The sequence below is a fragment of the Canis aureus genome, chromosome X, assembly GCF_053574225.1.
Source record: "Canis aureus isolate CA01 chromosome X, VMU_Caureus_v.1.0, whole genome shotgun sequence".
NCBI classification, from domain to species: Eukaryota; Metazoa; Chordata; class Mammalia; order Carnivora; family Canidae; genus Canis; species Canis aureus.
Genome location: NC_135649.1, coordinates 34,999,487 through 35,071,575, shown reverse-complemented (window position 1 = coordinate 35,071,575; position 72,089 = coordinate 34,999,487). Strand labels below are relative to the sequence as shown.

The 72,089-nt window shown below is 38.1% G+C and overlaps 2 protein-coding genes across 2 annotated transcripts; one reads left to right on the top strand and one right to left on the bottom strand.

The window, feature by feature from the left end:
- The first annotated feature begins 34,561 nt into the window (after positions 1-34,561).
- Positions 34,562-59,533, top strand: SLC6A14 (solute carrier family 6 member 14). Its single transcript, XM_077890199.1, has 14 exons — positions 34,562-34,984; positions 36,010-36,175; positions 39,399-39,530; positions 40,848-41,009; positions 42,119-42,257; positions 43,389-43,521; positions 45,428-45,568; positions 50,682-50,910; positions 52,541-52,666; positions 53,818-53,936; positions 54,646-54,745; positions 54,994-55,103; positions 57,272-57,439; positions 58,838-59,533. Exons 1-14 carry the CDS (start codon positions 34,937-34,939, stop codon positions 58,982-58,984), a joined length of 1,920 nt encoding a protein of 639 aa, XP_077746325.1. The 5' UTR covers positions 34,562-34,936; the 3' UTR covers positions 58,985-59,533.
- A 2,298-nt stretch (positions 59,534-61,831) lies between these two features.
- Positions 61,832-63,464, bottom strand: CT83 (cancer/testis antigen 83). Its single transcript, XM_077890200.1, has 2 exons — positions 63,242-63,464; positions 61,832-62,157 (listed from the first exon to the last, which is right to left on the bottom strand). Exons 1-2 carry the CDS (start codon positions 63,308-63,310, stop codon positions 61,879-61,881), a joined length of 348 nt encoding a protein of 115 aa, XP_077746326.1. The 5' UTR covers positions 63,311-63,464; the 3' UTR covers positions 61,832-61,878.
- Positions 63,465-72,089: the final 8,625 nt, after the last annotated feature.

Sequence of the window (72,089 nt, the reverse complement as noted above, 5' to 3'; positions counted from 1 at the left end):
GTCTGTGAATTGGAGGATGTAAGCACCTCTTCCCATCTTTACAGACTGGCTTTGGCAAGCAAAGGTTTTTACCATTTAGCCAGTCCAATGATTCTGGGTGGGTAGTCTGGTGGTGTCCATAAGTAGGCTTATTCTTGAAGTCCTTGGGCAGCCTGGTGCTGGGCCAGGTTTCTGAGACACCCCCCCGCCCCGCCATCCCTGGAGCCTGGGTTCATGGGTATTGAGAGGATGAGACCATTAAGATTCACCTAGGGCTGCAGGGTCTGACCAGTGCTGGGATGTACTGGGAGCCAGGGTTTACTGGAGCCTGCCAGGAGTTGCTGGAGGTGATGAGAGTTGGCTGATGTTGGTGTAGGCCAAAAGTATTTGCTCACAGGAGCCCACTGAGAGCATGGTGCCACACATGTCAGCCTGCACGGGGTGGGTTAGAACCCTGAGGCCACCAGAGGTGCCTGGGGCTGTGGGAGCCAGCAGGTGCTGGAGTGGATTAAAGGCCTGGGCACATGGGAGCTTTCTAGGAGCCTGGAGCTGAGGAAGCTGCTTGGAGCTGCAGAGGCCAACTGGGTCCCCTGAGTTGCTTGGGACTGTTGGTGCTGGCTGACAGCCAGGTGTGCTGGAGCCTGAGTACAGGGGACCTCTGAGAGCCTGGAGCTGTTGAAACCACCTTGAGCCATGGGAGTTGCCTGGGGCCCCTGGAGCTGGAGGCACCCAGGGATCTGGAATTGTGGGAGCCTGCCAAGAATCTGGGACCACAGGAACTGCCTAGGGCCATGGGAACCAACTGGAGCCTTTGGAGCTAAAAGACACTGGGTTGAGACAGGGGCTTGTGTTCCCAGGAGGAGCCATCCTAGAGCTCTGACATACAAAGTGCCTGGAGGAGCCAACCAGCCATGAGAGGTGCCTGGAAACTGGAAGGGTGGAGATAGGAGCCTGGGTTCCCAGGAATCTCTCGGGAGCTTTCTGTAGAAGCTGCCTGAGGCCATGGTAGGTTCCTGGGGCCACTGGAGTAGGCAGGCACCAGGGTGAGCTTGCTGGGGTCCTGGTATCAAATGAGCTGCCCACAGCCTCTAGAGTCCACAAGCACCAGAGTAAGATGGGGACCTGAATTCCTGGGATCCTGCAGGGATCCATGCTGTGTAAGTCTCCTGGGGCCATGGGAAGTACCTGGGGCCACCAGAGCAGGTAGGCACAGAGTGAACCAGGGTCTGGGTTCACAGGAACCCACAAGAAACTTGGTTCCAAGGACATCATTTGGGGTTGCAGGAGCCACCTGGGGGTGTTGGACCCTGCAGGTGACAGTGTGAGGAGGGCCCTTAGTAGGATCCTGCAAGGAGTCATCTAGAGCTTTGGGAGTCAGTATGGTGCTGGGTAAGTTGACTCTAGGGTCTACAGTGACATCAGGCACTTGCTTTATTCCCCTCCAATGGAGAAGGTAGCTCCCATGCTGGGCTGCCCAGATGTGAGGGAGGGGTACTGGTGCCATGGGTTCCTGGGAGCCTTCTGGGAGTTTGTTGTCACAGGAGCCACCCAGGGCTGCTGGAGTCATCAGATGCCAGGATAAGACAGAGGCCTATGTTCCTGGGAGCCTGCAGGGAGCTCTACTGTGGCAGCTGCTTGGAGCCATGGGAGGTGCTTGGGGCTGCTGGAGCCGGCAGGTATCAGGGTGAGCGGGTTTTTTCATTCGTGTGAACCTGCTGTGAACCTGGTGTCATGGGAGCTGCCTGGGGCAGCTGGAGCTGGCAGGCGCCTGAGTAAAACTTCCTATGCTGACATTTTGCTGATGTCACTCCACCACAGCATCGTTTCTAATGGTGCAGCATCTAAGATCGTGCAGCTAATAAGGGGCAGAGTCAGGATTGGAACCCAGACATTTTGCCACTGATGGAATGTGCTCTTTTCATTAAACGTTCACTTCTCTGTTCTGCAGATTCAAAGACATGCCTTGGAAACTTCCATGACCAGATGAAAGAAAAGATTCAGGGCATTCCAGTAACAGAGGGGAAGGCTAGGGTGTCTATGAAGGCTGATTTTGAATGTTGCATACCCCTCAACTACTTCTAATCTTAATTCTATTCCCACCCATTCTAATGAAGCAACTTTGTCAGTGACTTCCTAATTTCAAATTCAACAGGCTAATCTAGTTATCAGTGTCTTTGCAGCATTTTAGATCATGAACCCTCTCCCGTGGCTTTCATATCATCACACTCTTCCAGTTATAGCTCTTTATTTGATGGTATCTATTGTGAGCCCTGAAGAGGGCATTCCTGAGGACTTCGTCTCTGTTCCTTTCCTCTTCTTTCCATACACTTTCACAATCAACCAACATCACTACTTGAGTGATTCTGGCATCCAGGTCTCTATGCTGGATCTCTCTTAAACCCTAGCTCCAAGTCTTTCATTATCTAGTAGACGTTCCTACCTAGATATACCACAGACAGCACAAACACAAACAAGTAAAAACAAGGCAAAACAAACTTGTTTTTCTTTCCTTCTTTTATCTGAAAGGAACCTTTCCTTCTATGGGCTTCCATCTTTTGATCCATAATCATCCTTAAATTTTCTTTCCCTCTTTTGTTGCCTGTCCTGTATGGCTAAAATAATTCTGGCATTTAAAATATTACTGCCTTCTATTAGAACACAAGTCTGAGCAGGGCAGGGCATATCTGTCTTTTTCTCTAATCTATTCCTAGAGATTAACAGATTAAGGTTTGATAAATACATGTTGATTCCCTGGATAAATGGATGTATTCATCCATCTAAACTATTCATCCATTTCTCTTTATTAATTTGTTTTTAAAGATTTATTTATTTATTTTAGAGAGAGAGCATACGTGAGCAGGGGGAGAGTCAGAGGGAGAGAGAGAATTTCAAGAGGACTTCCCACAGAGCATAGAGCCCAAGGTGAATCCTGATCCCATGATCCTGAGACCATGACCTGAGCTGAAATCAAGACCCAGCTGCTTAGCGGACTGTGCCACTCAGGTGTGCTCATCCATCTCTCTTTAAACAGATGAATAACTGTGGGACCCAGGAAATCTAACAAAAATCCCCTACCCCTGGACAAGCAGAGCAGGACTAACTCCATTTTGTGCTACACCCGCCATCTCATGTAAAACCCCCCACATGACCTGCCTTTTGTTTAAGGCACTCTCTCACTCTAGTTTAGCTATTAAGCACACCCTCATCAGAAACTAGCACACATAGGAATGCGGGACCTCTGACCTTTAACCACCAAGGAATGAAAACCCCTCTTTTGCCCACCAAACCTGCGTGCCAATTCTAACCAGAATAATAGGCTAGTTCAAATGGTCACTATAGGGTTAATCGTAATTCAATTGGCCACCTGCCAGTGGACTGACATGACTGTGCAACTTTCTACATATGTTACAATCTCATTGGCCACAGACCCCTATAACACTACTATGCTTCTTAGTCTCGGGGTCCAAGTCCCTGTTCCTCTGCGTCGGGTATACTTGGAGCCAAGCTCGAGCTTGTGATTAAACCCTCATGTGATTACATCGGTGTCGGCTCCTTGGTGGTTTCTCGGATTTGCAATCTTGGGCACAACATAACCACTGACCAAATGGCTGAAGAAATGTATCTGCCCCCTCTTCCTTTCTCAAAGCCACCACATCAGCTCCTCCTCACATTGCTTGTTGCCTGGATCTTTGGGCCTACCTTCTATGTCATCTCCCCACCTCTAGGCTTCCTCTCCAGAGGACACAGATGTGAGATGAATGTTCTTAATGCACAGCTCTGATTTTTTCCCCTCTTGTTCAAAACCTTTCTTGTATCTGTATCCTCACATAAGTAAACAAAAACTCCTTAGTATGTGTTCCAATACATTCACAGTTTGTCTATTTTTACATCATCTAGGATCTCAGCTCCTGGTTCTCACATTCGACTTCATATAAGAACTGTCTGGGGGAGCTGATAATAATACTGATGCTTGGGGGCACATTGCAAACCAATTAAATCAGGATCTCGGGGTTGGCACTGGCATACGTATGTGTAAAAGTTCCCCCAGGTGATTCTAATGTGCAACTGGGATTGAAAGCCTCGCTAAGCTAATTGCACTTTTTTGTTTTGTTTTGTTTTCTAAATTTGAGTCACATATCTTGTTTCTCATACTAACCTTTTCCTAAAAGGTATATTTAACATATGCTTAATGAAATTTTAAGTATCAGTTTTATGCATTTTGAAAATTCTAGACATCCCAATAGCTACTACCCAAAATAAAAACGCTTTTATCATCCTACAAAGTTCTTTTGTGCCCTTTTCTAATTAATTTTTCTCCCTCCAGAAACCACATTTTGATTTCTAACTACAGTTTTGCTTGTTCTTGGATTTAATATAATTACAACCATACGGTGTGTACTACGATTTATCTGGTTTCTTTCTTTTCAAAATTGTCTGTTAGATTTATGTATGTTATTTTATATGTAGTGATTGGTTCTTTTATTGCTGAGTAGTATTCCATTGTATACCACAGTTTATTCATTCCTTGATTAATGGACATTGGATTGCTTTGATATATTTACCATTTGAATCCCTTCCAGTCATTCAAGGCCCAGTTCAGATTCTAACTTTGTCATGAAAAATTCCCTCATTCTTTCATTACAAGTGATCTCTATTTTCACTGCACTGCCATAGCATTTTGTGCTGCCTTAAACAGTGCAGAATACATGAGTCAGAGCTGGGGTTAAAACATGTCTGTATCACAAACTAGTTGATCTTGGGTAACTCAGCATATTTGTTTTCTATTGCTGTAGTAACGAATTGCCACTGCTTTTTTAGAAAATGATTTTGTTTATTTATTCATGAGAGACAGAGAGAGAAGCTGAGACGAAGGCAGAGGGAGAAGCAGGCTCCCTGTGGGGAGCCTGATGCGGGACTTGATCCCAGGACCCTGGGATCATGACCTGAGCCAAAGGCAGATGCTCAACCACTGAGCCACCCAGGTGCCCCTGCCACTAATTTGATGGCTCAACATAAATTTATTCTTTTATAGTTCTGGAAGGCAGAAGTCTGTGGCATGAGGGTCACTGGGCTAAGATCAAGGTGCTGGTGGTGCTTTGTTCCTTTCTATAGATGCTGGGGAAGAATCTGTTCCCTTGCCTTTCCAGTTTCTAGAGGATGCCCATAGTCCTTGGCTTGGGCCCCCCTTCCTCTATCTCCAAAACCAGCAATGGCAAGTTGAGTCCTTTTCCTGTTATACTGCTTTGACCTTTTTATTCTACCTCTCTCTTCTACTTTCAAGGACCCTCTTAATTACACAGAGATAGTCCAGGATAATATATATAATCCAGTTAGCACCCACAATTCCTTCTGTCCTCCTTAAGACTTCTTTGCCATGTAACATAACATATTCACAGGAACCAGGGATTAGGTTGTGGACATCTTTGGGAGGGAGGCATTATTTTGCCCACCACACTTCATTAACTCCTGTGTTTCAGTTTCTTCACATATAAAATGAGAAGTGATGTACCTCGGTGGTTCAGTCAGTTAAGCGTCCAGCTCTTGATTTTGGCTCAGGTCATGACCTCAGGGTCTGGGGATTGAATCCTGCCTGTGGCTCTGTGCAGAGCTCGGAGAATGCTTGTCCCTCTCCCTCTGCTCCTCCCTGCACTCTCTCTCTCTCTCTCTCTCTCTCTCTCAAATAAATAAAATCTTAAGAAAAAAAGAAAATGAGAATAATTCTACCTATTTCATAGGATTGGATTAAGGATTAAGCTAAATGAGCTCATATATCTAAATTACCTAGCATAGTTTCTAGAAAAACTAGACAGTATCATTCATTCAACAAATACCGATCTTCTACTTGGTGCTAGGCACCATTGTTGGTGCTGGCCATATAGTGAAAAATTGAAACAGACCAAGTATCTACTTGATGTTGTTAGCATTCTAATTGGAGGGTACAAGGAAGAAACAATTAAACAAGCAAATGGATAGAATTTCATAAGATCATAAGTATTGTGGATCATAAGTACTCTGTGAAGCAGAGTACAGAGACAATGAGTGAAGGATATTATTTTCTATCATGTGGTTATAGATAGCCTTTCTGGAGGGTGCTAGTTGAGCGAAGTCCTGAAGGAGGTAAGGGAGTGAGCCACAGAAATATCCAAGGATGAATATGACAGGCAGAAGAAACAGCAAGTACAAAGACCCAGAAATGGAGTGGACCATCCCAGTGGGCTGGACTGTGGTGAGTAAGGTAGGAAAGGAGATCAAAATGATAATATAAACTTTGATGATTTTTAAATTTTCTGCTCCTTTTCAGCTCTTTGTAGGAGGCATGAGTCTTGCACCGTCCTACATGCCTCTCAACTTTGCGTGATGGCCAACACATGGTAGCTGCTCAAGGCAACTTTGTTATGTTAACTGATCTTTGTAATACTTACGATCTATGTGATATTTAAATAAATCACTTGATGCCCATATCCCTTTATTAACCTAAATCATCTTTAGTCATCCATTATAAAATGAAAACGTTCTTCCACCCTACTCTATCATCCCTGTTTTCCATTTTGGTGAAAGGTTTTGCATAGGAAAAACTAACTCGTCCATCCTTTTCTAAATGGCTAGAGATCATCTCAGGATGATTGAGTACATTTAAATTTCTTGCCAAAGAGCAGCTTTGGGCAATGTTATTTGCTTAACCTTTCTACAGGGGCTCTGGTGAGAAGAGAATATCAATCAGGTTTTTTTCTATCCTCAGAGTTACATGTGTCAGACCTTTACATTATCTCACTAGTTATCTTGTTCTCTGAGGTGGCCCAGTAAGCCAGGAGGATTTCAGAAATCCAGACAGGTTTGGAAGTGCAAGAAATTTTAAATTCACACCAACCTTGTCAGAGTTTTGCTGTAGCTAGAGTTGCTAGGTGAAATACAAGATACCCAGTTAAACTTGAATTTTATATAAACAAAGAATAATTTTTAGTATTAGTAGTATATACCAAACTTGAACATATTTATTTTAGTTTATTTTTTAAAAGATTTTATTTATTTATTCATGAGAGACACACAGAGAGAGGCAGAGACATAGGCAGAGGGAGAGGCAGGCTCCCCGCAGGGATCCTGATGCAGCACTCAATCCCAGGACTCCAGGATCATGACCTGAGCCAAAGGCAGGCACTCAACCACTTCACCCATATTGAACATATTTATACAAAGAAAAATCTATCTAGGGATCCCTGGGTGGCGCAGCGGTTTGGTGCCTGCCTTTGGCCCAGGGCGCGATCCTGGAGACCCAGGATCGAATCCCACGTCGGGCTCCCGGTGCATGGAGCCTGTTTCTCCCTCTGCCTCTCTCTCTCTCTCTCTGTGTGACTATCATAAATAAAAAAAAATTTAGAAAAATCTATCTAGAATTTTATCTGAATGTATCTGAAATGATCTATTTAGCAGAAATTCTAACTTAACTGGGCGTTCTGCATTTTTATGTGCTGAAACTGGCAACCCTATCTGTAACCTGAAGTCCTAAGAAGCCTCCTTAATTTATCTGTTACTACTTCAGTTCCCATCTTGAAAGAGTTGCCAACTTTCGCTGTTTCCATTCCTTCTAGTCCCATCCTCTTTGAAACCAATTCTCACCAGGCTTTTGTTGTCACCATGAACTGAAATTATTCTTGTCAATATTCCCAGTAACCTGCACAGTCTAAATCCAATTATCATTTCTCAGCCTTCATCTCACTTGATCATCAGCAGCATTTGCTCAGTTGATTACTCCCTCCTCTTTGGAACACTACATTACCTTGGCTTCTAGGATGCCACTCTTTTCTCCTATTTCATTTTCTTTATTGGTGTTTCCCCATCTACCTTACCTCTCAGCACTGAAGGGACATGATACCTCTCAATGGCTTGGTCCTCCTCTTCTGCCTCCTCTGTTCTCCCTTTCCTGAGGATCTCATCACATGTTTTTTTTTTTTTTTTCATCACATGTTATAGCTTGGAATCTCATTCATCTGTTGACAGCTCCTGGATTCATCACTATGCCAGACTTTTCCACATAACTCCAACCTCAACTATCCAGTGGCCAACTCAAGGAGTCCAACTTACATGTACAACAGACATCGCAAAAGTCAATGCATCAAAGACTCCCCTGGCTCAGCTCCTCCTACAGTTTCTCAATGAATAGCAGCTTTATCTTTCTAGTTATTGAGCTCTGACCCATTCCTTTCACTCACATTTCATATCTAATCTATTGGAAATCATATAGACTCTTTTCTTTAAAATATATCCAGAATCTGACCACCTCTCATTGCCTTCACTGCCACCTCCTCCCTCTTCCCTGCTCTACCATCCCTGGCTGAATTATTATAATAAGACTATTCTTACATATTTTTTTAATTGGAGTTCAGTTTGCCAACATATAGCATAACACCCAGTGCTCATCCCATCAAGTGCCCCCCTCAGTGCCTGTCACCCAGTCACCCCCACCCCCCCACCTCCCTTTCCACCACCCCTAGTTCGTTTCCCAGAGTTAGGAGTCTCTCATGTTCTGTATCCCTTTCTGATATTTCCCACTCATTTTTATAGGACTATTCTTAACTGATCTCTTCCACTATAGTCTGTTATGCATACAGCTTCCGGAGTGATCTTTTTAAAACATTACTTCAGGCCACACCACTTCTCGTAACCCTCTAGTAGCTTCCCATCTCACTTGAGGTAAAAGACAAAACCTTTACAGTGTTTTACAGTGCCTTACAAGCTTTGCCCCACTTCTGACTTCATTCCTTTTTTTATTGCATCTCGTCTATCCCTTCCTTGCACACTTTGCCTGGCCATGCTGGTCTCTATGCTGCTCTCTGAAGGCTGCTGGAACTGTTCTGTTTTGGGACTATGAGTTAGGTGCCTGTTACAATGGTTTAGAGAAAAGTTCCATGAGGACAATCTGGAACAATTCCAAGGTACTGAGGGTGTCAGGAGTAAGTGTAGGGGGCTATGTATGCATTGACTCAGTGGTAGACCCCATGGTACCTAATACTCAAATCAAACATTCTATACTTGTGTGACAAGAGCTCTTTTTCCCCCCAGGAACATATTGCTAACAAAAAAGAGACAACTTGCTTCAAAGTAGAGCAGGAAAGCATAGAGGATCCCTAACGGAACTCTGGATGTGCGTTTGTGTGCGTAGATGTTGCCTTAGTTCTCCTGTCAAAATAGCTACTTTAAGTCCCTACTGCCCAGAAAGGAGTGAATCAGCCTCTCTTTGGCCTTGATTAACTTTGGATTCATACTCAGGCCTCTCCTTATCTCTCCATGATACTAAAGCACCACAGAGACACTCCAAAGTTCCTAGGGAAGCAGGACCACCTTCAGAGAATACTAAGGACATTTTCCATAAAAACGGTTTTGCCAGCCCCTTGTCTAAAAATGGCTCTTCAAGAAAGTGGCTGCACAGATGCGTTCTATTTTGAGTTTTGACAAGGCCTTGACACTGTTTTGTTGCATTCAAGCCATATTAAGATGGAAGCCAGTTGTTACAATGCATAGAACTGGTGCTCTCAGTTATTTACAAATTTCCCTGCCTATTTCTATAAAGCAAATATTGGGGGTTTATTCTCTGCCAACAGCAATATACTAAAGGTAGAAATATATAAATTGGGATTCCTACTGACTGCCAAAGAAGGGGCCTTGAGAAGCCGATGCTTTGTTTGGAGCTATAGTGTGCCTGTTTCTTCCTTCCTGCGGGATGCAGCATAAAATCCTCAATGCATTTGAGGTATTACAGAAGGAAGACATAGAGATGCTTGTGCATTGGCCAGGATTTCAGCAGGAAATGGGACATACACTCAACTTGGATTTGTAATAAAATTTATTTTTAAAAAATATTTTATTTATGTATTCATAAGAGAGAGAGAGAGAGAATGGCAGAGGGAGAAGCAGGCTCCATGCAGGGAGCCCAACATGGGACTCGATCCTGGGTCTCCAGGATCAGGCCCTGGGCTAAAGGTGGCACTAAACCCCTGAGCCACCTGGGTTACCCTGGAATGAAGAGACTATTCAGAGAGGTGTGAGCAAGTTTAAGGGAAACCAAGGAGAAATGATGAGATACTTAGAGACTAGCAGCAGGGGGAAGCTCTCATCCTTAGGCCAAGGAGAGCTGGATCTGTGGATGGGGATGGGGAGTGATACATAACAGCTAGGGCTACAAATATGAACGTGGCCACCGCTGGTGCGACCCCAAGAGGCAGAGAAGGGATTTTAATGGGTTTGGGAAGGTGGAGCTGAAGGAGCATAATCAACACATTTGTAAATTGCTTCTTTGGTTTTTCCTACCCCAGGCAGCCTTGCAATGAGAAGTATGTATGAGTTAACATTGTAGCCAGGCTTAATTGGTGATGTGAAAGTTCACCAAATGTCTTTCTTACAGTTCTGAACGCAGGAGTCTTTAAGTCCAAGCTACTTTGCTGCTGAGTATGAGTAAATTTTGTCTCTTTGGTTAGGTTTCCCAGAAAGCACGTCCACTGTGTGCTTGTACCCCAAAGCCGGACTATCCAAGTCAAGTCAGGCGTGTGTGTGTGTGTTTATTGAGATATAAAACCCTCGGATTTTTATGGATCTCACAACAGCTCTTCTTTTCCCTTCAACAGAAAGTAGTTAAGCCTTACACCTGTCAGAATGGCTAAAATTAACCTCTCAGAGTGCAGGGTGTGGGGCAAGGATATGGAGGAGGGGGAGTCCTTGTGCACTGTTGATGGGAGTGCAGACTGGTGCAACCACTCTGGAGCTCCCGCAGAAAGTTAAAAAGGGAAATGCTGTATGGTCCAGAAGTTGCACTGCTGGGTACTTACCCAAAGAGTGCAAAAATACGAATTCAGGGGGATACATGCACCCCAATGTTTATGACAGCATTGTCTACAGTGGCCAGATTGAAGAGGCAGCCCAGGTGTCCACAGAATGATGAAGGGATGGAGAAGACATGGTGTATATATTCAGTGAAATATCGCTTGGCCATGGAAAGGAATGAGATCTTGCCATTTGCTGAGACTTGTATGGAGCTGGGGAGTTTTTTGCTGGGTGAAGTGGGTCAGTCAGAGGGAGACAGGGGCCATGTGATTTCATTCATGTGTGGAACTTAGAACAGGAGAGCAGGGGAAAGAAAAGAGACAGGGAGGCAGGCCAATAAATAGACTCTTGACTGTAGACAGCAGACTCACCATTGCAGGAGGAAGGGTGGGTGAGGGGATGGGTGGGATAGGTGGTGGGGATTAGGGAGGGCACCTGCTCTGATGAACACCGGGTGTTGTATGGATGTATTGAATCACTATATTGTATGCCTGAAACTCGTATTACACTATATGCTAACTGACCGGAATTTAAATAAAAACTAAAAAAAAAAAAAAAAAAAAGAACTGTGCAAACAGCAGTAAATTGGTTGGATGACCTTGAAACAAATCATCTTCCCTCTCTGTAACTAGATTTCGTCCACTGGTCTTCAAGTTCTCTTAGAACTTAGTTCTAAGAATGTTTTCTAACCTTTTTGACTTTGAGAAGAGTAATTTCCAGCATCAATGGTACTTCTGCAGTTTTCCTATATCCTGGACTGCTCTTTTCTCTGTAGCAAAAATAAGTAAAAAGGATGGGGGAAGATGTTTATAACATCTTTTTCCTTTCCTTCAATCATCAATCTAACATTTTGATAAGTCAGCATTTATTAAGAAATTTAAAAATTATAAATATACAAATGTTGGTGCTATACAAGATTAGTGAATTAGCAGAAGGCCAACTTTATTGTGCGTTTTTTTTTTTTTTTCCTTAAACTGGCTGCCTATTTTACAGGAGTATTGATTTGGATTTTTTGATAGAGGTGGGAATGGTTTCATCCTATAGGACTGGATGTCATGAATATTACTTGAAAATAGGTTTTACTTGTGCTTTTATAAGATTACTGTTCTTCTGTAAATTGGATTTACATAATGATCTTTATTGAAAGGTACACTGAAACATGAGCACTGAGTTTAAATAGTTGAAAAAGACTGCCACATAAATAAGATTTACACTAACTCTTATAGCACCAAAGGACAAAACCAGGACCAGGAATGGAAGCACAAACAGCTGAGTACACTGGACATTGTCCTATAGACTTACGGTTGCTATTAAGGGTAAAGTATCTCTGGCATAAGCGCCAGTACGTTTAAATAACCAACAAATGCATTATACCCCAAGCACTTTCTGCTCATTTTATGCTACCACCCTCAGATCAAAAGGTGTAGACTGAGAGTGTGACTCAATTGTTTCATAACTAAGAAATATCTACTCTGATCCTAATTAGTCATCTCTAAAGTAGGACTTTAGCTTGGCTTTTTAACCTTGCATGACAAGATACGAAGTCATATGGAGAAGATATTTACAGGGACATATTGGTGACCATGCAAATAAATGATGTCATTAATAATATAGATCCTTTTTACTCTGGCAGTTTTCAAGGATGAGAAGTTCTATTTGTTTATGTGTATTAAAGTTAAATAGAAGATCTTGATGTAGGAAAAGCCTTTTTTTTTTTGAGCCTCCTCAAAAAACAGACAAACAAAAAAACAAAAACAAAAACTAGAAAATCCAGTCTCTATTCTTTCTTTTTCTTTTTTTCTTTCTTCTTTTTTTAACAGCCTCTTAACTACAGAGAAACTAAAGGAACTGTCATTCACTGAATGTCAGCTCTATAAAAATGCAGTAGTATGAGCTGCTCATTTTATCCTCTTAACAAGCCTCTAATGTTAATATATTCTTATTTTATTGGTGAAGAAAATCAGGGTTACAGTAAGGACTAGTTTGCCTGATTACATAGCTGTTAATTGGAATATGAATCCAGTGTTTCTAACTTCATTTGCCTTGCTCTTGTGATGATCAATTTCGGTTTTCCTGAAACTACATTTGATTGTTTCATAAAGTATTTTCCCAGGTTATTTTTAATTGTAGCACTGCAGAATTTAGATTTTTCACTTCTGAAATCCTATGTCCGTTGAGTAGATATCAATCTTCAGCCAGAGCCAGTAGGAGCAAACTCAAGATAATATTGGGGAGCTTCTGCTACCCAGGAAACCTTTGGAAAGCAACCAGGAAATCTGAATTCTGATTCTCGGCAGTTGATACTGCTGAGCTCAAGTGAACTCAACTACTGCTGAGTTCAAGTGAAACCAAAAAGACAATGTTACTTAGTACGTTGGGAAACAGATACAAATTAAATATGTATGCACAAGGTTGTTCAGTGCAAGGCTGTTTATGATGGCAAAATTTTGAAAACAACTCACATGACAGTGCGTCAATATGGAAATGAATTCACTCATTAAAATTGATAAAATTGACCCATATTTATTGACGTGGTTAGATATTCACAACATGTTACATTTCATATAATGGAAAATCCTACCATACTATCAAATAAAATGCAGTGCTATATTAAAAAAGATAATATATCACAAATAGGTTAGGTTTTGTCTCAGAAATGTGAGTGTAATTCACATTAATAGACTCAAGGAGAAATTCATATTTTATTTCACTAGATGCAGGAAAATACATTTGATAGAATCCATTCAAAATAAAAAAAAAAATAAAACTTGGGGCACCTGGGTGGCTTAGTGAGTGAAACAGTTGCCTTCAGCTCAGGTCATGATCCTGGGGTTCAGCCCCTATGTGAGGCTCCCTCCTCAGCAGGGAGTCTGCTTCTCTCTTTCTCTCCCTCTGCCCCTCCCCCTGCTTGTGCTCTCTCTCTTTCAAATAAATAAATAAATAAATAATCCTTTAAAAAACACTTGTAGCAAACTAGGAAGAGAGGAGAACTTGTTTACTCTGATAAGAAGTATATATCAAAAGCTTACAGGAAACATGTCTAAGGATAAAATGTGAAACACTCGCCCCCTCAATACACACCAAGATTGGGGATGAGACAAAAATACCCATTTATTATTGCACCAGAGACCTTAGCCAGTGCAAGAGGACAAGGAAAAAACTGTGAGGATTAGAAAGGACAAAACTGACAACAAAACAATAGTAGAGGCTTTATTTTTTATAAAGATTTTATTTATTTATTCACGACAGACACAGAGAGAGAGGCAGAGACATAGGCAGAGGGAGAAGCAGGTCCCCTGCGGGAACCTGATGTGGGACTTGATCCCAGGACCCCGGCATCACTACCTGAGCCAAAGGCAGAGACCCTCTACCACTGAGCCACTCAGGTGCCCCCAAAATATCAGTTTTTATAATTGATCTCTGTAAGTTCCACAGTAGTCTCAAGTATAACTGCAGCAGGCATTTTTGTGGAAATTGATATGCTTATTTAATTTATTTATTTTTAAATATTTTATTTGTTTATTTATTTGAGAAAGAGGGAGAGAGAATAAGCAGGGGGAAGGACAGAGGGAGAAGCAGACTTCTTGCTGAGCTGGGAACCTGACACAGAGCACTCAAACTCAGGACCCTGAGATCATAACCTGAGTCAAAGGCAGTTTCTTAACCCACTGAGGCCCCTAGGCATCCTGACATGCTTATTTTAAAGTTATTATGGAAATGGCAAGGGTCAAGAAAAATCAAGAGAATAAGAGTAAAGATAGGACATCCATGCCTGGTAATAAGACTTACAATAAAGTTACAATGATAAATATAGCATGATATTGGCACAAAATGAGAGAAAGAGAACAATGCGGCAGAACAGAGAGTTCAGAAATCAACCTACACATATGTGATTATTTGGTTTCCCTGTAGTGAGCCATGGAAAGATTACTTTTTCAATAAATTGTCCTGGATTCATGGTCTATTGGGTAGCAAGTAGAAAAAAAGGAAATTTCCCCTCCATATTACACCACACACCCATCAATTACAGATGGACTACAGATCTAAATGTGACTGTAGATCTAAATGTGAAAGCATTATCATTATGAAGCTTCCAGAAAAACATGCAGGAGGATATCTTACTGACTTTGGGAAGGATTTTGTAAATAGAACACAAAAACACGATTATTACAAGACAATGTTGTAAAATTGGATATTAAGGTAAGAACTCATATTATTCAAAGCATCATTAAGAGAGTGGAAAAAACAAGCTACAGATCAGGAGAAGATGTTTACAATACACATAATTAACCAAGTCGGTGTAACCAGAATGTCTAAAGAATTCCCACTCATCAATAAAGATAGGTAACCCAATAGGCCAAAAGGGTTAAACAGATTGAGATATAAAGGCATATCCACTTGAGTGGCTGAGATGAAAAAGGTAGATAATAACAAGTTTTGGCAAGGATGTCAAGCAACCGTGGTGCCTATGAGCTGCTGGTGGGATTGCAAACTTACACAAGCACTTTTTGGAAAATGATATGACATGCTGTACTAAAGCTATCATAGCCTATAATTCAGCAATTCTGCTTTTAATTAGGTACAAGAAAAACGTGAACCTAAATATACCAACGACATGTACAAGAATATTCTTAGCAGTGGTCCTCATTATCGCCAAGAATTGGAAACATCCCAATGTTCATCAAGTATAGAATGAATAAATACCTTGTTGTACGTTCACACAATGGACTTCTGTACACTAATAAGGGGGAGTGATTACTGCCATATGCAACCACTTGTATGAATCCTATAAATATAATGAGACACAAAGGAAGCTAGATACACAAACAAATGCATAGCTACAATTCCATTTATACAAAGTTCAGAAACATACAAGTGGTCGGACGGTGGAAAGAAGTCAGGACAGTGTTTTCCTTTTGGCTTGGACAGTGTGGCTGGAAGGAAGCACAAAGCAAAGGGAAGCCAGTAATATCTTATTTCTTGACCCAAGGGATGATTACATGGGGCATGTTCACTTTGTGAAAAATTGTCCAACTATATACTTAGAATTTGCTCATTTCTTCATAAATATGTTGTGCATATATACAGTACTTCTTTTATAGGGACATAGATATGTATATACCTCTTCACATGTAAGATATTAGGTAAGGAAAAACATTTGTTAATATATCGAGTGATCCTTTGTTTAAAATACACATCTCCATAGGAAAATGTTTGAAATTATTTATGTGCCAAGACACTACATTTTTGGTGGGTGGGATCATGGATAATTTGGATTTTATGCTTTGGACTTGTATTTCTTGGATGTGGGAGTAATGTGGAAAGAAACATATGGGCATTGTGAAGGCTTAGTCCAAATCTGGAGTAAACCAAAGAGATCTATACTATGCCTTGAAGTTGAACAGATTTAAGTCAGGCTGACAGGAGAGGCAAATGCTGGAGAACTATCTCAGATTCTCCTTAATTGTATCATTACATCAGTCAGCAAGAGCTGCTGGATTTCAAGGTGTGCACAGGAGCCCACGGTCGATGGCTCAGTGTAGATATACTCTGCCAGTACAGCACTTTCTTGAAGCACTCATGTACTTGGCTGAGTTAATATTGATGCTGAAACATAAGGATGATGTAGGGAGGCTAGGACAGAACTGGAATATTTTTCCCATTTTTCTCATGCCCCTCAAGGGATCTTACTTAGACTTGGTGCCATGAAGAAAGAGAACTTTTGACTACTCAATCTCTATGCATATGGGACTCAATGTCCTTCTTTATTTACCTTTTGGCTGCATAACTGCCCACTCTGTAGTTGAACTTTCAATATTAAATTCGTTGGGATTTAGGGGGGAGGTACACGAACTTGGACTTCCAGGTTTTCAGTTCAGTTGGTGGGTTTTTCTTAGTGATACAGAAAAGGTCAAAGTTTGAGCCTCATCATTGTATGTTTTGTCACAAGCCAATTCAATCACACATGAACCAAACAGGTCTAACATGACTTTATTGGCCAAAATCCAGCCAGCCTCTGCTTCCCTGTCTCTTACTTTATAAGTTTTGAATAATCCTTGTAGTGGTTCCAGAGTGGCTGGAACTTTCTCGTTCCGGGTGCATGGGTGCATATGAATTTCAGGTCCTGTGGGCAGCTACAGTGGTTCCTAGCCTAGTTTTTTATAACCATGCATGGATTTAAAATTCAGGAACTCGCTTTCCTGTTCCAAGTAAGAAAGCTAAATTCCATTTAGATGGGAAGATTATTATTAGAAAGATTGTTCAGGTGAGTTTTTATGGATTAGCTCGTAAAATAGATATAGTACCACTTTTTTTTTGATGTTTCCCAAATCAAAACATCAAGGTGGAAAAAAACTAGCCAGACAACTTTCCAAGAGGTTTTCTTTGTTGTTTTCATAAAGGGAGTTACCTTTTTGAGGTGCTTTTCTTTTTTTGCCCTGATGAGCACTTTATTTACATTCTATGTTTGAATCATCACAACAACCCAGCAAAACAAGTACTATGGTATTGTCCCCATTTCACAAATGAGGAAACAGAGATAGAATGTTTAAGAAACGTGTCCAAAGTCACTCAGCCAGTAAGTGGCAGGACTGGAATTCACATAAAAATCCGTTTTATTACACACACTAAAATTTTAACCGTGACAATGTATTTCCCATAAATATATGCTATCGCATTGTGCAAATAATACCTTACTTGATTCTTCTTTAGAACGATCCGGTAGAGGAGAGGCTAATATTGCATATATACTGCTTCTGCCCAACTCAAAGATTTTCCTCCCAAAAGCCATTTCTCTCTTCTTTACCCCAGCCTCAAGCTTCAAGTGGAAACTAGAATGGCAACCTCACTACAAAGAAGTTATGAACCCTTTGCTGAGAGCAGTAGTTCTCAACTGTGGGACATTTTGCCCATGACTGTCCACCCCCGGGCACATTTGCCAGTGCCTAAAGACATTTTGGATGGTCACGAGGTGGGTGGGGGCTTGCTTCTGGCATCTGCTAAGTAGAGGCGAGGGATGCTGCTGAACATCCTATGATGAACAGGAATCCCTCCCAGCAAAAGAGAATCATGTGGCCCCAAATGTCAACAGTGTTACTGTTGAGAAACTGGCTTGGAGAGATAATCACAAATCGCCTTACAAGGGCTTGTTGCATGAGCTTATCTGGGACGATACCGGTTCTGTGACTCGGCTGCTATCTTGTAAATTCCAAGAGCTTGAATGTACTTGAAGATGGCTCCTGTGGACAAAAAGAATGGTCTCAAAAGACTGTTTCCCAAACGATTTATAGGACTCTCATGCAAGTGGTTAATAATTTATTCAAATAAACAAGAAGCAAACCCTTGAAAAGCAAGCCACTCCTAATTTTAAGGGAAGAGGAGGGAGGGAGATGCTCTGAGAGCAGTTGATTCATACATTAGATTAGTGGTGACCTCATTTTTAGTAACTTAATCCTTGACATACAGAGAGTCAAATTCTATCTGCAGATATTTATGTGGAACTCTTAGACGTCAGCAAGGGTTACTTTAAGGGTGTCTGAGGATAAAGATCCTCTCCTAGTAGTGTAAAATAAGGAAGTGAACATTTACATACAGATAGATTAATAGATAACATTAAAATTGGAGCCACTGGCTTTAAGTCATTTCATCTTACAGTGACTTTAATGTCATGTCCCTGACCTGGTTGTGCTGTGCTGTGAGGTGGCTGTATTTAGAATGCTAGCATGCTCTGCCATCGCTTATCGATTCATCCTCAGAATATTCCTATGGTAGTAATGGTTCATGGTAGAAGGTTTTTGCTACCAAATGCAGAAGGTTTTGTTACCAAATGCAGTATCGATATTCGGGGGAGGAGGAAGGTTATTGAGCGTTTCAACGGACCCTCTCAGAATTTCGCGTGGTGAAGTGGAGAGAGCTCCAGCCATGGTGTCAGACAGACCTGGGTCTCATCTGTGACTCTGCCATTTCCTAGTGGTCGGAGGAGAGTTAGCTTCTCTAAGCCTCAGTTTTCTTATCAGCAAAACTGAGTGTCACTTAAGAGCCTCGTGACGATTAAACGAGATTATGCATGGGTGATGAGAAGCACACACTCCCTGGCACATGTTACTACTCAAAAAAATGTTAGTCTTCTCCCATATAACTTTTACAGTAACTGACTAAAGTGAATAGAACTTAACACACAAAATATTAGGTAAAATTGTAAAATGTAAATTTTACATTTATTTGGTGGACTTCTTGGCCATCTGAAATCACAGTGGCAGCTGGTAAAGATTTTCACGTGGACATTGCTCGTTCCTGCAATTTTTACTACATTCTGGTGAGAGTTCAGAGATACGTGGAGTTTACAGACAAATGTCATTAAGGAATATAAGATACCGAAACCACTAATTGGACTTCATGGCCATATCAAAAAGTCCTAAAGATCCATGGAGATCGACAGAGACTTTTTCTGTTTCTGGGTAGTAAATTGCAGTAAACGTGGGATGCAAATAAATAAGTAAAATCCTTGCATATCTGGGCCTGGCTATACTACATAAACTATAAACTATATAAAGTATAAACTATACTGAAAATACTGGCCCAAAGTTTTCGAGTACCAAGAATTATCAAGGTTCTCTGATATACTTTCTGGGAGTAACGTGAATTGGCACAATTTTAGATGATAATTTGGAAATATGTCTTAAAGCTTAAAACAATCATTCCTTCTGATTTCTATTCACACTTCTAGGAATCTATCCTGAGGAAATAATCATTAACAATTTATAGACACAGGTGCTTATCTAAATATCATTTATAGCAGTGAAAACTTGAAAAATTATAAGTCACCAAGAATAGGTCAAATAAATTGCCATACCCAGGTGACAGGATGCCATGGAGCAATTTTAAGAGATGTTAACATAAAAAATTCTCAAAATATATTACGTGCAAAAAATGGGATTAAAACCTTTTTTATAACATCAAAATGATTTTATTTTGTTTATACATAAATATATACATTCACCTATATATATATAAAGCAAATGAGAGAGCAATAGTGGTTGTAACTGGATGGAGGTATTATGGATAATTTTTGCTTTACTTTATACTTCTGTCGTGATTTTTTAAACAAAAAATATTACTTTTATAATCAATAGGTAAAATAAATACTATATTCTATACAACTTTGGAGTACTTAAAGAAGGTATAGTTTTACCTCAGCCCTGAGGGGTTGGCCTATTGGTCTGTCAGGGAAGAAGAGGGCCAAATGTGTGAGCTGTCCAGCCTTGGAGAAAAATCTAGAGCAACAGCCTCTTTAAGGGCCTAATTAACAAGTAAGCTGTGTCTCGCTAATTTAAATAATAAGCCTGTGTACATACGATTTACCTAATCTATGTATAGTTTATACTCTGAAATTGACATGCTCTGTAAGTAGTTTTGCGCTTCAACTGGCTGACTGAGCATGTGTGAGCAGTAGACATGGTGCAGAGGATGAAGCCAAAGGAGAAGGAAAGAGAAAAGACTGTGGGCCATAGGGCATGGAGTTCAGAAGAGAACCACCCTCCCTGCTGCTACCCAGGCATTACCTTTGATGATGTCAGCAGAAAGTTAGCCAGCAGGGAACTGCCTATTTGAGGTTAGTAGCCTTATTTCCTAATACTCATAATTACTACGAAGTTGACAGGAAGTATAGTAAACATTGTCAAAACCTCTATTTCCTTTGTTTTTAAAAACTCTTAGGCCAACTTTAAGAAAAAGAAGCTGAAGTATGGAGGTTCAGACTAGAATTCAAAGAGACTCCCAGGCTTAGAGCTACATATACCACTCTCTCTCCTCCCTGTTACATCAGAAAGCAGAGAACCATCTGAATTGAATTGTGGTTTTTGTTTTAACAAAATTTCTGGTGTTATTTGCATGGATGGTTACACTGGGGCAAGAAGATGAGGGGAAGGGAGGAATTTGCAGGATTGCTCTGGGAATGGATTTAGGGTACCCATGCATAGTCCCTAAATACCTACTGGTATGTTCCTAAGTTGCATTGAATTTATTGTTACTTCTGTTTCTCTGTCCCTTTTCATCTTTTGGCCTCTGCATTAGGTACGAGAAGATAAAATCAAAGATAGAGTATGAAATAAACTCAGAGTGTAGTTTTTCTTTGATTATAAAAAATACACATGATAATTTGGAATATAAATTATTAATAATCTCACTGCCTAGAGAAATCTCCCTCTAATATTTTAGTATAATTTTTTCCAGACTTTTCCCAATCTATTTGTGTATATGTTTACATTTTATATGTCATTATTTTATAACAGAAATTTTCTTGGTTGAATAATATACAACTTACTTTAACATTCACAAATGTTGAGTTATTCAGAGTGTTATTAGTTTTTCTCAATTATGCTAAATTTTTTATTTACATCTTCGTTTCCTTAGGCTCCACTGCTAGAATTAAGAAATACCAGGTCAGAGGATATGAACATTCTTCAAATTCTTGATATATGCTGCCACATTGCTTTTCAGAAGTTTACACAAGTGTACAGTCCTATCAATTATGCAAGTGAATGTGAATCTGGATTTGCAAACCACAAGCAATAGCACAAGTGTTATCATAAACTCTACTCTGATGGCAGCCAAAGAGAGAAAAATGAACACTACTTCGGTCATCCTTCAGCCTTTTTTCCTGGGCTGGGACTGCTGGTGTGCTCTTACTTGCTTTGAAGTAGCCTTGGTTAGAATAAGAAGAGAGCGGGATGATGAAGCCTAGATACAAGATTAGTCTTGAAGTAATTCTAAAGGCACTTGGGAAAATGCTCAAGTGGTTCTGTTCTTGATGATAACTCTGAAGGCTCTCTCTTACCTACCAGATAGAATCCAGATTCAAGGACCTCTATGCTCAGGTTCAGCAAGCAATAAATACTTATTGGGTCCGTTGTGCTCCAGGCCTCCTTCAGAGCACTGGGGATGCACCGCAAAATAAAGACAAGGTCCCTCCATGAATTTCACAGTCTGAATTGAGCCAACTATTTCTTCTACTCTCCCTCCCCAACACAAAATCTGTTTTTTTCCCAACACAAAATCTATTGCTCTAGTCATACTTGTATCTGAGCTGCTGTATACTCATCCTTGCCTGATTATAGTTATCTTGCCCCATAAGCACTAGTCCTTACAATCAAGGCTTATCCTAAGTCCCCTGTGAAACTCTCCCCAGCTATTCCTCTCATTCGAGCACTTGAATCTGTATTCACAATTGATTCTTCATTGTCTTCCTTGACTCCTTAATTCCCTCCCTGAGAAGGACTGCACTGCCAGCTCAGCGTAGCTTCCCCATCGCACCTAGTGTGGTGTATGCACCAAATAACCCCTTCTTTACCAGAACTTTGGGTTCTCGTCAAGGGGATGCAATTCGGAATAAGGCTGCTCTGCCTTGGATCCACCCTGCCCCAGGAGATTTCATTACAGAGGTCCTAAGGATCTCCATGTCAGTCTAGCTGCAAATATAAAGCAGAGTCCCTGAGGACAGTGTTAGTGTGGGGCTCCAGCACGTGGCATGGGCCTGCGAATTGGGGAACCAGAGTTTGTTCCTTTGAAAACACATCTTGAGGGAGTCATATACTTCTTGTGTTTTAGATTCTTTTGTAAAATGGAGACAGTGATATATCTGTTACCCATTTTATCGTCTTGTTAGAAGAATCATACAAGAAGTTGGATGTAAAAAGTTGTATGTGTGAAGTGTTAATGGTTCTCTTTTTCCTTAGATTTTTTTAATTGAGATGTAATTGACATATAACGTTATATTTGTTTCACGTGTGCAACATACTGATTTAATATTTGTAGATATTGTGACATGCTTACCACAATAGGTCCTCTTTCTTCTTAAAGAGGAAGAGGAGGCATGGTCCAATGACAAGTTAGGGTGGAGAGGACTCCAAGGTAACTGATGGCCAGAAAGTGCAGGTTTGGCCAAAAGAGACACTGGCCTGTCGTTTTTCCCTTTTAACTTCTGCTTATCTAGTGAACCACCTGATCTGTCCCTTCTGATGCTTGGAGCAGCAGGAGAAAATAATAGAAGAGAGAAGGCAGGGCAAAGAGAGGAGATGTCAGTGGAACAGCCTGAACTCCCAGTTTGGCATAGAAAGTGGGTATGTTTTTCCCTTTGGTCAAGTGGATGCCACCAGAAACAGCCAGGCTTGAGTCATCTCACCAGGATACTACCCAGGAGGGCTGCCAGTTGGTGAGGGTTTTCCCAGTAGTCAGAGGCTCCGAAGTGAACTACAGATGTTGGTTTGGGAGAGGTGGCAACTGGATGTCAAAGTATAGTGGGAGGGAGGAGCCACACATCCATACATTTCCAGAAGACCTCAGAGGCACCTGTGATTTGGTTCCCTGTCTTGCAGAGGGCATTGATGGCCAGGCATTCATAGTCAAGGAAGCAGTGACAGTGACAGCTGAATGCAGGTTATACCAGGAGCTCTTCCTATCTCCAATGCTGCAGAGGAGAAAGGGACTCTGGAAAGAGAGGGGAGGAATAAGAGCCAGTTGTATTTCTTTACTATTCCAAGTCCCTTCAGCTGAAGTCTGTCTGTTACTGAGAGGAGAAAGAAGGTGAAGAGGAAATTGGCAGTGAACTGGAGTTTTTAGATGGATTGGACTAGGTTGGATTTTTTAATACCTTAAAGTGACCAGAAAGCAATGTTAAATGCCTTAGGTAGGGGATCTTTTCCTCGTGTGTCCTTCACTTTTTTTTTTTAGGTATAATTAGCATATACCATATTAGTTTCAGACATAGAGTATGATTTGATATTTGTATATATTCCCAAATGATGAGTCTGGTTAATATCTGTCAACTTACATAGTTTAAAAAGTTTTTTTCTTATGTCAAGAACTTTTAAGCTTGATTCCCTTAGCAACTTTTGAATATGCAATACGGTATTTTTAAAAAAGATTTTATTTATTTATTCATGAGAGACACAGAGAGGCAGAGACATAGGCAGAGGGAGAAGCAGGCGGGGAGCCTGATGTGGGACTCGATCCCAAGACTCCTGGATCATGACCTGAGTCAAAGGCAGATGCTTAAACAACTGAGCCACCCAGGTGCCCCGCAATACGGTATTATTAACTATAGTCACCATGCTATAGATTACATCCCCATGAATTATTAATTGTATAACTGGACATTTGTATCTTTTGATCCCCTTCACCCTTTTTGCCTGTCCTCTTCATGCCCCACTTCTAGTAGCCATCAATCCGTTCTCTGCATCTATGAGCTTTTCAGATTCCACATATAAGTGAGTTCATGATGTCATACAGTATTTGTTTTTCTCTGATTTATTTCACTTAGCAGAATGTCTTCAAAACCCACCCTTTGTAGCAAATGCATGATTTTATTCTTTTCATGGCTGAATATCCCATTGCATATATACACACCACATTTCCTTTTTTAAAAAAAGATTTATTTATTTTAGAGAGAGAGAGTGTGTGTGCATGCAGGGGAAGAGGTAGAGGGAGAGGGAAAGAGAATCTCAAGCAGACTCCATGCTGAGTATGAAGCCCAACTCAGGGCTCCATCTCATAACCCTGAGATCATGACCTGAGCCGAAACAAAGAGTCAGAAGCTTAACTGACTGGGTCACCCAGGTGCTCCAATACTACATTTTCCTTTATCCATTTATCCATCAATAGACAGTAACGTGGTTTCCAAATCTTGGCTATTGTAAATAATGCCACAATGAACATAGGGGTACAGATACCTTTTTTGAGCTAGTGTTCTCCATCTCTTTGGATAAATACCCAGGAGTGGAATTGCTCAATCATGTGGTAGTTCTGTTTTTATTTTTATTTTTTAGTGAACTCCATACTGTTTTCCAAAGTGGCATCAGTTTACTTTTCCACCAATAGCACACAGAGTTCCCTTTGCTCCACATCCTCACCAACACTTACTGCTTGTCTTTTTGTCATTCTAACAGGTGTGAGGTGATATCTCGTTGTGGTTTTGATTTGCATTTCCTGATTAGTGATGCTGAGCATTTAATCTGCCTCTGTTGGCGACCTGAGGTCTTCCGTGGAAAAATGTCTATTTAGATATCCTGCCCATTTTAAAATTGGATTGTTGGTTGGTTGGTTGGTTGGTTATTCAGTTGTATCAGTTCTTTATATATTTTGGATATACCTCTTAACTGATGTACGATTTGCAATTATCTTCTCCCAGTCGGTAGGTTGCCTTTTTGTTGTTGATGGTTTCCTTTGCTATACAGAAGCTTTCCTTTTGCTGTTTGATGTGGTCTCATTTGTTTATTTTTGCTTTTTGACATCATTTGATGTCTAAAATATCATCACTAAGATTGACATCAAGGAGCTTACCATTTATATTTTCTTACCAGAATTTTCTGGTTTCAAGTCTTACATTCAAGCCTTTAATCTATTTTGAGTTAATTTTTGTGTATGATGTAAGAAAGTTGTCCAGTCTCATTCCTTTGCATGTGATTGTCCGGTTTTCTCAACACCATTTACTAAAGGAGCCATCTTTTCCCCATTGTATATTCTTGCCTCCTTTGTCATAAATCAATTGACCATTTATGCATGTGTTTATTTCTGGATTCTTTATTCTGTTCCATTGACCTATGCATCTATTTTTATACCAATACCACACTATTTTGATTACTAGAGCTTCATAATATGATTTGAAATCAGGGATTGTGTTGCCTCCAGCTTTGTTTTTTATTATCTGGATTACTTCAGTAGTTCAGGGTCCTTTGCAGTTCCTTGTGAATTTTAGGATTGTTTGTTCTGTTTCTGTAAAAAAAAAATGCCATTGGAATTTTGATAGGGTTTGCACTGATTGCTTTGGGTAGCATGGACATTTTAATAATATTCACTCTTTCAATCCATCAACATGAAATATCTCTCTCCATTTGTATGTGTCTTCTTCAATTTCTTATATCAGCAACTTATAGCCTTCAGTGTACAGAATTCTTATATCCTTGAATAAATTTATGCCTAGGTATTTTATTCTTTTTGATGCAATAGTAGCTGGGAACTTTTTCTTGATTTCTCTTTCTGATAGTTTGTTGTGAATATATAGAAACACAACAGATTTTTGTATATTGATTTTTTATCCTGAAACTTTACTGAATTATTTTTTTTAGTCCCAACAATTCTGGGTGTGTGTGCTGGTCTTTGGTGTTTTCTTAAATATATAATATCATGTCATCTGTAAATAGTGAAAGCTTTATTCCTGAGGTATTTTTAAGGTTCAGAAAATGGAGATTCAACACACTATGGCTAAAGGCAGTAATTAAAAAAAAGTTACATGTGTTCACAACACTGTTCGATAAACTAGATATCAATAGGATTTTATTTTCTATTTCTTAAAGGACATGTCAGTCGGAATAGGTAATAGGATTTAGTACCTATCTCAGGAAATGTTAGTTTTTTTCTAGCCCCACAGATTTTTTTTTTGGCATCATGAGGTTATGCAACAGCAACATGAGTGTTTTCTGTTAACTATTTAGAAAAATAAGACTAATACACATTGCACCTATTCCACCTGGTATACCGCATTGGAATGAGAAATCCAAATTGGTAAAATGACTTAACAGAAAGGTATTACATAAAAGGTTGTGTTTTCATTTTTCCTGTACTTTTCAATAATATTTCCCAGTAAGTCTTAATCATATAGCTCCCTTCATTTCTAGACACAAAAGATCTAAACAAATGAGTCAGTCTGTAACCCACTGAGGCATTAGTTAGTGTTGTGTAATTATGAAACAGATGTATCACCACTCCTAAGTCTGAAAACAACAGCATCCCAATAACACAGGGTCATGGGCAGCCTGAAATCCTGACCACCAGGGACTGGTTGCTGCACCCCACTGATGTTAATAACTATAAGAAAACTGATTATGGTGCTGGACTCCATTTTCTTTATAAGCCCTTCCTTCCATGGGTATTGGCAGAGGTCTTGGTCCTTGTTTCATAAACTGATCTCTGATTGTAGGAAGCCCATGGAACTGATCCAATTGGCTTATACATTGAATCACCCCTCCTCTTTTCAGCAGTCTCCCAAAAAGGATCCCCAGCTTGGAGAAGTGAGATACTTGGCAGGCAGGTGTTAAGGTGTTGTCTGTTTAGGCTGATGATAAATACTGATTAACCTTTGTTTGTGTTTTAGAAAGAGACCAACTGAGAGGGGAGGTATCAGAAGATGGAGATCGCCAAGAATGGGAATATAATTTGTATGAAGGATTGGGTTAGGCACCATAGGAGGTAAAGGAAGGAGTAAGAGAAGTAAATAGCAAAAGAGTGGAACGTTAGAAAGAGGGAAAGAAGTTATAGAATAATCCAGAGGGGCACCTGGGTGGTGCAGGTGATTAAATGTCTGCCTTCAGCTCAGGTCATGATCCCAGGGTCCTGGGATCAAGTGCTGCATGGGGCTTCCTAATCAGCCTGAAGTCTGCCTCTCCCTCCCTCCTTGTCCCTTCCCCTGCTTGTGCTCTCTGTCTCTCTCTGTCAAATAAACAAAATCTCTTTAAAAAAAAAGGAATAATCTAGAAAGGCTGAACTGAAAAGGAGAAGCCCCACAGTACTATCACCAGGGAAAGCTCAGATTTTATTAACGGAACAGGGTTTGTATATCAGCCCCTGCATTTTCCAGCCCTATGACCCTGGACAAGTTATTTTGCCCATCTATACCTGTTTATTCATCTATTAAAAATGGGGATAATAATTGTACGTATTTGGTAGAGTTGTAAGGGTTGAAAAGAACGTATATAAAGTAAGTGACATATAGCAGCTACTCAACAAAGGGTAGCTGATATTATTACCGTTGTGATGGTTATTGTTCTTTCTCTTAGAGGCAGTAGCATTGTTGTTGATAGTGATGGTATTGCTTGATGGTAATAAACCACAAATCAATCACCATGACACTCATTAATAAAAGAAAGTGCATAGATGAAGGTCTTGGTTAGCCCTCCAGATGTGAGTTTTTAGCAACAGAAGCTAGAACATTACTGTGTTGGTGAAAGGAGAAAAAGAACTGCATTATATTACTCACATATTAGACATTCTACTACACGTTACTTTTACACTAAAGGACATCAGCCAAGCAAGAAAAAAATAAATGCCGTATTTTAGACACATAAATGGCATTGTGCATAGTACTTCATTTTCTTTCTTTCTTTCTTTTTTTTTAAAGATTTTATTTATTTATTCATGACAGACGCACAGAGAGAGAGAGAGAGGCAGAGAGAGAAGCAGGCTCAGGCAGGGAGCCTGATGTGGGACTCGATCCCAGGTCTCCAGGATCATGCCCTGGGCCAAAGGCAGGCGCTAAACCGCTGAGCCACCCGGGGATCCCAGTACTTCATTTTCAAATTCTTTAGAAGATGTAGCAACTCCCATGTGATCTTTATTAATTAGAATAAGATATTGAAAATTCTTGCACATGGGGCACTTTGGGTGGTTTAGTGGTTGAGCATCTGCCTTTGGCTAAGGTTGTGATCCTGGGGTCCTGGGATTGAGTCCTGCCTCAGGGAGCCTGCTTCTCCCTCTGCCTATGTCTCTGCCTCTCTGTGTGTATCTCTCATGAATAAATAAATAAAATCTTAAAAAAAATAAAATTCTTGCACATGAACATAGTACTAACATAACTATTTTTTAGTTGATTTTATCTTCTCAAAGGATTTTTGTGCATAGATTCCAGTTAGGCCCCATAATGAAATGATTTTTTTAAATACTTGCTTTTATTTAAGAAGCTAACAAAAGCAATCCTCCTGTGACTCCTATAAAGTGAGTGATTTCCTTAGGTGGGAAAGCAAAAGATTGGACACCTGGATCTCTAAAGGGCCTGAGTGTCTGAAAGCTAGTTCTGATATAGTTCTGATACAGTTTATTATTACAAATACAGACTGAGAGTAAGCATGCCTCACAGCAATGCTTTTCAAAGGATAAATACCAGTGTATCAAGAGTGAAGCCTAAATATTTCTCTCCTTTAGTGCATCATTACAATAGTATCAGATAAGTAGGTCAGATTAAAATGTTTATTCATTGTTGCTAACAATTTAAAGAGTACCTCTAGTGGCTACACAGTCAGTGTTTCAGGGTAGTAGAAAGGATGAATACTGATGTACTGAAGAAAGACCTTCTCTGTCCTGGGAGAGAAAATTCTTAATCTGTTTATTCCCATGCACAAAATAAAGATTTTTAAAAATTCACATTAGCTCTATTGAGTGGTTTGATTCAGATATCTCTTATATTAAGGATTGGTTTGGTTAGGAGGTGCCTGAATGGCTCAATTGGTTAAGCATCTGCCTTCGGCTCAGGTCATGAGGGGCTTGAGGCCTCAAGCCCCACATCGGGCCTTGCATAGAGCCTCGCACTGGGCTCCCTGCTCAGCAGGGAATCTGCTTCTCCCTCTCTCTCTGCTTCTCCCTTTGCCCCTCCATCTGCCCATGCTTGCTCATGCGCTCTCAATCTCTCTCTCTCTCTCAAATAAATAAATAAAAATCTTTAAAAAAAAGTTTGGTTTGGTTAAAGGTATTTTAAAAAGAAAGCTGCAAGGTGTGGGATTTGGTCTCACAGGCTCCAAGTCCTATGTGTGTTATAGAAAGAGCATTGCATGTCATACTTTGTTTCTAAGCTCTGGTTACTGAAATCCAGCCCTCACCCTGAACACTGAACACTGAACACTGCTGATTGGCCTCACTATGAATCAGCTGAATCCAAATCTCTCAATGGTGACCCTTGCAAATTGACAGTGTTAGACTCAGCTGGGAGGGTGTCACAAATGTCTCATGTTGTGACTTTTCCTTCAAGGAGGCAATATGGAAAAGCTTATTCAATCTTCCTAAAGATGAGATTAAAAAGAGTGTCATTTCTGTGGACTGTTCTACTGGCTATGGAAGGTCAAATGATGCCTAATTGTTCCATATCATCATTCCTGCTAATGAAGTGTCAAGTCATGTACGGCAGTAATCCCACAGATAAAGCATTTCCTAACATCTTGTGCTCATGTTCTTGTAGTAAGGGGGTTTGGGAACATAGCCTGGAGAGTCAGACAATCTGGGTTGAAATATCAGACCCGTTACTTACTAGCTGTGTAACTTTGGGCAAGTCATTTAATGTCTCTGGGCCTCTGTTTCTCCATTTGTAAAATGGCTGTTCCTACCTTAAAGTGGTTCTATGAGAATTAAATGAGATCAGAAATGTGGCTCACTTAACACAGCACCTGGCTCAGTAAGTTTTTCTCCTCTTTGCCCATCAAGTGCTTACTTCCTTCCGTCTTGCTTCTCTTCCTTCCACGAGCCCATTCTATTCCACGTGGCCTTTAAAATCGATATGGTAGTGCTAGAGGGAGTGTAATTGGAGAATCACTTTGGAATAGTGTTTGGCAACATCGGCTAAAGCTAAACATGGTATACCTTGTGATCCAGAACATCCAGAACATCCACACTAGGTCTATGCCTAACAAAAGCACACACAGAAGACCTGTTACAGGAGAGCTCATAGCCATGATCTTCAAGATAGCCCCGATCTGGAAATAGCCCAAGTGTCCATCAGTAAAACAGATCAATAAATGATGGTATAGTCATACATTGGGATACCATGTAGTATGACAATAGATGAACTACAGGTGCATGTTACAATACGGTTGGATCTCCAGTACATAATGCCGAGCCCAAAGAAGTCAGACATAAAAGTGTATGTGCAATAATATCCATTTATATGAAGTTCAAAACCTGCCCAAACTACTTTATGGTGTTAAAAAAATCCAAGATAGTGATTAACCTTGAGGAGATTAAGAAGGGTTCTTCTGAGGTCCTGGTACTATTGTTTCTTGAACTTGAAACTAGATGCTTGGGAATGCTATATTTGTGAAAATTTATCAAGCTGTACACCTCTGATTTGTACACTTAAGAAAAGCTGTCTGAAAAAAAAAAGAAAAAAGAAAAGCTGTCTGGTATGCTATAGTGAATGTAAAAATTAGGAAATTTGAGGCACCTGGGTAGCTTAGTCAGTTGGGCAACTGACTTGTGATTTCAGCTCAGGTCTTGATCTCAGGGCTTTGAGTTCAAGCCCTGAGTTGGGCTCCTTGCTGGGTGTGGAGCTTACTTTAAAAAATTATGAAACTTGACAGATTGACTTTTCCTGTTTAGAAACCATCCATATGAAATTATTCACCAAGGGCTATCATTTCCTTTCAAGTTTCTCTGGCATGGCACCCTCTAGTATTCTGTAAGAAAGGAGTTTGCATTTTCTGTGTCCCTTCAGTAGGTGTCCCAGCTAGAGAATCATCACCTCCTTGGCTGGCAGCAAGAACATCTATGCAATTTGTCTTTCATAAGTAAGTCTTGCTTCCTGGAATTGAAAGACACTTTTTAAAAAAAGAAATAATTTATTACTTGTTTATTAATTTGTTTTGATTATGGGTGGAGTCTGATTTTTTCATCAAGTGTTTAATGTCTGAAACTATAGACTTTAAATGTTTTTTTAAAGATTTATTTATTTATTTTAGAGAGAGAGCCAAAGTGTGGTGGGGAGGGGCAGAGAGAGAGGGAGAGAGAGTCTTAAGTCGACTCTGTGCAGAGCCCAACGTGGGGCTGGCTCAATGTCACTACCCTGAGGTCATGACCTGAGCTGAAACCAAGAGTTAGATGCTTAACCACTTGTGCCACCCAGGCACCCTTGAAACTATAGACTTTCAAGGGATAATTCACGTATGCACATTTACTATGATAGGATTTTAAATATATATATATATATATATATGTATGTATATATATTTAAAATATATCTATTTCTTTTTCATATATATTTCTTTTTCATGTATATATATATTTATTTATTTTTCCTGCTGATAGACTAGTAGGATTTCTTTTCTTAAGGTTTTCTGCTGGTGAAGTTTATTGGGGTTCTTCCAGAAGAGGGCTACAGAACGGTGTGGTTGCTCAAAAAGACACTGGGTTTGTGAAATTGTTCAAAGGCCTTCTGAGTAGTGCAAAACTTTCACATCCAAATAGTGAAAAATTTCATATCTAGGCTAGAAGAAAGCTTTAGGTAATGAGTCTCCTTTATCTTTAGTGACCAGAAACAATATCAAAGGGACTTCCATGAATAATGACATAAACTGAATCTCAGTACTACAGGCAAAGAACGTGGGCTATAACTATTGGATCGGTCTTTAACTTTTTTCCTGGCCAAATTACAGTTACGATCTTTAGTTGCTGGTGATTTACTAAATAAATCTTTAAATTACTGTCAATGCTTCTTTCTTTCTTTCTTTCTTTCTTTCTTTCTTTCTTTCTTTCTTTCTTTCTTTCTTCTTTCTTTCTTTTTTTTTAAAGCTAAGCAGATTCCTGGCTGTGGTGTGGGTGTCCTGGAAGAGATGACCCATAGTTAAAAGTCCAGCATTGCACAACTTGGTGCATGGAGATAGTTAATTATAATTTTCAGGTGTTTTGTACAACTAAAGTAAAGTGTACTATGTGTCATTCCCAAGTTAACAATCACTTTACTATTGCCTACAAGACCGTGGCTTGGGCCTGGATTTCAAAGCACATAAATGGTCACACTTTCTCTCCCCAACTTTATTTTTTATTATCCTGTCAGTTAGCAGACTCTTGTCATAGTCTCCCACACCATGCTCATTCATACCCTTTTGGCTGAGTATATGTAGTTCCTTCTCTCTTACGCCCACTCAACTTCCATACTTCTTTCGAGTCTCAAATAAATGAAAAAAAAAATCCACAAACACCATTTGTTTGTGAGATAATAAATCAGAACCCAAAGAGAAGGAAATGCAGTCCTGGTATTTTATGATCTCTTGGGGTTGGATGGTAGACCAGGTGTCCTTTCCCTTTTCTGACCATGGAGTTATTAAGTGGCTTCTCTGATTCAAAATTTCTAATCAGCATTTACTGAGTGCCTGTCCATGTCAGGTTTTGTGCTAGGTGTTGGGAACACGGGAATGATTAACATGCAGAGAGCTGGCAGTCTAGAGGACTGTAAGCAAATAATTTCACATGACGTAACATGAGTATGGGGCAGCATAGGACTACGGAGGAGAGGCAGCTAAGCCTAGTGTGCAGTCATTGAGGTGCAACCATTGTGGAAAGATCTGGAGGATGTGACAGCTCAGTAGAGTCTTAAAGCAGGAGTAGTAGCTAGCCAAATGAGGAGGGTGGGAATTTCCAGAAGAAGAAATAGCATGAGCAGAGGCACAGAGGTGGGAACCAGCGTGGATGTGCCTGTGTGGGGGAGGACATGCAAGTTTACGAGTCTGAGGCAGAGAATGGGAAAAGATGCAAGACAACGGGGAAAATATCCCTCAAACAGACAAATAAACCAACAATGTTTTCTCTCGAATACCTTCTATTTTAAGTGTTATGCCTCTGATGCTCTAAGTTGTTAGACACTTCTCTACTGTGTAACAGGCAGGGAGAACTGCAACTTGTGTTCTCTGCATTCCCTTCTACCCCTGCCTTGACATTCCCATAATCTATGTATTCCTAAGAGTCCTATTCTCTTCCTAGTCCCAAAGTCCCCATCTGTTTTCCGTGCCCTCTTTAATTTCTGTGAGATGTTGATAGTTGGGCAAATGCGATTAGATTTGCTTTTCAGCTCGTCCTTTTGAACAGAGGGTTATATGTCCCTTTTCCTCTCCTCTCTTCTATGTCTGAGACAGGCTAATAATTCCTTCATTTTAGCCACCCCCCCCCGTAGTGTGCATATAATACTAAGAGGTGCACACGCACACCAGCCTGTGCTATGTTCAAGATGAAGATGAAATTCATTAATGCTTTCTTTTTTTTTTTTTAATTTTTATTTACTTATGATAGTCACACACAGAGAGAGAGAGAGAGGCAGAGACATAGGCAGAGGGAGAAGCAGGCTCCATGCACCGGGAGCCCGACGTGGGACTCGATCCCGGGTCTCCAGGATCGTGCCCTGGGCCAAAGGCAGGCGCCAAACCGCTGCGCCACCCAGGGATCCCTCATTAATGCTTTCTCATGACTACATACCTACCTTCCCACTTCCCTCTGGAGATTTCCTCTGCTTTGCCTGCCCAGACTCCTAGGGGGTCTATTTGTGTTGCAAATGGGAAATGCCCATCGGGTGGATGGAGAGCAAAGGAGCTGCACCTAGGGTATAGAATTTGACTCTCTGCTGGCTCCCCTGTGTGCACCCATTCGGACTGTGTTTCAGAGAACTGCCACCATGTTTGACCCGAGTCAGATGATCCGTTGAGCTTTTGGATGAAAAGGTGCTACACTGGTAAACAGCATTACGGTCATTCTTTCCTCCCTGGCCAAGCTGGGATGCTTCCTCATAGTTTACTTTCTAGGCCTTACTCTTGCAAAGCGGAGTCCTTTGTTAGGGTTAGAATTTCCCACAAATCCGCTCGATCATTTGTTTTTGTTTGCCCTCTTTGAAATGAGGCACAAAGCAATCCCTGTAAAGGGCAACGCTGTCCCGAAGGCTGAGGAAGGTCCCCGAGACAGTGGCTCCAAGTCGCTCTTTTCAGGCAGAGCCAGCTGAGTAACCTTATCGCAGGTAGCTGCTTTGCCAGGTGCCCGGTTCAGGCGCTTTCCCGCCGGGAGCGGCGCTAGCCCCGGGGCACCGGGCGCTGACAAGTGAGGGGCAAAACTTGGCGAAACCCCGGGGCCCGGGACCACGGGGTCTGTTCAGAAGAAACTTGGGGAACGGGGCGGGCCCCACAGACCGTGCCCTTCACCCCCCCGCCCCCCGCGCCGGTGGAGATCAGCACTTGGCGTCAGGACAGAGACCAGAGTAAGAGAGGACGTCAGGGGGAAGCTGAGAAGCCGGACCGAGGCGAGGTTGCGAAGGCACCTCCAGGCTCTGAGTCAGGGCTGTCCGTCCCTTCGCTCGGGCTGCTCGGCTCGCGCCAGCCCAGCCCTCGGCCGGGGCCGGGACCGGGGATTGCTACATGCCAGCTTCCCCGGGGAAAACCAGAGCCTCACTTTGGTCCCTTCCGGTAATTGACACGACAGGGCGCCCTGAAGGGGGAGGGGAGAGCTCCCTCCATAAATGGTCCCACCCCTGGGCAAGGTGGCTCACTCAGGCAGGTAGCAACGGGGGAGTGTGCACCTGCCGCCGGGCGAGCTCGGCCAGACTGCGAGACGAGGCGGAGCGAACTGAGGGAGTGAGTCAACCATGGACAAGTTGAAGTGCCCGAGCTTCTTCAAGTGCAGAGGGAAGGAGGTAGGGGTCTGGAAACGGTGGGAGGCGTGGAGGCTGGAGGGGGGGGGGCTGGCAAGGGTAAACTTCGGGTGAGGCAGTCTCAGGCTTTGCCTTCTGCTGGCTGCTCCTTGTTCTCCACATTCCTCTTCAACTACCTTTAAGTGTGCCTGACATGTCCTCAAGAGTAGAGGAAAAAGAGAACAGCTCTTCTTGGGTAGCCAGAAGACTTAGGGTCACCTCAACCTCTGCCTTGGGTATGCCCACAAAATCCTGGGGCTTTTTTTGTCCCTGACCAGACTGTGTCCATATGGAGGGAAATGAAAAAATGCAGTGTCCTGATCTGACCTGGAACCCTCCATAGCCCAGAGCAGCTAACAGGTTGGGAGAGAACCCCTTCCCTCTGAGGTGCAGAAAGAGCTGCTCCACCTGGTGGGACAGGAGAATTTGTCTAGGAGTATTATTCTGTGGCTTCCAGCGAAGCCCCGATTTTATTCTCCAGGATAGGGAGTGAAGTCAAACTTCCCTTAACTCCGAACATCCCAAACTATCAGCGGATAGCAAAAGGAGTCTGTAAATTCTTTGTTTTAGTAGAAGCTATGTTGTATCCTTCTTTTCAAAGATCTCCTGCAATCTCAAGAACGTTGATTTCATTCCAGTCTTCTTTAAGACTTGTATTTGAAGCCTTACTTGTCTGCCCTCATTTCCCTTTCATGCTGGGTACCACATGTAAATTTTCTAGCAAAATTTGGATGATCTCACCCAAAGAAGTAGCAAACATATCCATCTAAAGAGGTGTTTGGGTGTTTTCCCCTCATTTTAAGGAGTAAATGTTGTAAAGTAGAAGCAGCCACTAGCAGAAATCTCCTCAACCTTTGGAAAGCCTTTCCCTTGGCTATAGCTTTCAGGGTTCATTCCCTCCCCCCACCTCTCTCTCTGTCACACACACACACACACACACACACACACACACACGCATGCATGTGAAATATGCTTCTGTGGATTTTTAATAGTAGAAAGACAAACTCTTGATATTTTCTCTTCTCCAGAAAGTGACAGCTTCATCTGAGAATTTCCATGTTGGTGAAAATGATGAGAATCAGGACCGTGGTAACTGGTCCAAAAAATCGGATTATCTTCTATCTATGGTTGGATATGCAGTGGGATTGGGGAATGTGTGGAGATTCCCCTATTTGACCTACAACAATGGTGGAGGTATTGCCCTCTCCCCCTCAACTTCTTTCCTCTTTCAGTTTAAATGGTGTGCTCTATGGCCTCTGAGCCTATTTTAAGAACTAAGCAGAGGTATATGCCAGTTTGGGTTAGTAGGAGAATGGGAAGCAAGCATATTGCATCCATCATTAGACTATGAGTTGCTAGCTCAAGTTAAGAAGCTGGGCTCACAAAATCCTCAGGTATAAACTTGATAAAAGTTGTCGTTTTAGCACTTCTGAGTTTCTGATTTAAGATGCAATATAATCTTCCACTTGCTCTTTTTATGCATGTTGCCATGATAATCTGTTCAAACTCAAGTTATGTTGGGCCTCATTTAAGACTGAATCAAAGCAAAAGGCAGGGGATTCTCATTCTAATATGAAGCTCAAATACATTGCTTAAGTAGCATAAGGTATTACATTGTGGAAATGCAAGTTTGGAAGGAGTTGGTTAAAAAGTAAAGGTCTAGTATTTTAAGCTGCAATATTCAGTTACACGTATTCCTAATTGAATTGACCATACGGAGGATCCTTCTAGAATGCAATAGACTTTAGTTCAAGACTAGGTGTTTAATTTCTGCAAAATGATACTGTTTATGCCTCAGAGATCATTAAGGAAGACTCATTAGAACAAGGAGAAAAAAATTAACTCTGAGGTGACATACAAAAGGAAACAAAATGAATTGCACAATTCCCTAGTAGTGTTGAAACAACTTTTCACTTACACCATATTTTATTTACTTGTAATTACAGGTTCTATTAGAAGTGTAGAGGTGACATGCCCTTAGATTTCATAATTGGGAACCAGTGAAACTGTGCCACTATAATTATTTTTCTTGGTATAATAGGATTTTGTGTGGTGATGTTTCAATCTTATAGTCCTTGTTAATTGGTTGCATTAGAACATTCATATTGGCCTTTAGAGTCTTGAGAAGCTCTGTTTATCAAACACTTTAAGTGTTAGTGCCAATAATTCCCCTCTCTGGAGCCTATATCGTTTAGTCATGGATTTGGTCTAAGTTTGAACTGGAAAATGAGTTAGGAATTACAGTCCTTTGGGTGTCTCATTCCTGAGGTCTAGTGTAGCGAAGAGCATTCAGACTCCTTTCCAGCGTCTTGTGTTCAGGTTCAGAAAAACCACAGTTTCAGAGATTCCCTGTGACTTGCCATCATATAGTGGCCCAGGGGTGGCCATAAATTTCCAGGAACTATATTAAACTAGGTTTAATAGAGAATTTTAAACGTACCCCCACACACACACTAAATGCTATTATTCTTTATATGCTATCATCTCTCTCACGATTTCCTCTAAAAATTAATATATCACATTAGCTCTCAGCTTTTAAAGATCGTATCATTTAGGTAATGAATAGCCTAGACTCTTTTGATTGTTTTTTTTCCTCTGTCCAAGTGTAGGAGAAGAACATGAAATTCAGATTTGTCAAGTGTTAATAGATCAGATTTTTAAATATGGTCAGGTTTGGAAAACTGTTGCTAAAATTTGGAATCATTTTTATCTAGGATTCTTTTTACTAGTTTATGAAGAAGTATCATATAACCATAGGGTCTGAGATAGCAGTATCAACAATTTGTGACCAGTGTATTATATTAGCAATTTACCAATTATAATTGTTATCAATAAAAAATAATATAATAGGTAAAAAGCTAAGTATACCACTAAGGAAAATCATATTAAAAAAAAAAACCCAACCCACCCTATTTGTAATGGGCTAGTAAGATTTACCTTGTTGTATTTAGACAGAGAGAGTCTATATTACTTTTCTTCATATTTATCATGGTAAGACTAAAACTTCAATTAGTCATAGTAATGATGGTATGTACATTGCAACATCTATAAAAACATATTGTCTCTATGTTCTAGTACCTAGTGACGTGTACATAACAAGTATTTTATTGTGTCATTATTTTTAATGGAATATATTTTGAGGGTTGGGAAAAATGTAATTCCCAGGTATGATGTTACAATATCATAGTATGGAAAATACGTGAGAAAAATAGTGCAGCGTGGGCCAGTGAAATGTACAGAATCCAAAAGCCCATTTTTTATCCATTGATCCCCACGTTTTCCTGTTAAACTTTGTTAAGACTGCTACGTACTTGATCAATAAGTTTAATATTCTAAAAAAAAAAAGTTTAATATTCTGTTGTGCTTCTACCTACAACCCGGCAAAAGTTCGAATGAGCAATTATGTCCCAAAAGTGGGCAGAAAAAAGTGAAATAATGAAGGTCAAAAAATTTAAAAAGGGATCTGGATAATCTAAAATGCAGGAGAATTAGTCCTACCTTATAAAATAGAGAGTTAACTTTTTTTTGATAGGGTGTGTGTGTGTGCACGTGCAGGCACAAGCCGTGGGGGGAGGGGCAGAGGGAGAGGGAGAGAGAAAATCTCAAGCCCGCTCTGTGCCAGCAGTGGAGCCATAGCAGTTCCCATGACCCTGAGATTATGACCTGAGCCAAAATCGAGAGTCAGACACTGAACCCACTGAGCCACCCAGGCATCCCGGAAAGTTAACTTTGAATGTATCTCAAAACTTCAGAATCTCTTAACAAAACCAAAAAATTTCTTACAGACATTGAGGAAAGACCCTTATGACTATTTGGAGAATAGTCCACTCAGCTGCAATAGCTTCCACTCTGAACCACATTTAGCATTTGCACTGGAAGTCTTACAAAAAATATACTGCTTATTTGGAAAGGAGAAAGGAGGGAAACTAACTTTGGACATAGACTGCATGCCTGCCATTTTGCCGAGGGTTTTCACATAGGCTCTATAACTGAACCCTTAGCACAGACTGATGAGTTGGTATCACTCTCTCCATTTATGAGGAACCCAAGGTCTGGAGGTTAGGTAGATTGCCCCAGGTCACGTAACTAGCAAATGGTGGAGTCAGGATATAAATCTAGGTGTATCTGGCTCCAAAGCCTGTGATCATTCACGTCCTCGGGATGGCTCTTTTATAAGCTATTGTTTTTAATAATCATAGCAACCTCTTTAGGTAATACTAGAATCCCATTTCACAGACGAGGAAGCCAAGGTTTAGAGAATCAACTACTTTCTCACAGAAAGTAATAAATCTGGGGCCTGAACCCAGTGCTCTGACTCCACTCTATCAGAAGGCTTTCACAATGTTACACTGGTTATTGAAGGGCCATCTGAGGTTTGGGACATAATAGTGCTTTGTTTCTATTTTGCATTTTCTAGGTGCCTTCTTGATACCTTATGCGATCATGCTGGCCCTGGCTGGTTTGCCTCTGTTCTTCCTAGAGTGTTCACTGGGACAATTTGCTAGCTTAAGTCCAGTTTCAATTTGGAGGATTCTTCCATTGTTTCAAGGTTGGTATTAAAATGTATTTCTTTCAGTGCCTATTGGTCTGTGTATAGAGCTGTTCCCACTATGTAGCAGGAAAGTGTTTCATATTTGGACATGATAAAGGCAAAGAAGTATACATTGTTTCTCTGAATTTTTGCTACTGTAAAATTGAAAGACCAAATGTTAATTTGTATTTCTGTTTCTCTGGGGCTGAAGATCTGGATGGGGTTCCAGAGGATACTAGAGGGGGTTGTCAGGATGTCATTATTTTCCTACATTCACCTTTTAAAATCCCTTGGCGCATAGTTATAGTCCTGTTGTGCATTACCTGCATGGCTCTGGCTTTTTTTCTACTTCATATTCAGTCTTTTGTCTTCTTGCCTTTGCATATCTTTTACAATGCCTCATTCAGCAAAGTTGAAGGGCAGGTCACTTTGTTTTCTTGGGTACGACTAATAGAATAGGACATTGGCAAAGCTTTTCAAAGTGCCTTGATTATTATTAAACATCAAACAGACTTCCTGTCTGAAGGTAAGATATCATTTTGCTATGTGCTAGCTGCTGCAAACTATTTGTAAAAGCCTCAATGCAGCATCAAAAATAAATTTGTAGTGAGTTGAATAGAACATTGTGCGGGAATATTAAGGAAGCCACCTCAAAAGCCAGTCTTGAGCATACAAGTTGTATTCGGTATGCTAAACTACATTTTGATATTACAAGTTCAAGAAACTTTGGCAGTTTAAATTCAGATTGTTACTGAACTATTGAATTTTCTTTACATGCACTTGTAGAAATCCTGTATGTTAATTCAGAGCCTTTATCTGCTACTTGTCAAAATATTGGCTTATAGATGAAGATGGAAGTACTGGTTAGTGGGTCAATAGGATACGAGTTTTGAATAGTGTTTGTTTGTTTTCAAGAACAGGACTCACTCTGACAAGGACTTTCAGACATAATAAGAGAGGAATGGCCATGGGTGATTCCTTATGTGAATTTGACAGATCAATACAGGTCCTCTGCCCTTGATCTTAGTAACATTTTCTAATTAACTAAAAGGAAATGGTTTCAGAAAGCCAGTCACCAAAATAATTTTAAATTTGAAAAAAAAAGCTGTTTAGACAGTAGTACTTGCTCATCTCTCCCAACTGCAAAACAAAACAAAACAAAACAAAACAAACAAAAAACCCCAAAAAACCAAGAAAAGATAGACAGTGTTGTTTGAAACTGCCTTCTCGTTTTAAAATAGATTCTGTGGAAATTGAGATGCAGCTTTTTTTTTATGAATTAGGAAAAGAAATTGCACTTTTTTGTTTTTGATTTCAACTGTTCTCTTTTTTCAGGTGTGGGAATTACGATGGTCCTGATATCCATTTTTGTGACGATCTATTACAATGTCATAATTGCCTACAGTCTTTATTACATGTTTGCTTCTTTCCAAAGTGAACTACCGTGGAAAAATTGTTCATCTTGGGCGGATCAGAACTGTAGCAGGTCACCTATAGGTAACTGTGCTTATTTTCTTAAAAGATACTGTGAACAGAGTTCATCCTTTCTCATAAGCTTAAAAAGTTACACGATTTTCTCACCAATATAGGGGCAATTTAAAGTAAACCAAGAGTGGGATGCCCATCTGGCTCAGTCAGTAGAGCATGCTACTCTTGATCTATCTCAGGGTTGTGAGTTCGAGCCCCACGTCGGGTGTTAAGAGATTATTCAAAAATAAAATCTTATAGTGAGCCACAGGTTATTGATGAAAGCAGGATAAAGCATGGATAACTTTGAAAAGTGATTAGTGCAATATGTTAATTTCTGAGGGCTGCCAGTAAAGCCGAACCATCCTTAGGAGTAGCCAAGAGAGAAGGAAGAAAGTGGGAAAGTGGTAGAGACCATCACTATCCATGACAGGACTGACAGGACTATGGTATTTCAGGAGCCAGTGAAAGTCATCCACATCATAAGTGGATGGTCTTTGGGATCATGTCAAATTGATATTGTAGACCATTATTGCGGGGATTGCTTATGTATATTGGAGAATAAAGTAATAAAGCTTTAATCCTTCTTAGCAACTTAAAGGTGCCATTTGTCTATATAGGTTAAATCAATCCACATACCAAAAATTTTTTAGAGCACTAAATCACAATCGAAATTATTGTTACTTTATAGTGGTTATTACTATACATGTAATCCCAGTTTAAAAGGGATGATGTTCACTCACCCTTAGTTTACTAGTAGAGAGGATTTAAGATGCTGAATGTGCATGGCTTGTTCCATTTGTAAGACTTCTCCTCTGCCCTCACCAAGTAACAATCTAAATGGTTTAATTATTTTACCATGAAAACTTTTTTTCAGGAGGGGGTGCCTGGGTGATGCAGTTGGTTGAGCAGCCGGCTCTTGATTTCAGCTCAGGTCATGATCTTAGGGTCCTAGGTCTCCACATTCAGTGGGGAGTCTGCTTCAGGATTCTCTCTTTCCTTTCGCCTCTCCGTTTATGTGCTCTATGTCTAAAATGAGTAAATGAATCTTTAAAAAAAACACCTTTTTTCAGGAAAATACTCTTCTAAAACTAAGTACGTTTCTATGTGTGTATTCTTTTTTTAAATATAATTTTTAGTTACTCATTGTAATGTCAGTACAAATACGGGGGAGATCATCCGAGTCAATAGAAGCTGGGTATACAACAACAGTTTAACCTGCATCAATGGAAGTGAAGCTTATCAGCCAGGGCAACTTCCCAGTGAACAATATTGGAAGTAAGTATGCTAGATAATCTATTTAAACAGATGTTATATAAGTTTTTGGAACTAACAATAAAATATTGATCAGCTCGTTCCTTGCCTCGTAAGTAGAAAAAAAGGGGAATCAGAGCCAGTTATACTTCTCATGACTCAAATTCTTACCTACCCTATGTGAGTGGTAGTAACCTGCAGGATTAGCTCATAGTCAACAAATTGCCATTTATAAATTGTTTTTTAAATGAGCACAATACTGTTGGTGATGATTTGTTCAGTGCTTGTCATGTATAATTTAGGGCATTTCTTTGAAGAAAAAGAATCTCAAATTTTAGACTATACTCAGCAAATTCTAATAGTAAACTGTTGGGTTGTGAGCAATATTTGGTGCTATTTAAGGCTACCATTCTTCATTATCCATTTTGCTTATGATTATCATTATTTGGTAAAAAATAGATATTTGGGGTTATATTTACTTGTATTACCTTTAATTGATCACACTTTACTTTCCTTACTTATACCTACATTTTACCCTTACCAAACTGCCTTGACTCTTGCTGTAATGAGCTCGTCCGCATCTACGTGTTAATGCTCTGTGTGACCCTTTAAAAATTTGGAACTTAAAATGTTCCCAAACATCAAACTAAGAATAAAAACCCTAGATCCATGCAGGTCCTAAATAGAAATCATTGATTTTTATAGAAAGCCTTTGAAAAAGGTCTAAAAATTGGGACCATTTAGGTTTGATGCTAACTACAAGTATGATGAATAATTTAATTTTAGATGTGTTCTTCATCATTTTACCTTGAGAAAAAAAACTGTAACAAATAAAAGAAATAATCTGATGTAAGGTTAATTTTTTTTTGTTTTACCTAAAGAAGCTTTGAAATACTAGGGGGCAAATCATAGCTGAAAAAATTAGTAGATCTTTTATTCTAGGGTTTGGAACTTTGGACTGGCTACAGTTAACCCTAAAGTTCAGAGCCTAGCTTTTCATTGAACTATTTTTGCCCTCTGTACTATAGCTCATATGACATTGATGCATTAATATGATGGAATACTCACGAACATCTCCCTGGCTGTAGATATTACAAAATTCAATGTGTTAAGACAAGTGATTCTGTGTTCATAAAAAGACTTGTATGTTTTCAGTAAAGTGGCGCTCCAGCGGTCAAGTGGAATGGATGAGACTGGAGTAATTGTGTGGTATTTAGCACTTTGTCTTCTTCTGGCTTGGCTCATAGTTGGAGCAGCGCTATTTAAAGGAATCAAGTCTTCTGGCAAGGTAATTTGGAAAACACATTAGATAGTGATGTAGCTCTTTTCCAATTTCATTGCAGTTCAATGTCAAGCATAATCAAATGCATGTTTTTTCTATAATAGCAATATTCAAATGTGTGAAAAGCTTTCTAAGTAGGCAGCCTGACTGTAGGAAAATACATAAGATTGCTGCTATTGGTACAAATAAAACAAAACAAGCAAAAACTAGTACTAGGGTTGTGCAATTACAGCTGACCCTTGAACAATGTGGGGGTGAGAGGCGCCAACTCCCTCCTTGCAGTTGAAAATCCAGCTATATAACTTGATTCCCTCACAACTACTAACAGCATGCTGTTCACCAGAAGCTTTACTGATCATGTAAAGTCAATTAACACCTATTTTAGTATGTTATATGTACTATATGCTGTATTCTTATAATAAAGTAAGCTGGAGAAAAGAAAATGTTATTAAGAAAATCATAGGAGAACACATTTATAGTACTTGAATTTATTGAAAAAAATCCTCATCTAAGTGGACCCATGCAGTTCAAACCTGTGTTGTTCAAGGATCAACTGTACTCAAACTGGACCCTGCTAGCTTATATAGCATTCTGAAGCTTGAGTGTGTGTTTAAAATTGTCTGTCCTATTATATAAAGAAGCATCTTGAATGGAATTGTATATTGGAATGTTTGGTTTAGGAACTCTAGATCCTAGTTATATAGAGACAGTGTCAGGATTCCTTTTGTGGGAGAGGGAAAAAAATCAAATATGCAGTCGTTTTCTTAAAGCTTGCTAAAATTGACTCAGAACCCTCTTTTTAAGTAAAGAGTCCTCTTCTGAAAAACACTGTATTTTCTCCCTTTATTGTTTTATTTTTTAAACTTTCCCAAGAACGTCATGGCATTTCAGGGAACAATGTGGAATTTTCTTTGTGAACGTTGTACAGTACTCAGAAAAGTGAATGTTTATGTATGACTACTAGACTGAAACCTCCTTATAGACAGAAGACAGGGGTAACTGTGGATACTATCTTTGTATTCCTGGTATATCTAGCACATTGTTAATGCTAAACTATAATGAGACCCTCTGTTAGATCACAAAAATACTGTGGATATTGCAAAGTCCGTGAAAACTTTCCAAAATAATGTTTCAATTGCACATTTTTGAAACCCGTAGTTCCTTTTTGACATCAATATTGAAATAATCCATTAAAGGCCATTTGTCTAGGCAATTAATTTTTATTGGTCTCTGGATGACTTTAAATTGTCTCCTTGGGCATATTATCAAACATAGGACATCTATGGATCAAAGAAATCATCCACATTAATGAAAAGCCAGCCTCAAAAGCAATCTGCTCATCTGTAACTATGTGTTACCCAGGATACAAGCCGTGCACATGTATGTGTGCTATCAAACTCACTTAATGGTAGCTCTAAGAATAATAATATCAAGTGTTGGGTATTCACTTTAATCAGCTTTCATGAGATTTGGATGTCTACTAGGAGATTATTTTCCTTCTCCTTGGGGACAATATATACTATTTCAGTTATAAAATCATTCCCTTCCCACCTCAATGCAGTAATTCACTAAGAAGTGATATCTGTCCCCTCAGACATTTATAAAGACATATTTAGGAAGGTACTCTACCTTGATTCCAAGTTACCACTGCTGATGTATTGTGTATTTACAATGTGTACCCAGGAAATAGTGCTTCATACATCAGAGTGTTTTGAAAATGGATCATCTCAGAGTGGGAGAAGAAAGATAAAATTATGCCAATTTTGGTATTGGTATCACCAGATTTATTAAAAATGTATGAAATCGTTAATACTTTTACTAATGTCAACTGCCTAACAATTTTGTTCATATGCAATTATGTAACATGACTTAAAAATTTAACTTATCAACCTCTGGTTGTTTTTCTTGTTAGGTGGTATATTTTACAGCTATTTTCCCCTATGTTGTCCTACTCATCCTGCTAATCCGAGGTGCAACTCTGGAGGGTGCATCAAAAGGCATTTCATACTATATTGGAGCACAGTCAAATTTTACAAAACTTAGGGAAGCAGAGGTAAGACTTCATTTGGATTTTAGATTATCTGAGGAGGTAAACCATAAAAGCAAACACTGAAAATCTTTGGTTGCAGGTAAGAGTATCATAATGTAGTGGCTTGTAAAAGAATATGCTGTTAAATTTGTGTTTCTGTTCACTGGGAAGTCTAATGTAGCCATTTAACATGACACTAGTGCTTTCCTATTGGAAGTGAGATGGTCATTTTAGCAGAAAAATTTTAAGTCATCTTATTCATACAACTGATTCTATTTGACCAAAAGGATTTGGGGCCTATGAATCTGAAAAAGAACTTGTCATGTTTGGATACCTACCTGCAAGTTGATGAGTAGGACAGTAAGATTTCTTGGATAAACTCATAGATTTCAAGATTATAGGTGAAAATCTAATGATCTAATACACATTTTAATTGCTTCAAAAGTTAATATTCCCAAATTAAGATCAAAGTGTACCTAATGGATTATGAAGTTAAACCACAAATTTGAAATGAATGAAGCATTCCATTAACAACACTGTTACTTGTAAACATAAATGTGTGCCATGAATATGAATTGGGTAACCTTCTTTTAACTTCAGTCTATCGCTAGATGATGGCTGTGTGTATCATGGATACATAATATCTTTTGCATTTTTGATTGCAGAGAGCATTAACAGTAAGTGTACTGTATATAGGATGCTTCTATTCACATAGCTTATGAATGGTTTCACTTTTTCAGTAAACACATCACATTTTTGGCACGCATTAAGCTTCTGGCCAGCTAAAACCCCAAGTCTTATGTTGAAGTCAAGAAACACTATGTTACTATCATCTTCCATACTAGCAGTGCTATCCAAAATAGTTATTAGTTTGTTTGCTGTGGTGTTCTTTGAGGAACTCATGCTAATTTCCAGCAATTTGTTATTTTCTAAATACTTACAATATGGATATATTTTTTTAAAGATTTTATTTATTTATTTAGAGAGTGCAAGCAGGGGGAGGGGCAGAGGGAGAGGGAGAGGGAGAATCTCAAACAGACTCTACACTGAGTGTGGAGCCTGGTGGAGGCTCGCTATCACGACCCTGAGATCATGACACAAGCTAAAATCAAGAGTTGGATGCTTAACCCACTGAGCCATCCAGGCACCCCACAATCTGCACATTTAATTATTTGTTGTAGAATTTCTCTGGTAAGCAAGTCAAATTTATCAGTTTTTTTGTCATGGATATCCATCCTTTACCTTTTCTGAAAATTGAGATGTCAGTGTTTGGCCTTTAGTTTCCTGTACCCAAATAATTTTCACTCAGGAATTAACTACAACAGCCTTAAATTATTTCAGAACTATGAACTTTTATTATTTTAGTCTTGGAGATTAATATACTTTGATGTGTCCACAGGCCATTTGCTTATTTCTTCATTTATGTTGGGCCTCACATCTTTTAACCTTGTTTGTTAATATCTTCCCAACTCGAAGACCATTTTCGATGATGAATCAAAAACAAATAAAATGGAAGTTGGGATTCATCATCTTCTCTCTGTCAGGTTGTTAAGCAAGATGAAATATTAATTAATGCACTTTCAAAATGGTAAATTGTTAAATTAATATGAGCACACAATGATTTCAATTATTGCTGTCATGTTATACTATACTATTAGAGATGCAACATTTTCTCTAAGAAGTAGATCCTCCATTTTCTTGAAGCTTCATAACTTTGAGCACAGTTGAAAAGCCCCTTTGATATTCTTTGACTTTTACAAGCTTGAGATCACCTGAGCTTTACAGTTCCTGAAAAATTTTATATGATTATTTTATATTGGTCTGTTTCAATGTCTCTATTATCTTTAAAATATCAGACCTAAACCTAAAGCTCTTTATGAAACATACAATTTAATCCTTCCTCCTCTTCAATGTGGTAGAAACAGTACTCCCACCCTTCTTTGGGTTTGTTGGTAATGAGAATTTTTTCTTAATTTTTTTTATCTCTCACAATCCATATCCTGAGTATGGGATCATAAATATATATTTTTTCCTTTTCTTTGGATATCCGAACTTTGTTGCAATCTGTAGGAGAGCAGAGGACCATACAAATTTATAGCTAGAAGAGTCTTCCAGTCTTCAGTGATTATCGTACTAACTCCTTCATTTTACAATGGTGAAACTGAAACCCAGAAAGATTCATATTTAGTTAAGTTTACACAGCCAGTTTGTGCATCTTGAATGAAGATTTCTTAATCCCTAAATTAATAATTTTGTATATAGCTATGAGATTGATAGATATGGATATTATAACTACATTTGGAATTTTGCTTCACTTTACTTGCAACCTAGATACACATCATAGTATGCAGTAGCATTTTTATAGAAACCAGACCTGCCACACCAATTTCCAGCTCCCCCTAATTCACATATGCATACAAAAATGTATCAAGTAAAAGCAGCTGAGAGATCAACATAAGCATGTTGTTCATCTCTTAATATGTACAGCTGCCTAAAAAATAAGAGCATTTTATTTCTAATGATTTTGTTACAATAAGTGAAATAACCGTTATCTATCTATGCTTATCTCATCCATCCATTTTGCTTTCTTTTGGCTGCCTCCCATTATAAAGCAATTATAATATAATAATAATCTAACATCAAGCTGTATTCTGAAGATCTAGCAAATTTTATTCCCTAACAACTTTTATTTCTATTGAAATTGGAAATAGATTACATATCTTTCAAGGGGAAAATTACAGTTTTTAATTTCCATAAGAGAAACTGAGTATCAATTTATGATTATTTTCCATAATAACAGCAATAGCTACCATTGAGCATCCTAATTGCTTTACATATGCTATCTTATTCAATTCTCACATCATTCCAAGTACACTTGTAATAATAATAGTTATCATCATCATCATCATTTTCTTCATCCTCTCCATTTTACAGATGAATAAACAGGCTTAAAAATGTTAAATAAATTGAAGGCAAGGAGCGTAAGAGGTATTGGATATAAACTTCATTTTCTTTGACTCCAGAGCTAGAGCTCTTTGTCACCATTTTATATTGCCTGCCTTTCACTGAGCAGTCCTGTTTTTAGATGGACTAAAAAAAAAAAAACACTTTTGCCCAAATCTTTGCCAGTCTTCTTCCTTGAAATCTACACAATTAGGTTACTTTGGGTAATGTTTTATCTACAGAATTTCACTGTTAACATGGATTTCCATAGATTAGATTAGTTTCTAAGATTATTTTCCTTTAGCAAATATATAGGAGAGGCAAATTATAAAAGGGACACTAGTAAAGGGGTAAGATTGGATGCAGTGAGTGGGAGGCTGCTTAAAGAGCGGAGGCCAGCTATGTGGGGCTCTAAACGAACAAACTAAGGGATGTCTAAATATATCATCATTCTTCAAAAATTGCCTACTACTATTCTTGTTAAGAATGGATATGTATCAATCCTCCCCAAATTGGTATGCAGAGTCAATAACATTTTAATCAGATTGACAGCAGTTTTTCTTAGATCTTGAGAACTGATTGTAAAATTTACGTGTAAGAGAAAAAGGCAAAAAAAGGTGTTTTTGAAGAAGGAAGACCTGTCCTACTAGATATGAAACAATATTATGATGCTATAGGAATTAAAATAAAGTGGTATTAGCATAGGTATAGACTTACGACCAGTGGAACAGAACAGTAGTCTCAGAAATAGATTCATGAACATTTGGAACTTGATATATGGCAGAGGTGGCAATGCAGATCGATGGGGGAAAGGATGGACTATCTAATTGATATAATTGACATCCAATTGATATAACTGATAATATAAATCATCTTTAGACAAATGATACTCTAGAAAAGAAAATGAATTGGGATTTCCAATTTAATATATACTGTATCAATTTTTAGGTTAATTGAAAACAATATGAGCAAAGCTTTAAATCCTTTTGAAGAAAATGTAGGACAGTATCTTTATGATCTTTGGCTAAGACTTCTCTTTAAGTAAGAGAAATCAAGGACAATACATGAAAGTGAAGATGGACACCTTTAGTTACATTAAAACAACAATAAAACCTTTGGCTCATCAAAGGTCACGATGTTAAGAGGTGAAAAGAGTTAACCACAAATTGGGAGGAAAATTATCATATATAATAGACAAAAGATTAGAATCCAAATTACATAAGAATTGCTAGAGATCAAAGAAGACAAATAACCCAAACAATAAATTGGCAAAAGGCACGAATAAGAATTTCACAGGGAAAAAAACCCTATGGAATATAAGCACATAAAAACAAACTAAACCTTATAAGTAATTAGGGTAATGAAAACTCTCATTCGACAGCCACCAGATATGACCATATTAAAAATTCTGACCAATATTGGCAAGCATGTGAAGGAATGGGAGCTCTCACACCTAGCTGGTGAGAGTAGGTGGTAAAATAATATGGCAATATTTAGTAAAAGAGAAGACGCATCATATACCTCTTTAACATTGCAGTTCCTCAACTAGGTATGAGGAGACATGCACAGGAATACTTACAGCTACATCATTTTTAATAGCAGAATATTGAACAGCCTGAATGTCCCTCAGCAGGATAAAGGATGACCTGTGGTATACATAGTGGGGCAAACGGCAGTGAAAAAAATGTTCAAAACTACAGATATTTAACTAAACCATATGAATTTGCCCATATTTTTTCATTTTCAACATAAAGTTGAAATATAATGTTCAAATTGATCGTGGATAAATCTCATACAATACTGAATGAAAAAAGGCATGTTGAATAGGTTTATATCCATTAAGAAAACTTTTCTATAAACCCAATAACATGAAAAGCTAAATACCATACTGTTTGGGTTTACATATTTTTATGGTAAAAATATAAAGAAAAACAAGGAAATGAGAAACACATAAGTCAGGATAGCAATTACCACTGGAGGTTGAAGGGTGATATGATGACAAAGGGGCATTGGGCGGCTTCCAAAGACTGACAACATTTCATTTTTTAAGCTGAGTAGTGGGTTTGGTGTTTATTTCATTATTATTCATATTAATTCATTAGTATATATGAAGTATTTTATAGAAGTAAAAAATTTAAAGTGTGTCTTTTTAAACATGGAATTATCAAAAAAATTGAATTATCTTCTCTTATAGGTTTGGAAGGATGCTGCCACTCAAATATTTTACTCCCTTTCAGTGGCTTGGGGTGGCTTAGTTGCTCTATCATCTTACAATAAGTTCAATAACAACTGCTTCTCAGATGCTATTGTAGTTTGTTTGACAAACTGCCTCACTAGTGTGTTTGCTGGATTTGCTATTTTTTCTATACTGGGACACATGGCTCATATATCTGGAAAAGAAGTCTCTCAAGTCGTAAAATCAGGTATGTGATGCTCTACGTTAACAACTTTGATTAATTCAGTGTAGCTCATTTAAGAAACACTAATACATTTTGTATCAATTTACTTAAAGCACTCAAGTAAAGTTTAGGGTGTTGCATTTTCTTTCTCATTTCATCTTATATAATTTGATTGCTTTAATCATGTAATAATTCTTAGATTGTCTGAGAAAACAGGACTATATTAGGGAACAATTGTTTAAGAAGATAATTGTCTGAATTTTGCATAGTCCTTCATATGAACTGCCTACTGTACATGAGTGCCTTTACACATATTATCTTCATTTATGTGTGTATATATACATATATACATGTGTGTATTCATATGAATGACTATATGAGTATATATGTGTGTGGGTGTGGCTGTGTATTCCTCCATGTACAAGTGCAATATTGGGTCTGAATTTTTAAAACACATCAGTATCATATCGATAGAAACCCAAGTAACTTTGAGTATCCAGCTATGTCCAGCTTTAAAGGAATCTGTTTAATGAACTTCCTAACTTTCTTTAGCTAAGGATGCTTAGTTATCTGACTAAGAATCTTAGGAAAAGAATTCCAGGATTCTTAGTGGTAGGAATTCCTCATTAAATTTTTATTTATGGGGATGCCTGGGTGGCTCAGCAGTTTAGAGCCTGCCTTCGGCCCGGGGTGTGATCCTGGAGTCCTGGGATCGAGTCCCGCATTGGGCTCTGTGCATGGAGCCTGCTTCTCTCTCTGCCTGTGTCTCTGCCTCTCTCTGTGTGTCTCTCATGAATAAATAATTTAAAAACATTAATTTTTTTTATGGCCAGTATCATTTGATGGAGAAGCCAATGCAGGAGAATAGAATGTTAGGACTAGAAGAGACCTCATAGATAATTTAGCTTCTCATTTCCAGAGAAGTGGACTGATGCACAGAAATTTTATGTCTTACAGTAGATAGATAAAATCATTAGGAAGTGACAGAGCCTAGGTTAGAAGCTAATTCTGCTGAATCCTAGGTCAGTCTTCTAGGACTCGGGAGAAACCTAAAATACTTAAGGCAACTAAGTATCATATGATATAATTGAAAAAATTTAAAGCACCTCTAACAATAATATACATCAAACAGAAAATAAGATTCAATTTTTAGTTTTGTTATATACAAGTTTGCAAGTGTCCATATTCTAGTTAAAATGGCAGTACACATTCTGGGTGAACATTTGGAGAGACGGCTAAAGACTACAACAGTCATTCCATAAGCATATCTTTCTTAATAGTGTAATTCTTTTTGAATTTCTAGGCTAGTATAATTTACGTTTCTGGAGTTTAAGACAATTCTTTATGAATCTTAAAAAAATGAAAGAGTTAAACAAAATCATTGAAATAGTTAAGATCTCCTATGTGAGTAATTTACAAAATTCATCTCATAGCTTAATTCACGTCACATGCACACATGCACACATTATCATTTTGTTGAATAACCAAGTCGAATATTTTTAAGAGTACAAGTGAAAGAGTTGCTTGAGAATGTGCATTATGGATGGCATTGCTAAATTGAAATGAGTTTTTTCTAGTATCTTATTTTGGAAATGTTCAAATATGTGAACTTTTTTGCAACTGATTTAAATTAAATATCATACATTTTTCTTAGGTTTTGATTTGGCATTCATTGCTTATCCAGAAGCGCTAGCCCAACTCCCAGGTGGGCCATTTTGGTCCATATTATTTTTCTTCATGCTTTTGACTTTGGGTCTCGACTCTCAGTTTGCATCCATTGGTAAGTAATACTCTGAGTGTTATATTTTATATTTTGTTATATTTTACTCATGTTTCCTCTACTTAAAAACATGTTGCCATTAGGTTTGCCCTTAGAATCTGAACATTCTTTTTAACTTAATTTTAAATACAGAAAAATACAAAGCACTCATGTAGTAGATACCCAAAAGGAACAGACATGAATGTTTCATATTTGCTTCAGAAATGAAATTGAAGTCCCCTGTTTCTCTCCCTAATACAATTCACATTTCTTCCTTCCCAGAAGCAACTGTCACCATGGATTATGTGTGTTATTCAGTCCATTCTTGATACATTATATACATGTCCATAAATAACACATGAATTTTGTCACATCAATGTGAAGTTTCATAACATACATATCATTCTGACAGTTGTTTTTCACATGTATTGTGAATCTGTGTTGATATATACTCCTATATATCTACCGAATTCACAATCTGTTGCTGATGGGCATTTGGATTATTTACAATTTTGAAAAATTACACATGCTACTCAATGATTATTCTTGCATGTGGCTCTATGTATACGTAGGGATTTCCCCTGGGGTACACACCTAGGAATTCGGAAACTTTTTCATCATATCACTCTTACATAAATACACTTTTATAATTGACTATATACAGTATAACGTCTGGCCTCCTCTAGTTGACTTTCAAAGCCCTTGAAAATTTTAAACCTGTATCTTCATCCTTTCACCCATACATCCTTCTACTTTCAGTCAGTACTGTGATATCATGAACACATTTCTTTCTAGAAGGCCTTTCTGTCTCCATGCCATTTATTCAAATGTTCATTTTATTTAAAAGTTCTAGAATTCTTCCTTCCCTATAACCCTCTTTCAAACTACGTCAGCCTTCAGGGATCTGTTACCTTGTAGTTACTACCAATGAAAAACCTTGTAAAACAGACTAAAAATAACAAATAAAGAGAGCTGCATTTGGTTTTTATCAGAACCAACAGGTGGTAACTGCCAAAAGAAAGGATCCTATGGGTTTTTTAAAAAAGCAAGGAGTAGGACCCAGAGTATATTTTCAGCATATATTTGTAAATTTGATTAGAAGCTGAATTCTTTGATTAAAATTATTGGCAAATGAGTTTACATATAACATTGCCATTTTTTCCCTTCTGAAGAAACGATTACAACAACGATTCAAGATTTATTTCCCAAAGTGATGAAGAAAATGAGGGTTCCTATAACTTTGGGGTGCTGCTTGGTTTTGTTTCTCCTTGGTCTTGTCTGTGTGACTCAGGTATAGTACAGTTTTTTTTTTTAAGATTTTATTTATTTATTCATGAGAGACACACAGAGAGAGGCAGAGTTATAGGGAGAGGGAGAAGCAGGCTCCCTGCAGGGAGCCCGATGTGGGACTCGCTCCCAGGACCACGGGATCATGACCTGAGCCAAAGGCAGGCACACAACCCCTGAGCCACTCAGGTGCCCCTTATAGTATTTTTTTCATAGACAAATCATTAGTTGGAATGTACCTTATAATCTAAATAAGCAAACAAAGGTTTAAGAGGATGTTTAGTGACAGATCCAAGTCTGACTCGTATCAAGGTTTTCTGGGTTTTAGCCCAAATTTTTTCCCATTATAGCACAGTTTTGAAATTTAATAATATTTTGAAGAGGGGAGGTGATCCAATAATGGAAAATTTACCCAAGTACAAGAAAGTTATAGACTTTGAACATATGATATATTTTTGGCAGCTACTACAGAGCACACAGACACTGCATATAATTTTGATAATCAAGTATTCTAAATGCTTATTTTTTACAGTGACTCAGTATAGGATGGAAGGTGCATCCTTTTTGAGATATTTAAAGCCACATTTGTGTTTACATTTGGAAACATTCCTTGATCATATCTTAGCATAGGTGAAACCAGGAAGCATATATTTAGACTTCATCAATCATAAAAATAAATTAAAATATACTTAGATGTAATTTTTTTTTTGTAGGCTGGAATTTACTGGGTTCATTTGATTGACCACTTCTGTGCTGGATGGGGTATTTTGATTGCGGCTATACTGGAAATCATAGGAATCATCTGGATTTATGGTAAATAGTAACTACAGAATTATCTACATATTTTATTAACTAATTTAGTGTGATTCCTTTTCATTATGTTTACGAAAATAGTAAAGTATAATATTACTGGGAAAATTGATTATGAATATTATGTAGTTAAAGGTGTATACTTCATTGATATAGTATAGGAAAATTTTTAGACAGTCAGGCAATTTGGGGCCACAATGATTAATGGAGGAAAATGTAAGCAAGGACTGAATGCACTCTTTTTTTCTAAGGTGGGAACAGATTCATTGAAGATATAGAAATGATGATTGGAGCAAAAAGGTGGATATTCTGGCTATGGTGGAGAGCTTGCTGGTTTGTTATTACTCCTCTTCTTCTGATTGTAAGTATTAATATGCTATGAATTTGAAATCTATCTATATATAAAACATTTCTAAGATAAACTTGAATAATTCATGTTAGAGACAATAAGGCAAACTGTCATAAATTAATGACTTTCAACTTTTGCTTTATGATTGCCAAGTTGCCTAAATTAAAAATACCTTTGCAGTATTGTTTTTGAGGCTATAGGTTTAAACATTTACCATTTGAGAAAATGAACAGGCTCTTATAGACTTAAAGGTCCTATGTACTTAAAAATTATCAATAGAATAAATAAAATAAATCATTCATTTGCTGGTTCCCTAAAAATTATGCTGAACAACCTACACTGTCCCTAACCTCTCTGCTAAGACCCAGACTCTGCCTGCAAGGAATATGATCTCAATACACTAATTGCTAAGAAACAACACTCAGATTTTAGTGCACATTTTTCTTTATGGGAAGTATTTACTATCCAAAATTACTAAAAGAAAGTCACCACTGTCAACAGAGGCAACAGTTTGTTAAATTCAACAATTGGTGCTATTTAGGAACTGAGGGAAAGCAAAAGGTATCTTACCCGAGAGACATGACATATAGACATACCTTTAAATATCAGTTCAGGACAGTAAGTGACAAAATAAACACTTAATAGGATGGAGAATTACTGTAATGGTGGAGGTGGGGGCAGCGGCAAAGCTTCATAGAGGATGTTTGGTCCTCATTGCCTCCTTGTCTCAAAGTCTTTCCTAGGAAAGGGCATTAAATAATTTGATCCAGAATGTGCTTCACATCTGAAGTATTATGTTTGTTTTAGAGAATGTTAAGTTTTATTTTTTACATTTTATAAGGTCAATTTCAAGTAGGGAGCAGTTTGGGACTGACTGTACTGAATTAAAATATTTTGGATGCTCCATATTCTAGCAAAATGATTTTGACATTACTACTAAATATTTTCTTCTTGTGACAAGTCTCCATAATAAAATAAGCCCTTTATCAATTAAGAAGCTCTCACTATATTTTTTTTAGCCAGTGAGTTTTCATAGCTTTGACAACTGGATTTAATTTAAAATGCAAAAGTATTAAATATTTAATGATATACATTATCATCTATTTTGCAGTCAAATACTCTACCCCTGAGCTATACCCCCTAATCATCTATTTTGTATAAAGTGATATGAAGTCATGGATACTCCAGTATCCTCATCCACTCTCTTGTATTTATGTAAAAGATTATGATAATTGGGAAATACATTTAAATTACTGGGAACTAATGTATTAAATTGATGGAATTAAACTATTTAATTCTAAAATTAAACTTGAATATCAAATAGGTATTTACCAAATAGGTAATTCTTACATTCCATCTCCCTGAGTTTAGTAAAAGATAGCTAAGTAGTTTAGAGAAAGTACTAGGTGACTCTGGTTTTTGTTTTGTCTGCCTTACAAGTTTCTAAATAATTACTTTTAATGCAGCAACATATCTAATAGGTTTTTTAAAAAGTTTTTTTTAACTTGACCATTAGGTGTTTTCCTTGCGAAGATTCAGATTTCACTGTTTTACCCAAACACACATTGCGTTTGTTTTTCCTCTCTCAAAGAGAGGCTAGAAGTGAAATGTACTTTATATATACCAGTAGTTTGTGAATGTGTGTGTTTTGGGTATGGAGTAAGGGGTGCTCTATGCCATGGGAAATAATAGAAGCAACTGCTAAGCAAGGTGCAAAGCATGTTCACTAAAAGGTACTTTACATTCTCCTTGAATTAAGTGCTATGCTGGTGAGCTGGATAGCATAGGATAAAAGCATACTATTGTAAGTTAAAGTTAAAAGGTCAGTAATGGACATTTTCAGATATTATTTTGTTTTCAATATGAAATATTTCATGGTAAAGTATTTTATTGAAAAACATGTTGGACCTGTATTTTATTTTTTATAACTATACGGAGGTGCTCATTTTGGAAGAATCTATTCAAAGCCAAATATGAGTTATTTAGATGAGTTCATTTAGTACTCTCTTCTGGCTAGTTACTGGATTATCTTAGTTGTTTGAATGTATTTTCATTTTAATTGCTTTTGATAGATGATTTCTAAGGAATGGGATCAAATTCCTAACAATTAGTGCAATTGAAATTGTTAGTGCAATAAAGTCTAATCTTTAGAACTGTCTTTTCATACTTGACTTTCACAGGCAATTTTGATCTGGTCATTGGTGAAATTTCATAGACCTGATTATGCCCAAATTCCATATCCTGACTGGGGAGTTGCTCTAGGCTGGTGTATGATTATTTTCTGCATTATTTGGATTCCAATTATGGCCATAGTAAAAATAATTCAAGCTGAAGGAAGTATCTTTCAAGTAAGCACATTTATATTACACTTTGTAGAAAGTACTTATGATGAAAATGGGGATTACTCAAATGGTGGTAATATGGGATTATGAACCTTTAGGTTACAATCTGATACAATCATCAGATATATGTGCATAACATAGCTTTATATCATATATATATATATATATATTTGTGTGTCTTCTACTATAAGCTTCTTTAGGGAGTCTTCTGTTGCTTGCTGCTATATCCTCAGTTCCTATTAGAGTGCTCAGCACAAAGAAATTGTGATATTTATCCTTGTACTGAGTTGTCCCTGAAGATGACACCAAGCAAATGACCTTTTTGCTTAATATCTATAATCCTTACTTTATATTGTCTGGTTATAATACATGTGTTAATAGTGTGTTTAGGGTGGAAAAAGCCTGCTAAATTATTTCAAACCCAGTCTAGACCCTGAGTGATCCCTCTTGCACGGAGACATAGGGGGATGCAGTTGATTATGACATCTCATTAGGATAATGACTAGGACAAATCTCCAGTCAGATTTTAGGTGATTTCCCAAGCTCATTCCAATCAGTGGTTTGATCCTTGAGCTCCTTTTATTTGGTTCTTGGAACCTCCCAGGTACACTGATTTAAATCCTCACATAACCCTCACTCTAAGGGCAGGACCAAAATGTCGGAGAATTCAGTGAAAAACATGGAGTGATTCCATTGTTCAAACAGGCCCATATATTTTCTTTTCAAATCATTTACATACTCACTTATTTTGGTTTCGTAGTTAATATAATTCTATTAACAGTTAAATTTGAGTGTCATTTTTAATTTTTAATTAATTTTCTTTTTTTCTTTAAATTTTTTTTTTATTTACTTATGATAGTCACACAGAGAGAGAGAGAGAGAGAGAGAGAGAGGCAGAGACATAGGCAGAGGGAGAAGCAGGCTCCATGCACCGGGAGCCCGATGTGGGACTCGATCCCGGGTCTCCAGGATCGCGCCCTGGGCCAAAGGCAGGCGCTAAACCGCTGCGCCACCCAGGGATCCCCAATTTTTAATTAATTTTCTAAAAAGATTTTATTTTATTTATTTATTCATGAGACACATACAGAGAGGCAGGGACACAGGCAGAGGGAGAAGCAGGCTCCATGCAGGGAGCATGATGCGGGACTCAATTCCAGGACTCTAAGATCACGCCCTGGGCTGAAGGCAGACGATCAATCACTGAGCCACCTAGGCTTCCCAGTATCATTTTTTTAGTACACTGTACTAAGAATTTTTGATGACCACCTTTTACCTTTCTATGGTTCCCATTTCATTTTGGTTAGCAAAAAAACTTAATATTTTGCAATGAAAATATGGTTTGATATCTGCTTGTTTACAGATTGCAGCACATATGGTCTAAAACAAGTTTTTTTTTCTTTTCAGCGCTTTGTAAGCTGCTGCAGACCAGCTTCTAACTGGGGTCCATACCTGGAACGACATCGTGGGGAGAGATATAAAGACATGGTAGACCCTAAAAAAGAGACTGACCATGAAATACCTACTGTTAGTGGCAGTAGAAAACCAGAATGAGATCTAATTTATAAAAATATGTGGTCATACAATGTGATTATTTTAGAACAGAGGAAAATTTTATTTATTTATATGCTGGCCGAGTAGAAAAACGTCTATACTATATTCATGATAGTATAAACTTTTTTCCCATTTAAGCAGGAATGTAATATAATGTGAATCTACTACTATTTAACAATGTGATTATTATATTTCTTTTTAGATTATCTATCTGTATAACACACAGCTGTCTCTATGTCATACACTTTTGTAAATATTATCATAATATTTTTCTAATACGCTGAAGACTTTATATTGAGCCAGTGATTTAGAAAACTGTTATATTTTCTATTATATAAGTTTTAAAATATTATTTGCTTTTATTTTCTTAGTTTACAATCTTTCTTTTCCATAAAGTTGAGGGAAGTAAATCAGTATATTTAAAAGAAAGTGTTAAAATTGAAGGTCTCGTTTAACTAGAAATGCCATACATATATGAAAAAATGGATTGTGTATATGAGCACTGTAGTTTAATACTTTTAATCCAAATATATATAAAATTTTCATGTATTTATGGGTCTCTTTTTCTATGTGAACTTACTGGTTATGTTCTTCACCTTTAAATAGTGAAATAAGGCAGAAAAATCAGGATTCTATGGCCAGTAAATGATAAATCTAGAAAATGGAATCCAGAAGCTTTGAATACTTACTCCATATAATATCTTCCTCAGGTTATAATGGGAAGAAAATATCTCCCACCTAATTTCTACTGTGTTTCACAAAATTAAGAGTTGTTCATTATATTCTCTGAAATCTAGGTTTATTTTCAAATAGAACACGGGACAAAATACTAATGAGGAAATGGCTTCAATCAAATCTAAGATTCTAGGATTGTAATATATACTTAATAGATCACGTAAAATTATTTTTGTCTTGAGTTAAGTTACTATTTACAGATGATAACCTATTTTCATACTTATAGAAGATAAACTTGTCAAGAATAAGGGAAGGCAAATTAGAAAGTCCTATGTCCCAGTTTCCTTACAAAGGATAATAAAAACATATCATTAATAGACTTATACATTGATTATTGACTACTAGTTTAAACATCACAGCCTGGGATGGTGAACATTGCCTAAATATGTAAGAAACTTCTCAGTTATTTTTAAGGTTCTTAACCTGGGCTTCAGAGAACATATGAAACTGACATTATACATATCATTCTGTGTGTATGTATACATACATTCTTCTAGGGAGAGAGTCTATAGGTTTCATAAGAATACTAAAGGGGATCTGTGACTCAAAAAAGCTTAAGAACCATATACACTACTACTTTTGGCTTTTTTGTTCTCAGCAAATGAGAAATAAAAGGAATCATTTTAATGCTTAATTTTAAATTAATACATTTAATTTTTAAAAAAGATTTTATTTATTCATGAGAGACACAGAGAGAAAGGCAGAGACATAGGCAGAGGGAGAAGCAGGCTCCATGCAGGGAGCCCAACACGGGACTCCATCCCGGAACTCCAGGATAACGCCCTGAGCCAAAGGCAGACGCTCAACCGCTAAGTCACCCAGGTTTTCCTAAATTAATACTTTTAAAATTCCTTTCCTCTTCCTTTTGATTGAAGATTAAAGGAGTAAGGGATTAAGGTATTTAATTTATACTGGTAATTTATTTTGGGGCATTACAGTAGGTATACAGATGGGGCTATAATTGAACAATCTCAGTGAACCATGTACATATATATAAAATGAACTTGTGATAGATATTTTGAGGATTTTCTTTGTGGATAAGTCAAATGCCATTAGTGAACTTCAACAGATTGTTAGTTCCTCAGTTACACTGGATTTTATAAAACATTTGAAATAGATGGCTGATTAGAATCAAGAAATACTTTTTCTTAATTTTAATCCATATTACATTAAATGCATTCTATCATTATATTTTGGTACTATGTAAGATGTCCATTTTTCACCAAATAAAAAAAAACCATGCCTTTTTCTATAGGTGATTTTTGCAATTCAGGGAAGATTTAGGCATATTTCTAATGAGATAATATCAAATTGATGGAGGACAGGGTGACAGGTAAGAAATCCCCTTCAAGAGCTGACTACAAAGAGGAAGAATTTATGTGACTATCTTCACAAGTGTCTACAGCAAGATCTTAACAATGCCTGGCATATTTTAGGGTGCTCAATGATAGCTCTTATTACACAGATTCAACAGTGTAAGAGAGTATTCTGTATAAAAGAAAAAGTTCTGGGCAGCCCGGGTGGCTCAGCGGTTTAGTGCCACCTTCATCCCAGGGCGTGATCCTGGAGACCCGGGATCGAGTCCCACATCGGGCTCCCTGCATGGAGCCTGCTTCTCCCTCTGCCTGTGGCTCTGCCTCTCTCTCTCTCCCTCTGTGTGTCTGTCATGAATAAATAAATAAAATCTTAAAAAAGAAAATATGCTTCAGATATTTTAAAAAAAAGTTCTATCAAATCTCATTTACTTTAACACAAAAAGACATTTGCAATATTGTACTGTACAGCAAAAAAGGTTTTCACATGTGAGTGAAATTGAAATAGCTACATCTCAACTATACTCTTTTAACTGTGCTTATTTTTTTTTAAAGCAAACCTTTGGAACTGTTTGTCTACTGTGCTTTCGTTCCTTCCCCAGTTAAACATATATAAACATATATGTTTATAAACTTGTCAAACTTGTATATATAAAAATATATAACTATATAAAACATACAATCAATTCTTTAAATGTCAGTAAAAGCAAATTGATAAATGTCTGGATTTCATACCTGACTTGGCATCCCCTCCCCTTTTAAACAATTCATTTGGTATAAACACATATAATCAAATGAATTCACTCAAAGTGCCTTTAATGATTGCCTCCACTGTCATTACATTCTCTAATCTCTGTCAGTAGATTTCCAGTTAACTAATGCACCATTTAAATCCTTGAAAACTAGAAAAAGTTCCAATTCAGCCAGCTTGTATTCCACGATCCTGAGGTTTACCAATATTTGCTTCTGCATGGCTATCGTGTGTGGGAAATTAATTAAGATTTCCCGAGAGAGGCTGTTGACTGAAAGACTCTTATCAGTATTGCTCTTAGTTGACCCAGTAGAAGAGGTTGGTCTTACTAGTGCAAGAGAAGTCGAATTTGATGACATTTCACCAACGCTGCTCTGTAAGTGAAGGAAATTATACATATGTAGTTTATTGAGTTTAAACATTTCCAAAAAGAAGCTGACCTTTGAATAAGGCAGGGGGCTGGTGGTTAAGGGCATTGATTCCCTGTGCAGTCAAAAACCCATGTGTAACTTTCTGATTCTCCCAAAATTTAACTACTAATAGCCTACTGTTGACCAGAAGCCTTGCAGATAGCATAGTCGATTAACATGTTTTGTATATGTATTACATAGCATATTTAAGAAAGAAATAAAATGGTATTAAGAAAATCATAAGGAAGAGAAAATACATTTGCAGTACTGGACTGTATAAAAAAATGAGAGTATAAGACCCACGGGGTTCAAACCTATGTTGTTCAAGGGTAGACCAAATAACATGCTTAGTCTTGGTTATCAAAATAAACTGATTATCCTCCCATTAGACTTAGAAATTGAAAATCTGTTGAACAACAATGTTGACTCAGAAATATGCTCTTCCCAAACAAAGACTGAAAATATATATCTATTTAATATCAAAATGTCACATCTTTGGCTTACATTTCTTGAACAGTCCAGTAGGTCTATACTTGGACCCTGATTCTTTCCTAAAAGGATCACTGAAGATCGAAAGTCACTTGCAACTTTCCACATCACCAGGAAACCCACATTTTGACCTGAATTATTTGTGAATGCCCAAATACCTCTTATAAAGATGGTTGGAACCAGGGTGAAAGCAGCAAACAAACGTAAGGAATAGCAGAAGCCAGAGAAGATAGAGAAGGTATAGATTCCTAAAATAGGAGGTGGTGGTGGAGGGTGGGCCCTTTCAGTTCTACTTTTCAAGTGGGTGCAAAGCTGACCATAACCTCCGCGACTTGGGGCTTTTTACGGGGGGGGGGGGGGGCGGCACAGCTACTGAATCATTGGTCAATAAAAGGGAAGTTTGGGGGTAAACACCTGGGGCTGTTGCAAGAGAAGGAATGAAATGACCTCTCCTTACTCTTATTTTACTATTTTAGTATCTTTCTACTCTCTCAGACACCCCCCCCCCTTTCAGGTACCATCTAACTTCATCTAATTCCAATTTCTCTTACACGTTTACCTGAAAGCGGCTTTTCCAGAAGACAAACAGAAAAGCAAACAGAATGCCGCTCAGTAGAAGCAACAGCATGCTTGAGTTTCCTCCTCTGCGTCTTCTCTCTTCTTCGGCCCGAGGCACTCGGCGGGCAGCTGGGAACCAGGGGGACACTGGTCGCCGCAGCTCGGGAAGCCACAGGCCACGACGCGGCGCGTCCCGCACTGCCCGGTACAACTGGGAGACGCTGCAGAGTTCAGCTTTATATAGTGCAGAGGGCGCGTGACGTAACAACTGAGCACCTGCGTAAAGGCGCTGTGTCACAATCTGATGACGTGAACCCGGAACCAGGCGGCGTTACAGAGGCCTACCGTGTTGCGCTGTCCCACCATTAGCCAGGGTGGTGGGAGGCGCTGGGGCGGTGGGGGTTTCCTGGAAGCTGAAACACGGTGGAAATACTCCAAATTCATTGGTTAAATACAAGATTTTAAAAGTGCGCATCCCTCCTTTTTTTCTCTTTTATGTTTGTCTTTGCCGCAAGCACTCCATTATTCATTTCAAAAACAAGTTCAGAAACAAGATGGAAATGTGCTGTGAAAGATAGTTACCCACAAACCGTGTAAGTCTTTGCCAGAAACCTCCACAGTCCCATTGCTATTTTAGGATTCACTCCAACCCTGTTCACTTTGGGCTCGTTATGTACATTTGTGTCACTGTACAGTTTAAAAAGTGATTCCAAAGACATTCTTCCATATAATTCTCCCAATAATTTTGTGCTATACGTATTTTTAATCCTGTGCCCACTTTCGGAAATGAAGAAACAGAATCAGGTATTAAGTAAACTCATTTGAAACTAACAGCGCGAGCTGGACTCCAATCCACAAAGATGAATTCTGAGATAAACTCCGTCCTTCTCTTGCCCTCATCCCCGTCCTCAGGACCTCTATCTGCACTTGCTGACTTGTGAGCATCAAGTATTTAATATTACCCACTCATGGAACTGAACAATATATTTGGGTTAATATTAATGAGAGGCAGCAGATACAGGAGTCATTGTACTCAACAGGAAATGTTCAAGAAATTCGGGTAGATGTACAAGGTGGCACTGAACTAAAAACTCAGGGTAATCTCAAGATGAGTGTCAAACTATAACCTCTTACTGCTTGGGGAAATAACTCACATCTTCATATAGATAGGAAGGAGATGAATTATTTATAAGTTTTCACATCAAGCTTATTTCCCAGTTATGAGTTGAAAGCTTAAAGATTTATTTATTCAACAACTATTTATTAAACACTCGAAGGGTGGATACTGTGATGTATTCTGGGGATATGACTATGAGCAAAAATAGGTTTCTGTTCACCAGAGTGTGCACTGTGGGGTGGGAGACAGACATTAGTCAAATACCCAGAGAAATGAATGTAAAAGTGCTGAGATAAGTGGTAGCAACAGGTACATGGTGGCACAGGAGCTTTGAATACGATATGGGAAGTAAAGGAAAATAAAGCTCCTGGCTTTATGGCTTATTCAATTAGATGAGTGGGAAATAACCATGTATGAGACCACTAATCATGAATTTGGTGTTGGACATGTTGAGTTTGGAGTTTGAGGTGATACTGAGACATGAAGCAGTTGAGCTCAGGGAGATAATTGAGGACATAGAGTTGTGAGGCATCTGCATATAAATGATAATTGAAGCTCTAGATACAGAAGAAATTGCCTCATGTCAGTTTAGGAATACAAACAGAAAGAAGAGAGCATGGAAGTATTTCAGTATATAATGGCTGGGTAATAACACTTCCTTTGGTATATTATTGTGGTTATGTTAACATCTAAAGTTTTTCATCCACTAAAATGGAGTGCAGCCCAGTAACATTATCTCTAACAAAAGCACTTTTTTAATATAAATTTATTTTTTATTGGAGTTCAATTTGCCAACATATAGCATAACACCCAGTGCTCATCCCATCAAGTGCCCCCTCAGTGCCCGTCACCCAGTCACCCAGTCACCCCCACCCCCTGCCCACCTCCCCTTCCCCCACCCCTAGTTCGTTTCCCAGACTTAGGAGTCTCTCATTAACAAAAGCACTTTGAATTTTGATCCTACTGGTATCCAAGGGAATGCTTCAAAGACCATAGAAAATATTCTCATCAGGGCGCCTGAGTAGTTCAGCAGTTGAGCGTCTGCCTTCGACTTACGTCGTGATCCTAGGGTCCTGGGATGGAGTCCCACATCAGGCTCCCCGGAGGGAGGCTGCTTCTCCCTCTGCCTGTGTCTCTGCCTCTCTCTCTCTGTCTCTCACGAATAAATAAATAAAATCTTTTTAAAAAGCTGCTTAAAAAAGAAAATATTCTCATCAAGCACATTAGAGTACTCTTGCTAACCACAGAGTTTTTCATTTATTTTTATTGTGGTATAATATACAAAATATAGATTTTAACATTTTAACCAATTTTAAGTGCACGTCTGTGGATTTAAGTACATTCACATGGTTGTGCAACTCATCATCACCATCTCCGAAACTTTTTCATCTTCCCCAACTGAAAATCTATACTCATTAAACACTGAATTCCGATTCTTTCCTCCACTTAGCCCCTAGAAACTATCATTTTACTTTCTGTTTCTACATATTTAGGTAGAAGAGTTACCTCATAGGAGTAGAATGACACAATATTTGTCATGTTATGATTGGCTTGTTTCACTTAACACGATGTCTTCATGGTTCATCCATACTGTAGCATGTGTGAGAATTTCTTTCCTTTTTAAGGCTGGTTGATATATTAAATATATATATATATATATACCACATTTTATTTACCCATTTATCCATCAATGGACATTATGTTGCTTCCACTTTTTGGTTATTGTAAATAATGCTGCTGTGAATATGAGTTGTTTATATCTTTTAGATATAACAGTCCTTTATAAAATATGTTTTTTTTTGCAAATGTTTGCCCCCAGTCAGTGGCTTGTGTTTTTACTTCCTTGACAATGTCTTTCACAGAGCAGAAATGTTTAATTTTAAGGAAATCCAGCTTATCAATTCTTTCTTTCATGAGTAGGTCCTTTGGTGTTAGATCTAAAAAACTAAAAAAAAAAATAAAAAAAAAAAACTATCACCTTTCCAGGGTCATCTAGATCTCTTCAAATTAGCAACTCTTTTTTGTTTTTTTTCCCCCCTATTGTCTTAATTTTCTCTATTTCCTTTATTTCTGCTCCAATGCATCTTATTTTCACCTTTCTGATAACATTGAATTAAATTTGTTATTTTTCTAGTTCTGTTATTGTTCCTAAAAATAGCTGAATGCATATCTCTCTCAAGTTAACGTGAAAACTGTCTTCAAGACATACCATACGTTAGGCCACAAAACAAATCTTAATAAATGTAAAAATATTCAATCATACAAAATATCTTTTCCAATCACAATGGACAAAACTGGAAATGAACACCAGAAGGAAAAACAGGGAAATTCACAAATATGTGGCAATTAACACACTATTAGACAACCAAGGGGTCAAAGAAGAAATTAGAAAGGAAATTAGAAACTATCTTAACACGAATGAAAATGAAAATACAATACACTAAAATTTATAAGATGCAGCAAAATCAGCGCTGAGCAGGAAATTGATAGGTTTAATGCTTTCTTTAAAAAAAGAAAAGATCTAAGTCAACAACTTAACTTTACACTCCCTTTTGATTACTATCTTCAGATAGTATAGATAAGAAAGATATTTCAATAGAAATATCTTTTTCCAACTTTTTATTGTCAATCTCTGCATGTTTTATCTAAAATTACTCTTTCAGAAAACATACACTTGAATTCGGTTTTTAATTCATTCTGCCAATATATGTGCTTTAATTGGAGTATTTAATCTGTTTGCATTTGAAGTAATTACTGGTGCGGAAGCATTTACTTCTACCACTTGATTGATTGATTGATTGATTGTTTTCTCTACCTCTTTTAGGTTTTTTGACCCTCATTTTCTCCACAACTGCTTACCTCCTTTATCTTTAGTTCAGTTTTTTATAGTGACACATTTTGATTATTTTCATGTATCCTTTTGTGTATATTCAATAGATATTTTATTGTGGTTACCATGGCACTTACATATAATATCCTAATGTTATGATTATCTGTCTTAAATTGATACCAAATCAACTTCAATTGCATACATAAACTTCATTCTTTTACAACTTTGCTTCCTGCTTCCACTTTACATTACTGATGTCACAAACTACATCTTTTATATATTGGATACCCCCTTATATAGATTTATAATTATTTTTTTATGATTTTGTCTTTCTAAATCCTGAGAAAATAGCAGGTGGAGTTAGAAACCAAAATCGCTATAATACCAGTTTTTTTTTCATTTGCTCATGCATTTGCTTTTACTAGAACTCTTTATATTTTCATATGGCTTTGAGTTACTATCTAGTGTCCTTTTAGTTCAACTTTAATGAATCCTTTTAGTATTTCTTTTTAGCATTATTTATTATTATTTTTTAGAGAAGGGGGAGGGACAGAGAGAGGGGAAGAGAATCTCAAAGCAGGTTCCACACCCAGTTCAGAGCCTGACATGGGCTCGACCCCATGACCCTGAGAGCATGACCTGAGCGGAAATCAAGAGTCAGTAGTTGGACGCCTAACCTGAGCCTCTCAGGTGCTCCCTTTAGCATTCTTATTTGTGATGAACTCTTTTGAGACTCTTTGTCTGGAAATTTTTTAAGGTTATTGCTTATTATTGATAACCATATTTACTGGATGTAGAATTCTCAGTTGACAGATTATTTCATTCAGCCCTTTAAATATTTCATCCCAATGCCTTCTGGCCTACAAGGTCTCTGCTGGGAAATCCACCCATAATCTTATTGGGGATTCCTTGTACATGATGAGTCACTTTTTTCTTGCTCTTTTCACTATTTCTTTTTTGGCTTTCAACAGTTTAATTATAATGGTATCAGTGTAAGATTCTTTGTGTTAATCTTAAGTGGAATTGTTAAGATTCTTGGGTTTGTATATTCACATATTACCTTAAATTTGATAAATTTTCTGCCATTATTTCTTCAAATAATGTGTCTTCGCCTCCTTCTCTCTTCTCCTGGGACTTCCCTAATGTATGTAGTGGTGGACTCCATTGTGTCCAATTAGTCCTTTAGACTTTGTTTACTTCTCATCACTTTTTCTTTTTTTACTCCTCAGATTCAACAATTTTCTAATGTCTTACCTTCGCCAATTCTTTTTTTCTCCCTGTTTGAGTCTTCTTTTGAAACCCCCTCTAGTAAATTTTTCATTTCAGTTATTGTATTTTACAGCTCCAGAATTTGATATTTTATTATTTTTTGGTTGATATTCTCATTTTGTTTATATATATTTTTTCTGAATTCCTGTAGGTTTTGTCCATGCCTCCCCTTAGCTCTTTGAGCATATTTAAGATAACTCTTTTAAAATATTTGTGTAGTAAGTCTGCAGCATATGTTCTTTAAGAATTATCGCTGAAGATTTATTTTGTTCCTTTCAATGGGTCATGTTTTCTTGTTTCTTTGTATGCTTTTTGAAGCCTTGCTGAAAATCAGGAATTTGAAAAAATGCCCACCTCTTCTAGTCTTTAAAGACTGACATAAAAGGCCTTCACTATTTAGAGGGACTCTGAGCCTTGGGATCAGTGCAGGGTCTTCTCTAGGCATGTGTTTTTTATGAGTCTCTGTGTGTGCTTTCTTAATTTTTACCTTTTATTTCCCAGCCTCTTTTAAATGTCTCAATTTCCCCCAAAGTTTCACTCTAGCTTCTTGGGGCCTTAGAGGTTCTATTGTATTCCTCTAATTTAGAATCTCTTGCTCGTAGGCATCCACAGGTGTGAACACCCTCTGTAGTGTTTTCACACCAAGATACTCTTCATTGTCATGCATGGCTTCCAGATTGAGATCCAAGATTTTCTGCTGTGTTCTTCAGGTGAGCTTTGAGTCAGGCAAGACATAAACCGATCACTCAAACAGCCCAAGGACAGACCAAATCCTTGTAAACAATTTGCACTCTGCTTTTGCCTAATGAATGGAACCAGGAGTTAGGTTGCTATTTTTCAACCATGCCCCCATCAGGAAGGGGTGAGGCAAAAGTGAGCAAAAAAGCTGCAAAATTTATCACTGTTTTTCATGTTTTTTTTTCTTTCTGGAATTGGCAATCACTTGGTTGCTATAGACTTTTCACTGGTTTATGCAGTTCCTATAAAGTTATTTTAGTCAGTCTGTACTTGTTTGATATTTCCATGAAGGATAAAGGGTCTGGTGTCTGAGGTTTCCTAGTTTACCATCTTGTTGATATCACTCATAACAATTGGTTTTTAAAATATGACAGCTGGTAGAAATAATTGAAAGTATAGAGTCCTGGGGCACCTGGCTGGCTCAGTCAGCTGGACGTCCAACTCTTGGTTTCTGCTCAGGTCATGATCCCATGGATCATGAGATCAAGCCCCACATTGGGTTCTGTGCTCAAGGAGGGGTCTGACTGAAAGATTCTCTCCCTCTGCTCTTCCCCCATCTAAATAAATTAATAAATCTTGAAAGAAAAAGTGTGGAGTCTCTCCTCCTGTGAGAAACTAACAGAAAAACAAAAACAAATAATGGAATGAATGTGACACATATTATTAACCTTTAATCCTGTTTTTCCCTGTTCATTAGATGCCAGATTTTCTTGATTGGATAGGCTGGTAGGTAAAATAAGGAGAAAAATGAGACACTCAGATTTGGGGATGATTTCAAGAGTAAAGAGTTTTATGAATTTTATCAGAAAATAGTTCATGTAATATTCCAGATAAGTAGATGACACTGGACAAATAACAGTGACTTAATTATAGTTTAGTGACAATTTTTTTGTTTTCTCTCTGATTTCACTGCCATGGAAAAATAATAAAGATATGATAGTCTAGATAGCTTAAGAATTTAATTTATGAAGTTTTAAACTATTTAAATTTCCTACTTTGTTTTAAATGTCAAATAAATTGTCATTATTGTTTCCACAAGCAATTTAAAATTACTAAAATGTAAAATTTTGTGAACTAAATGAATTTACAATAGTGAGTATATTAAAAAAATTAGTCTTGGGATGCCTGGGTGGCTCAGTGGTTGAGCCTTGTTCGGCTCAGGACGTGATTCCGAGTCCCGCATTGGGCTCCCTGCATGGAGTCTGCTTCTCCCTCTGTCTGTGTCTCTGCCTCTCTTTCTGAGTCTCTCATGAATAAATAAATAAAATCTTAAAGAAAATAAAAAATAAAAAGATCAGTCTTGTGAATTTTTATGATGCTAAAATCATAAAGTCTTAATGTGTTGGCTTAAATTCTAGTTCCAGTCCTTAGTTAACTTTATGTCCTTAAATTCATATTGAATTGAGCTAATAAGTAAATATTCTTTAGTTATCTGGACAATCTTTGAGTAAGAAAAGTGTATAAAGCATTGGTCACTATACAGAATTTTTTATTTATTCTTGTCCCTTATTTCTATAATGGCTATACATTAATAGGATAAATGAAGTCGTTGGATAGTTTCAACATATATTTTATTGTAATTTATAAGTTTTATAAGTAATATGAAATGTATGGTGGTGAGAAAAATGGCCAGGCAGTTCTTGACTACCTGGCTTCTAGTTTTCTCCTTAAGGAAATAAGTTTTAATGGTTAGTTCTGGCAGAAATAAATGGTTGAGTTTAGACTAGATACAATAGTTATAGAGAAATGAACATGTATGAGATAAAGTATATAATTAATATTTTAATTTATCAGAAAAAATATTAGCTTTATAAAGATAATAAATTCAACATACTGCACATTATCTTATCTAATATACCTATAAAGTTAATTATCTTTTAAAATAAGATGGAAAGATTCACATTATCATATAACTATACATTTATACATGTGTAAACACATTCATATACAGCTATGTTAGGATTAGAAAGAAAGGTGGTTTATGAATACTTTACTGTAAAGTATTACATTAAAATATACAGAAAATAAAATTGGATTTTGAGTTTCTGTTCAAAGACCAACTTATTGTGTACACAGAAACAGGTTGCCTTTTTAAAAAAGATTTTATTTATTTATTCATGAGAGATACAGAGAGAGAGAGGCAGAGACATAGGCAGAGGGAGAAGCAGGCTCCCTGCAGGGAGCCAGATGCAGGACTCGATCCCAGGACCCCGGGATCACGCCCTGAGCCAAAGGCAGATTGTTCCACAGCTGAGCCACCCAGGCATCCCAAACAGGTGACTTTTATTATTGAAATATTTTGTAAACTCTCTGTGCTTCTGGCTTTTAATTATCTTTTTATTTATTTTATTATTTTTGAAAAAATGTTATTTATTTATTTGACAAGCAGGGGGAGTGGCAGGCAGAAGGAGAAGGAGAAGGAGAAGCAGGCTTCCCACTGAGCAGGGAGCCTGATGTGGGGCTCCATCCTGACATCATGACCCTAGCTGAAGGCAGATGCTTAACCCACTGAGCCATCCAGGTGCCCTTAAATCATCTTTTTAAAACTTTCTTATTTTGGGAAAAAGTTAAGCTCCTAATAATTATTGTTGCTTATTGCTTTGTTTTCAAAATATTATCTACAAATGTTACAAAATTTGTACATCTTGGTCACTGGCAGGAATGTGCTTGTTCAATTATAAAATGCTGTTTCAATGGTCTTTGCTGCAAATTTATTTAATTTAGTAGTCATATATCTATATTTCTTTACTACTTCTCTCCCCTTATAAGGATTTTTATCTTTCATGATAGCATAAATAAAAATCAATTCTATTTCTCCCCCAAAATCTTGGTTTGTGCTATGTAATGATGTTTCTGACAAATCTGTTATCTTTGCAAACAACTGTGGATAAAAAG

What these genes read in the sequence shown, in the direction of transcription:
- CT83 (XM_077890200.1), bottom strand. Translation starts at nt 63,310, where the DNA reads ATGCTGTTGCTTCTACTGAGCGGCATTCTGTTTGCTTTTCTGTTTGTC. An exon ending in TCTGGAAAAGCCGCTTTCAG is followed by an intron (nt 62,158 to 63,241) that starts GTAAACGTGTAA and finishes CTTCACTTACAG; the next exon opens with AGCAGCGTTGGTGAAATGTC.
- SLC6A14 (XM_077890199.1), top strand. Translation starts at nt 34,937, where the DNA reads ATGGACAAGTTGAAGTGCCCGAGCTTCTTCAAGTGCAGAGGGAAGGAG. An exon ending in GACCTACAACAATGGTGGAG is followed by an intron (nt 36,176 to 39,398) that starts GTATTGCCCTCT and finishes TGCATTTTCTAG; the next exon opens with GTGCCTTCTTGATACCTTAT. An exon ending in CTCTCAGTTTGCATCCATTG is followed by an intron (nt 52,667 to 53,817) that starts GTAAGTAATACT and finishes TCCCTTCTGAAG; the next exon opens with AAACGATTACAACAACGATT.